Source organism: Arvicola amphibius, chromosome 5, assembly GCF_903992535.2.
Source record: "Arvicola amphibius chromosome 5, mArvAmp1.2, whole genome shotgun sequence".
Taxonomy (NCBI): Eukaryota; Metazoa; Chordata; class Mammalia; order Rodentia; family Cricetidae; genus Arvicola; species Arvicola amphibius.
The window spans coordinates 56303627-56372952 of NC_052051.1; the positions used below are offsets into that span (position 1 = coordinate 56303627).

The 69326-nt window shown below is 51.6% G+C and overlaps 3 protein-coding genes and 1 non-coding gene across 4 annotated transcripts in view; 1 reads left to right on the forward strand and 3 right to left on the reverse strand.

Moving 5' to 3' along the window:
• The window catches only part of Chac1 (ChaC glutathione specific gamma-glutamylcyclotransferase 1), a 3814-nt gene extending 2726 nt beyond the window's left edge, over positions 1–1088 (reverse strand). The window contains exon 1 of the mRNA XM_038331111.2: positions 721–1088. Within this exon, the coding sequence (XP_038187039.1) occupies positions 721–951 (231 nt within the window). The 5' untranslated portion in view covers positions 952–1088. The remainder of the gene's footprint in view (positions 1–720) is intronic.
• A 12695-nt stretch (positions 1089–13783) lies between these two features.
• On the reverse strand, positions 13784–23115 carry Dll4 (delta like canonical Notch ligand 4). Its single transcript, XM_038330313.1, has 11 exons — positions 22751–23115; positions 22370–22642; positions 21833–21890; positions 20793–21056; positions 20366–20426; positions 20148–20278; positions 18506–18675; positions 18118–18337; positions 16413–17115; positions 15338–15446; positions 13784–14802 (listed from the first exon to the last, which is right to left on the reverse strand). The coding sequence occupies exons 1-11, from the start codon at positions 22814–22816 to the stop codon at positions 14797–14799; spliced, it is 2061 nt and encodes a 686-aa protein (XP_038186241.1). The 5' UTR covers positions 22817–23115; the 3' UTR covers positions 13784–14796.
• A 28635-nt stretch (positions 23116–51750) lies between these two features.
• On the reverse strand, positions 51751–63200 carry Vps18 (VPS18 core subunit of CORVET and HOPS complexes). Its single transcript, XM_038330158.1, has 5 exons — positions 62811–63200; positions 61431–61572; positions 57210–57301; positions 55223–57093; positions 51751–52987 (listed from the first exon to the last, which is right to left on the reverse strand). Exons 1-5 carry the CDS (start codon positions 62899–62901, stop codon positions 52262–52264), a joined length of 2922 nt encoding a protein of 973 aa, XP_038186086.1. The 5' UTR covers positions 62902–63200; the 3' UTR covers positions 51751–52261.
• Positions 63201–65232: 2032 nt separating this feature from the next.
• LOC119816020 lies at positions 65233–65334 on the forward strand. Its single transcript, XR_005285674.1, has one exon. It is a non-coding gene; the product is annotated as a U6 spliceosomal RNA (small nuclear RNA).
• Positions 65335–69326: the final 3992 nt, after the last annotated feature.

Genomic DNA, 69326 nt, shown 5'->3' on the forward strand with positions numbered 1-69326 from the left:
CCTGTGATCTGCTCCAGAGCCTCAAGAGGGAGGGGGTTTGCCATAAGTTTGAAGCTACATAGCAAGAAGTAGGCAAGAAAGAGAAGGAGGAAGAGGAAGACGAGGAGGAAAATGAGAAGAACAGTAGGAAGCAGAGGAAATAATTACATTTGTCAACAGCCAAAAGTGCTGGCCCAAGAAAACCAGCCTACAATTCACAATCCCAGAGAACCTAGGCGACAATGAGGACCCTAAGAGAGACATACATAGATCTAATCTACATGGGAAGTAGAAAAAGACAAGATCTCCTGAGTAAATTAGGAGCATGGGAACTTTGGGAGAGGGTTGAAGGAGAGGGGAGAGGCAGAGAGAGGAGCAGAGAAAAATGTAGAGCTCAATAAAAATCAATAATAATAATAATAATAATAATAATAATAATAAACTGCCGGCTCAAACCCCGAACCTCAGAGGGCGCCATTCATCCAGTGACAAGGACAGGAAGTGATGGGCAGATGCAGAAGAAACAAACAGCGGGTGGCCGGACTGGTAATCAACCCAAGAATCCACAGGTGCAAACGCCAAGCTCACACACAAACACCCCAGGCACACAAATTTAAACCACAAACCAGGCTTACACATCTCCTTCAGTTAGCCCAAAGTCCCTGACATTACAGGACATGGGCGCCCACTCTCCTGCCGACCCCACCTCACTCCTCTAGTCACAGCAGAATGGATGCTCACCATCTTGTCACTGCCCCTATGGAAGGTGTCTCCCTGCCAGAACCGGCGGCTGTAGCCACGTACAAAGCCCACGCGGCTGTCGCTGTAGGCAAAATCCGGCTTCCACACTAGGGAGCCGTACCCGAAAATCCACAGGGCTTGGGAGTCGCCATCCTCCCAGGAAGGCTGCGCGGATGGTGCAGGCGACAGTGAAGGAGGCGGGGTGCTCTGGGCTGCGGACTCCTGCTTCATGGTGCCGGGCGCAGGGACGGGCCCAGGCGGCCTCCGGGGCTGGTCTCCGGCACGGGCACGGAAAGACCGACGGACGCGTACACCTGGCCTGGCACCGATCGGACGCTCCAGCTGAGTGGTACCCCCAGAGGCGCTCTTTAAACCCTTCGGCCGGGAGGGCCCTCCAGCTGCCTCCAGCTGTCTCGGTGATTGGGGCGGGGCAAATCCCCCCCTGGCCAATCACGTTTGGCTTTTGCTTCTCGGTTAACCGCGCCGCCCTCCAAGTGGGTACCAGAGCAGCCCGCCCCCGGCCCTGAGAGCGTGCTGATTGGTTCGGCTCCTCCGTCCGTGGCAGACCTGGCTGGAGTGATGCAACGGCGGGGAAGGTTTCCCCAGCACCAGCATGCAGCAAGGGCGCGTCGGATTGCGTCAGGCTGCGGGCACTGGGAACGGGCCTGGAACAGTCGCGGGCACCCGCCGTCTCCCCGGGAGGCCCTCAATGACCCGAACAGTGCCTCCCCCGCAGTCCAGCTTGTGCACTTTGCAGAATCATTGGCATCCAAAGCGGTGGCCAGTGCAGGGCACGCTCAGAAAGAATGCTCTGGGAGGCACAAACTCTAACCTCTGGGGCCTCGCCTGAAAACACGCACTGCAGAGGAGCCGTCTCTGGCCCCCTCCGCATTCCACTCTAGTGCCTCATGTTATTGCCCATGTGAGCAGTTGGAGAAACTGAGTCACGGGGGTGGTAAGGGTTTTTGCCAAGGCTGCAGTTGAGTCAGACTGGGTGGTGCAAGCTCCAAGACCTCACGTGAGGGCTTCGCCCTGGACCCAAAATGGGACCCCTGAATTCAGGTGGGTTTGAAGAAAAGCCAAAACTAAACAGCCCTGGACAGAGCGGTCACTTTGAGGATGACTGCCAGCACCTGTGGTGCAAAACTATAAGGAGAAGAATGCCAGGCCACTTTTATCCCAAGGCTATGGGCTTCATTTTCCTGGGCTTGGGGTCTTGCAGCAGCGGCTAATCTGTGTAGACACCGAGGTTCGGGGGAATGTTGATTAAAGGGAACACAGAGGATTGAGGGCAGCTGCAGCCTTCTCGCCTTTTGTCTTGCCGGGTAGTGTGTATGGACCCTGGCACCAGAGTGGGCACCGGGAACCAGCTGTCTCCCTGGTAGTTCCTCTCTGTCCTGAACCCTGCAAGAGCCACCGCAAGCAGGTCTTCCCAGCAGCCTGCCCTTGCTGCACCTGTCGGCGTGGCCTCTGCCACCCCAAACTGTAGGCTAGAGGGGAGATAGTGCTTGACCTAAGCAGCAGCAAGATGCTGCCCCTCTGGGCATCTCTCACTGGGAAGGGAAACAGCAGAACGCCTTCCACTTGAAGGAACTGGTGTGAGCTCACGGGCAGTGGAAACTGTCAGCAAGTCTAATCCCAAATAGGATGGATAGATTTATCCCAGAAGTGTATAAGTATTAATTCCAGCATTCAGGAGGCTGAGGACAGAGACCTAGAGATTTAGGCCAGCATGAACTACAAAGCAAGACTCCATCTTTCTTTCTTTCTTTTTTTTCTCTGGTTTTTCGAGACAGGGTTTCTCTGTGGCTTTGGAGCCTGTCCTGGAACTAGCTCTTGTAGACCAGGCTGGTCTCGAACTCACAGAGATCTGCCTGCCTCTGCCTCCCGAGTGCTGGGATTAAAGGCGTGCGCTACCACCGCCCGGCTGACTCCATCTCTAAATGTATGGAGAACAGAGTGTAAATATTCGTTCGTTCGTTCGTTCGTTTGTTTGTTTGTTTGTTTGTTGAGACAGGGTTTCTCTGTAGCTTTTGGATCCTGTTCTGAAACAAGCTCTTGTAGACCAGGCTGGCCTCGAACTCAGAGATCCGCCTGCCTCTGCCTCCCGAATGCTGGGATTAAAGGCGTGTGCCACCACCGCCCGGCGCAAATATTCTTAAAACTGGAGGAAATACTGTTTGCTCTGGTAGCAGTGGAAATAGGATATGGATCCATGCCATTGCTATATGCTTGCCCCAGGTCTGGGTCACCTATGAGGATCACACACGACTTTTCTGAGTGGAAAATCATCTAGAAAAATGGTGGTATCTGGTAATTTTCCTCTTTGCTGGCACTCTGTGTTTTTTCTCCCCTCTCTTCCCTATCCGCTCTCTATGTTCATCTTAGTACCTGTCTTGCTGCTGCTTCTTACAGAAAATAGCTTTTGGTGGGGGATGGGAAGCCAATGCACTCCTGAAAATATCTGATACAAATGACCCTGCAATCCACTCTTTCCACTTCAGGGAATTCTTCACAATACGAAAAAAATCATGTGCCTGAAATTTTAATGGTATTTGTGGTAGCAAAAGCAAAGGAAGAAATCCTTAAATACCTAAAAATAGCTACATATTCAAGTAAATTGTGGTCAGTCCACATGATAGAGAAGTGAACACATAGAGAACAAGACACACACAGAAAACAAGTATCATCCATATACAGTAACAGAGTTGATACACCCAGCTACATCTGAGAAGCCATTAGACAGGATTCTTTTTTATTTGTTTGTTTGTTTGTTTTGTTTTGTTTTTGTTTTGATTTTTGAGACTGGGTTTCTCTGTAGCTTTGGAGCCTGTCCAGGCTGACCTTGAACTCACAGAGATCCACCTGCCTCCACCTCCCGAGTGCTGAGATTAAAGGTGTGAGCCACCACCACCCGACTAAACAAGACTCTATATGGCTGGTATTGAAACATTAACTATGATATATAATTATATGAAAAAAAACAGGTTGCACAATAACCAAATATAACCTTTTCAACTTAAAAAAAGACTGAGATGTAGCCGGACAGTGGTGGCGCACACCTTCAATCCCAGCACTCGGGAGGCAGAGGCAGGTGGATCTCTGTGAGTCTGAGGCCAGCCTGGTCTACAAGAGCTAGTTCCAGAAAAGCTATGGGTGTTACACAGAGAAACCTGAGTTCGAAAAACAAGACTTTTCTCAAAGAAGTCTATTTTTGACAAGGGGGACGGTTCACACCTGCAATCCCAGCATGTGGGAAGCTGAGACCGGAGGATCCTGAGTTCAAGGTCAGCCTGAGCTACATAGTGAGCTTCTTTCCCAAAACAAGGCTATTTTGACTTCATTTAAAGTCAGTATCTATTATGAAGACATTCTAGTAAAAATGCCATTGGCTGCATAGTAAAGCAAAAATGCAGGATATGGACAGTCACATGAGCAATAGTAAAACTATTAAAAAAAACAATAAACAGGATGTGGTGGCTCATGACTGGAACCCCCATGGCTCTAGCACTATGGAGGCTGAGGCAGGAGGCTTGCTACAAATTTGAGACTAGTCTTGCCTACATAGTGAGTTCCAAGCAAGCCTGGGTTACAATGTGAGATCCTTTTGCAACAAATAAATAAGAGAAAGAATACCTCATTAACAGTGAAAACATCAAATACAAGTGTCGAAGTGTGGACGTTGCAGTTGAGAAATGATACGGTTTAATGAAATGATTATCTTCACTCTATTTATTTATTTCATATTATTTGAGTAGGTGTACGTATGCAAGCATGTGTGAAGGTCACAGGGCAGCTTTTAGGAGTTCCAGAGATCCAATTCAGGTCATCAAGTTCTGTGGCAAGGCCTTTTACGCACTGCTCCATCTTACCGGTCCTGAAATGTCATTTTTGTTTGTTTTTGCCTGTTGTAACAAAGTCTCGTGTATCCCAGGCTGGCCTGAGTTTGCAATGGAGCTGAAGACGACCTTGAACTTCTCACTTTCCTGATTCTACATTTTGAATGCCGGATTGCAGATATACGTCAGCAGCTCTGATTTGTGCAATTCTGGGGGTAAGACCCAGGGTTTTGTGAATGCTGAGCCAGTGTGCTAACCACTGGGACACACCTCCAACCTGAAGTGCAGTTTCCTTCTTTTTTTGAGATGGAGTCTCGCTATATAGCTATCCAAAAATAGCTAAAAGCTTAAGTAAATTATGGTCAGTTCACAGAAACGAACATGCACACACAGGCACAAATGCTCTGAAAAGCTTAAACATTCAGCCATAGATGTAACACAAAATTGATACGGCCCATTAAATCTGTGAATCCACTGGAAACAATTCTGTGTGCCTGTACTTACTGGCATGGAAACTCAAGTATGATGTATGTAATTACATACAAAGCACATGTATCTGAACCACCAAGGGAACATTTCCGTGAGAGTCTCTTTCAGACCTCTTCCTACCCAACCAAACTGAAACCTGATCTTATCCACAGTTAGACACACTCACTTGACGCTTGCTTCTACAACCCCTTAGGTAACGTCTGGTTACCCATCGCCTGCACCTCATGTTTACACACCGGAAACAATAACTTACTGGTTATTTTCCCATGTGCCAGACAATTCGCTAAATACTTTTGCATCCATTCTAATTATAAACTTCCCCTGGAAGGCAGATGCAGGTGGGTCTCTGGAATTTCAAGACTAGCCTGGTCTAAATACTGAATTTTAGGCTATATATTTCTAAATAAATATACCTTTCCTGTGGGAAGGTAAATATAATTTCACAGATAAGTATACAGGCAAGTCAGCCATACCACTCACAGTGGCCAGTGGCATAGTTACAGTTACAGATCCTGAGTCTGTAACACAGACGGCCTAGGTGCAAACCTCCTTCCATCGAAATAAGAGCTTCCCCAAAATGAATTTCTCCTTGAAGCTCCAGGGAAGTCAATATAGTAATAGAATACGGAAGGTCACCCACAAATGTAAGAACAATGGAGGGGAGGGTTGGGGGGAGAAGGAAGAAGAAAGAGAATTTGTACTCTTTTTGTTGTTGCTGTTGTTTTAAGACAGAGTTTCTTTGTGTAGGCTTGACTGTCCTGGAACTAGCTCTGCAAACCAGGCTGGCCATGAATTCATAGAGATCTACTTGCCTCTGCAACTTCGGATCTGCAAGTTGGGATCAAAGGCATGCGCCACCACCACCACTGGCAAGAATATGCATTCTTAAAACATGCAGCAGTGGGGCACACACCTTTAGTCCCAGCACTTGGAAGGCAGGCCAATCTTATTGAGTCCAAGACCAACCTGGTCTACAAATTGAATTCCAGGATGGCCAGGACTGCTATACAGAGAGGCCCTGTCTCAAAAAACCAAATAAAATAACATGCAGTGTTACCTTGAGAAAGTCAGGGTAATATCTTGCATACTAGCAACACAAATTCAATACTCTCAAAATAGAAATGTCGACAAAAGTTGGCTAGGGGATCCAACGCCTTCCTATTGCTGCCCTTGCCAGTCCCCAGTCCTTGCGCTCCTTTAAGCCACTCACTTAGCTCCCTGCTTCTTTTGACACCAGCAGCCAGCACACCTTAGTTTTCCTTCCACAGGGCCTTCAGGAAGGGGCTGCTGATGTCATCCACAGAGGGGGCTGCTGCTGTCCACAGAGGTGCCAGCCCAGGAGCAGTGATGGCCCAGACATCACCTCCACCTTGCAGAGTCACGTGTGTCTCGTGTCTCGCACATGACGCGCACCTGAGGGCTTCCTCTTCTGCATCTTTCCCGAATTAACCTTTCCTTATTGTTCTCCTAAAAACAGCAGCCACTTCCCATTTCCTTGTGATCTCTGTCTTCTCACTTCTCATTCCAGAAGCTTTGCTCAGCAACTGTTGCTAGGAGGCATGTTTATCCGAAAGAGGGGAAGCATTTGTTTTGGGAGATGAAGAATTCCATAAGTTAATATGCTTAAGGATGAAGTTACCTTATAAAACTGCTAATCCCAGTAGGCCGCCCAGCCTGCGTGGCCACGGTCTCTACATTCAGGCTTGAGCCCCACTTCACCACCCATCAGGTGGGCCACCCTACCCACGCTGTCTCTGCTCATCAATCTCCTTAACTGTGAAATAATAGGAATGGCATTCACCTTGTGTGGCTAACAAGGGCCGCAGCTCTTTAGCCAATGTCTGATGCGTGGGTGACTAATTATTTTCATTTAAGATTTATCACTTTCCATTGTACCCACAGCAGAGTCACAGTCTGTCTGTTTGACTCAGCTCTGAAGAATTGAGTGGCTTACCAATGTGATCAGGCTAAATACTGAGATTCAATGGATGCAAATTCTAGCCTGCTTAGTTTCTCCTCTTGGCAGACAAGAGATTTACAGGTTGGTCCAGAAGGGCTTATATATACTAGGAAAACACTCTTCCAGTGAGCTCTATTCCCAGCACTCGTTTTTGTTTTGTAGCGTTTGCTTTACAGAGGCAGGTGGATCTCTGTGAGTTCAAAGTCAACCTGGTTTACACAGTGAGCTCCAGGACAGTCAAAGATACATAGTGAGACCCTGTCTCAAAACAAAACAAGCCAGGCAGTAGTGGCCCATGCCATTAATCCCAGCACTTGGGAGGCAGAGGCAGGCGGATCTCTGTGAGTTCGAGGCCGGCCTGGTCTACAAGAGCGAGTTCCAGGACAGGCTCCAAAGCTAGGTTAGGAAGCAGGCAGGCAGCATGGGTTCATTGGTTTTCCTCTGCTCCTGACTGTAGATGTAATATGATTAGCTGCTTGAGCTCCTGCCTTGACTTCCCCAAAACCATGGACGGTAACCTGAGGCTTAAGCCAAATCTACTCTTCCTTGCCTGAGCTGCTTTGTGCCGGGTTGTTTCATTACAGCAACAGAAATGAAACTGGGACAGACTTCCTCTTCTCGTGCGCCTTCCTAATAACCCTCCCTAATAACCTGAAAGTCTATGCCCTTTTGAGACAAAACAGGCCTCACTTGGGGACCACTGTCTCTATGGCCCCAGGATGAAGACTCATCCTTTCTTTAATAGAGACTGAAATTAGTCGGAGTGTCTGGGCCATCAGGGGAAACTGGAAGAGCAAACAATCCCCCTGCTAAAGTCCATCTAAGATTCCTCTTTTTCTCCCAACCTTTAAGGTTCAAACTTTCGTCCATCAGATGGCTTTTCTTTTTCTTTTTTGGTTTTTTTCAAGACAGGATTTCTCTGTGGAATAGCCCTACTATCCTGGAACTAGCTCTTGTAGACCAGTTGGCCTTGAACTCACAGAGATCCGCCTGCCTCTGCCTCCCGAGTGCTGGGACTAAAGGCGTGCGCCACCACTGCCCGGCTCAGGCTTTTCTAACTCAGGATTCTTCCTAGAACAAGTACTCTCTACTATGAGATGCCACTCTGCACATGCTCAAACCACTGCTTCCCCAAGTTCCCGAGGAACTTCCCCACAGGACCCGCCCATGGCCACTGGGGTTATCTTCACGATTCCTAGTCTGGCTACACTTAGCTCCAGTTCCCAAGTCCCACAGTTTTCTTGTGCCTCCAGGCCACCGAAACTAAAGAGCAGAGCTTTTATTCATTGGCTGACGTAGATGCTGGAGGCTGGAGAGATGGCTCTGTGGTTGAGAGCACTGGCTTGGTTTCCAGAGAACAGGAGTTTGACTTCCAGCACCCACGTGACTACTGTGACTATTCACAACCATCGGTAACTCCTGTCCCCAGGGATCTGACACCCTCTTCTGACCTCTGCAAGCACCAGGCCCACAGGTATACATGCAGGTAAAACACCCACACACAGAAAATTAAAACAAACAAGCAAAAACCTTCAATGTTCTCCCGTAGCAGGAAGGTGACCTTTGCAATCTTATTAATGAGACCTGTCACTTCTGAAACAATGTGGACTAGGGGAGGGGGAGACAAACAACTACCAAAACCCAAAGATAACAGTTTTGCTTTATTTACTTATTTTGGTTTTTTGAGATGTGGTTTCTCTGTGTACCTTTGGAACCTGTCCTGGAACTTCTGGAACACACACACACACACACACACACACACACACGCCGCCGCCACCTCCGCCTCCCACTGCCTGGTATTATAAAGGTTTTTTGGGCTGCACTTAGGAGGTAGACAGGATCTCTGTGAGTTCAAGGCCAGCCTGGTCTATATAGTGAGTTTTGGGACAGCAGGGGATACACAGAGAAACCCTGTTTCAAAAAAACAAAACAAAAAAGAAAGGGTTTTTAAAGGATAATAACATGGCTCAAGGTTTTGGGCAAGTCAGACCTAGAAGAAAGAATGCACTGAATTAAGTCTTTTCGATCAGCTATCATATTGTATTATTGATTTTGATTTGTTGTTTTATGTCTGATTTGTGTATTCTTGATTGGAACCCATATGTCATCCATACATCCTGAGATGGAACTTTCAGCTAACTGCCACCTTGGGCCACTGACAGGACTTTCAATGGGGGCCCTAAGTGCTGTCTGTATTCCGTACCCCTCCCAAAGTCATTTAAGGTCAACTGTCCTAAGGAGGGATCGAGACAGGAATAGTGTGAGTCAGGCAGTCACTCTGGCATCAACTAGCTGAAAACGCCGATGCCATCACAGCGGCTCCGTGGATCAAAGCCCCTCTGCCCGCAGGTGCTTCATGAATCAAAGACAGTTCCACAACTATACTATTTCATGGCGGAGCTCTGTGCCACGAAAGAAATATGGCATCTGGTGCAGGAGCAGAGGAAACACCATTCCCTATTGTTTCCTTGGTTCTGTAACTTTAAAAGCCCGTGACCCTTGACTCTCGAGCAGTGTCCTCTCTAGAAACCTCTCAGGATTCTCTTTGTCTCTGTCTCTGCATCTCTCTCTCTCATTGCTGACTGAGTGTCTGAGACCAGGTCTCTGTAACACAGGCTGTCCTGGAACTTGCTATGTAGACCATAGTGGCCTAGAACTCAGTCAGCCTTTGTTCCTAGGGCTATGGTTAAAGATGTACACAACTGTACCCAGCTTTTTCTTCTTTCTGATTTGTGGTGTTGGTCCAAGCGTTCAGCTCTGGAGTCCCCGGGCTTCATTTCTTGTCCTTTGTAGGACACAATACCTGTAACCACTGTACCTCACTATTACAAGTGGCTTCAGGTGACCTGATCCCAAGACAAGGCCATCTTTGCTGAGTTAAGAAATTCAAGGCCGGAATTCTGGGAAGGAGGAAGCCCATTCTTCCCCAGTCCTGTCCCAACCACAGAAGAAGAAAGATGTGATTGTCCCACTGAAAAAGGTACTAAGCCATGTGGCTAACATAGATAAGAATAATGGGTTAATATAAGTTATAAGAGTTAATAAGAAGCCTGAGCTAATGGGCCAATCAGTTTATCATTTAAAAAAAAGAAATTCGCCGGGCGGTGGTGGCGCACGCCTTTAATCCCAGCACTCGGGAGGCAGAGGCAGGCGGATCTCTGTGAGTTCGAGACCAGCCTGGTCTACAAGAGCTAGTTCCAGGACAGGCTCCAAAGCCACAGAGAAACCCTGTCTCGAAAAACCAAAAAAAAAAAAAAAAAAAAAAGAAATTCAAGGCCAACTCCCAGCGATCTGCCTGCCTCTGCCAGATATGGAGCCAGTCCCCTTGAATGTTTTCATCTTGGTGAATTCAAAAGCCACACTATAGACACATACACACACACACGCACACACACACACACACACACACACACACATACACACACACACAAACACAGGCACACCCAGAGAAACATAAATAAAATTTGAAATTAAGGGCCTGGAGAGATGGCTCGTTGGCTCTTCCAGAGGAAGTGGGTTCAATTCTCAGCACCCTCATGGCAGTTCATAAGTGATTATAAATCCAGTTTCTGGGTGATCTGACGATTCACACCGCTGCATGTAAAATAAAGTTAAATAAATCATAAAAAAAGAAACTCAAGGCCAACCTAAGCTAAATCCCTGTCTCAAAAACAAAACGAAAATGAAAACAAAACCATACAAACAAACATACCTGAATGGCTAGCCTCTCCAGATTGATTAGTCTCTTCAGATAAGTTACTGTGCTTTGCAATCAATGTCTGGTCTATAATAATATAGGGGCTCAAAGAGTGTTGAAGAAATGGATGTCCCAGATCACTTGACAGTGAGGGATGGCGTTGGAAGGGAGTTTAGTTTTAATCACTACCTCTAACTGCTCCTTTCCATTTAGGTCAGAATGAGCACCTGCAGGAGGTGGCTGGAAGATGGTGGGGACGTGTCAGAGTTGGCTTTAGCTGGTGAAGGGGCCTTGTTCCTCTGAACACCGGGACAATACCTGGGAGAAAGCATCGCACTCTCAGTTTAAGACCCAAACAGAGGCGCAAAATGATTCAAGATTCCTGGACCGGTTCCCTGCTTTGTCCCTGGACGGCCCCACGAGCCTCCAGCGGTACAGCAGCCTGGGCGGCCGCGCAGCGCCCTCTAGTGTCCCGTGGCTACCCGGCGGTCCAGCCGTGACGCCCGCTAGAGTCTCCCGCTTTCCGCGGCTCCCGTCCCGCGCGGGTTCCCGAGCGAGGTGGGGGTGGGGAGGGGGAGCTGATACGGAGGAGGCAGGAGGCGGGACTCAGTGGGAGTGTCTCCGAGAAACTCGCGGCCTTCGGCGGCTTCCCGGCCCGGGAAGTGAGCCCGGGTCTGCGACCACAAACAGGAAGTCGGGCTGTAACAAAGAGCAGAGGGCGGGGAGCCGCAGAGCTCCGGGGCGCCCGGCGGTGGTGACAGGTGGAGGGCTGACCCTGACGGGCGGCCGGGCGCACCTGACTCTTCCGTTGCCCGATCAGACCCGACCCGGGACACCCTGGGAGCGAGAGGCAGTGGGCGCGGCTCCCCTGGGGAAAGGCCGCTGGGACCTCCCAGGAGCATCCCCTCCCTGGGAAGAGTCAGTCACAGTTCCCTGAGTGAATCACTTCCATCTCCTTCCCGGAATGCAGCAGGTCACACGGGGCGGAGGGCTGGGCCCACAGATGATGTAGACCCACGGGTGACAACACAGACAGGGAGAGGAAAGAGCTCACGGAGGGCTCTCTCGGTAGGGCCCCTGGGAGAAGTGTCACACTGTACTTGTTGAGTCCTGTGGCCTCGACTAGCCTGAGTGGAAGCGGGTAGGAGCCGCTGTACCCTCATCTACCCCCTCCCCCCGGACTGGGTTCACTGTGGCCCTGCCTGAGCAAGCCGAGGAAGGCATCACTGCCTTCTTCATGGCCCCTCCCAACCCAGAGCTCAAGGATCTCCAGGTGGTCACCAGCCAACAAGCTCTGGAAAAGCAGCTGTCCTCAGGGCTGAAGGTCACCAGGAGGTCAGACTAATTCTTTAGACAGGACAGTCTGCTGAGGAACTTCTAAACTCTGAATTCTCCTTAGAAATATACGAAGACGAGCATTTGCGAGGCTACTGCGTGTTCTTTACAGCGAGTCTGAGCTATAGGCTAATCTTGTTTGAATGCCAAGTCTCCTGGACACTTGAGTGATCAAGAGAGCCTTAAATACCTTGCCTCTGGGGAGGAGGCTGGCCCCTTATGGAGAGACTGTCAGAAAATCCTGGGAGAGAAGGATTGTAATTTGTTTACACTCCAAGTGAGAGCTGGAACCCACTTTTGAGTTGTTAGGGAGAGGGCCCGGCATGGGGTACAGGTTGGAGCACCCACGAGCATACCACATCAAGTCCTTGCATGGGTTCCCACTCGCGCCAGGAAGTCAGGGTGATGTGTTGGGTGCTCTCAGCTCCCTGACTAGGATTTCAGAGGTGATAAAGGGGTTGATCCAGCAACCAGAACCCCTCCAGGGTTCTTCTCTGACCATCTGGTAATGTAGCCCAGCCTGGTGGTGTGGACGTGCAGGCTTGCGGGTGTCCTACCTGTCCCCCACATGGGAGCCTCGTCATCTCGCCTTCTGTCCCAGCCCAGCTTCCCCCGCCCCCCAGAGCCTAGGAGCCGCTTTCCTGTTTCATTTTGGGCAGGAAGAGTGAGGTCGTGTTGTTCTTCCCCCTGCTGTCGGCTCAGGCTGTGGGAACCGTTCCCTGAATGTCTTCCTGTTTGATACCCTGTGTGTGCAGCAGAGCAACAGAGAATGATGACCAAGCCGTGGGACATGTGCATGCTCCTGGCACTCAAATAAGCGCCCAGATCTTGGGTCACCTTGCTGGAGTTGGGGGTGGGGCATGTTCGGATTCCACCAGGGAGGCGTCTGTTGGGTCTGTTTTGCTTTACTGTGAAGAGGCTGAGAGCTGGGAGCATCCGAGCAGCTTTTCCCTCATTTGGGGGTTGTTTTGGTTTTTTTTTTTTTTTTTTATCATTTGCTCATCATGGGGTATGTTTGTGGCTGCAGAGAAAGGATTGGCACCCTAGGGACTATCCTGTGCCTTAGAGGAAGCTGGGCATGGAGTAGATTGGAAATTCCCTGATTAGTGTCTCAGCCTGAGCAACCCAGACTGAGGAGAGCTCTGACCCCCACTCCTTGCAGCCTTACCCATCCCTTCAGCTCTGTCCAGCTGCCAGAAAGACAAACCCAGGGCAAATTCCCTCCCCATCCCCATGCCAGATCAATCCCTCAATCATACTGAGAAAACAGCAGATGCCAGCAGGAGGAAGTGCCCAGCGGGGACCTAACTCATTCTCTAATAAGAGAGTCCTTTTGAATAAGTAATGAGAGAATCCTCCTCCATAGGAGAAAATCAAGCTCCCATGCTCCTCCTCGGGCTTGGGGAAAGGGAAGAGAGTTTCCAGGCAGGGGAAATATAGCCTCATGGACGACTGGACTGGTGGCAGCATAAGGTGGGGTAGTGGCATCTGGTCTCAAAGCCACCAGGCGTAGAAGGTTGGCCTGGGGATGAGGTGGATGAGGGTAGGCTCCCCAAAGGCCCGACTAAGACACAGGCCTTCCACATAACACGCCAAACCCCAGCATGCAGAGGCCCTCCGGGTTCCAGCAAGAAGAGAAGGGGCTCCCAAATATTTGGGGTAGGAAGGCAGGGAGAAGAAAGGATTCCCACTCTCCCATTACAAAGACAGGACCCAAGAAGTAATAAATTCCTGTACACATCTGTTCCATATTATAAATACACATTATATACAAAATAATGTTATAAAATGTAGAAAGGTCAGTGCTTCTGATTCTTAAATTATCAAAATACTAGATTCCAAAATAAACTACAAAAAAAAAACACCTCATATTATTGATTTCTGAAGATCGGCTTCAAGGGTGGTCTGGGGCAGCAGTGGGCACTGACAGAGCCCGGCTCAAGGGCACAGAAATGGGCACGAGGGAGGAAGGGGCCTAGGCCACAGCAGCACCCGCAACCTCCCTCATTGGAATTTTAGCATAAAGGCCCTGAGCTCCCCACTTGGGGCTGAAACCCTAGCTGGCAAAGGGGCAGGCCCTAAGCCCATCTGTTCACACAAGCCCCAAGGCACCAGGACCAGTGAGAGGTGATCTACCACCTTTTGCCCAGAGGGTCTAGGCTAAGTGGCATCCCACATGATGTGATTGAAGGCAAGAACCACTTCTCTACCTCGCCTGCAGGGTAGCTCCGCCAAAAGCCAAACACCATAGCTTTCTTGCCTACAGGAGGCCAGTCTCTTGCAAACCTCCTCTCTCCTCTCTCATTTGGGCCCAGCTGTCATGAGGGAGCCTGGGCAAAGGCACTTTGGAAACACAGATGCCCATGGGAGCCACAGCAGCTCCAAGACCTCCTGGGGCTACTGCTACTCTCTGAAGAACAGTCAAGAGCCCCGTGATGGCCGCTGCTAGCAGAGCAAGTCCAAGTGGCACCTTAGATGTCAGTGCAACAGGTGTTCCTCCAGCTCCTCCTCAGCTCTTCCCTTGTTGGTGGGGCTGCCCATCTGAGGCCAGGCAGACTCCTGAAGGCGTGCAGAGGTGGTGCGACTCTTGGCAGGTTCACAGTCTGTCCAGTTCATGCCATCCCCTCCTCCTCCTCCTCCTTCTCAGAGCAGCACTGTGCATACTAAAGACGTCCCATCCGGGGTGCAATGTAAACAAATGCAGAAGGAAGGCCCGGCTGCGGGGCCAAAGCTGGGTGTCTGGGTGGGCTCGTGCCTTATACCTGGGGAGCATTCACAAAATGGAAAGATGGTTATCTTGGGGATAGGCACTGTCTCTGGGGATGCTCTGGGCCTTTCTGGGAGAAGTCACTGAGGAAGGGACAGTCTCCTCAGTCTTCCCTAAGACATACAAGTGTCTGGGAGTTTGTACTAATGTGGTGGGTGGTACAATAGAGGAAGCCAATGGCAAGGAGCGGGCAAACATAGCAACTGTGTTCACTCAAAGGCAACTGGGAACTGGTACCTGAAAGGTAGCCAGTACCATAGCTGTCCTTCCTGGCTCTACCCGAGGTTCCCCTGTCTCCTCAACTTTGTCCCTTTCATTGGTGCAGCTGCCAAGTCAGGCATACCACCTGGTTCCTGTTTCACACCCTCTGTGGCAATGAGGCCAGCAGGGGACCCAGGAGCCACTAAACACCAAGGAAGAGACCTCTGCCCCACCCCTTCAGGAATGAGGCTGCTGGTGAGGAGGACCTTTTCCCATCCACACAAGGCAGGAGGGGACGTGCTGACCTGGAGGGCCAGCCCAGAACTCACCTCTGTGGCAATGACACATTCGTTCCTCTCTTCTGATATCAAACACACTGACTGGTAGACGGAGTCCCTGGGGGAGCACAGCGCTGATATTCGACACTCCGGCTTTTCACTGAAGGAACATAAGACAGGCGGGTAAGGATGGGGCAGGGGTGGGGGACTGGAGAGGGGACGAGGTGCTGCTGATCTCCATCCCAGAGAGTTAAAGGGTATGTGGGCGGGGAGTGCTCAGTGCTGGCCTTTGGGGGGCAGGTACTTAAAACAAGTCCCCCCGAGAAGGACTCAACCAAACCAGCATTCACAGACCTAGAAAGGGGCAGTATTGCCGCTAGAGACAAGCTGTACTGTGGAAAGATGGCGGACCTAAGAAATGCACTGTGGACAGTTGGTATTTGGGAGTGAAGAATGGATGAATGAGCAAGAGGGGCTTCCCTAGTAAGAGATCCTTAGAAGAAGCCGGGCAGTGGTGCTGTAAGCCTCTAATCCCAGCCTTCAGGAGGCAGAGGCAGGTGGATCTCTGAGTTCGAGACCAGCCTGGTCTACAGAGTGAACTGTTCCAGGACAGTTAAGGTTACACAGAGAAACTGTCTAAAAGAAAAAGTGTTACACTTCTGTGTGTGTGTGTGTGTGTGTGTGTGTGTGTGTGTATACACATGTATGTGAATGTGCGCATGCCACTGCACGCTGTGGAAGTCAGAGGACAGCTTGCAGCAGTCTGTGACCTCTCTCTAACATGTGGGGACTGAAGATCAAGCTTGGACCATCAGTCCCGGCAGCAGGTGCCTTTACCCCTCTGAGCAATTTCTTTTTTATTTGAAACACGATCTGCTACATCGCCCAGGTTGGCATCAAATTTGCCATCCTCCTGTCTCAGCCTAAGTAGCTAGGGCTACAGGTGTGTGCCACTGTGCCCGGCTCCCTACGGAAATGCAATTAGAGTATCTTGCAGTCAGAACCATAGCCCCTACTGGTTGAAAAGCAGCCAGGATCTGATGCCAGGCTGCCACTCAGCCTGGGAGATCCCGTCAAACTATGTAACCGTCCACAGCAAAGCCCTGGGCTTTCAAGTATGGCTTACCTGTGTAACCGAAGTGGCACCTTCTCCCCTAAACTCTTGTCACTGTGGAGATACTTCCCAGGCATGATCCCCCGCCCCAGGGGTCCTGGAGCCAGATTGTAGTCCAATGTGTGGTTCTGCAGTTTGCCACAGTTGGACTTGTCCAGGCCACAGTCCACTTCCAACTCCTTCTTCTGGTTTGTGTTCTTGAGCTGGGCAGCCGGGATTAGGTTGTCCTTCTGGAAGTCTGACAAGTTGTTCATGGCCTCCCTGCTGCCATCGTCGGGTCGCCGAAGCCGCAGCTGCCGCACGGCCACCGCCACCATGCCCAGCAACACCAGCAGAACCACCAGCCCCACACCCAGGGAGACAGCCACCCAGGGGAAGCTGGGTGGCAAGCCCACGGGAAACTCGCAGCGGCTGCCCACAAAGCCGTAAGGACAGTTGCAGACGACGTTGTCTGAGGAGAGGCCCGCGTAGCAGGTGGCCCCGTTGAAACAGGGTCCTGAGGCACAGGCATCGTTAGCGATCCGCACCTCACAGCGCCTGCCAGAATAGCCAGCCGGGCAGGTGCACACAGGCCCATTCTCCAGATCGTGGCACGTGCCCCCGTGGGCACAGGGGCTTCGGGCACAGTCACTGATGTGGAGTTCACAGTGGGTGCCCGTGAACCCAGGACGGCAGCGGCAGGTACGGCTTGGACCTCTGTTTAGGCACTGGCCCCCTGTAAGGACATAGGACCCAAGTCAGCAATAGCCTACAAATTCCCAGGTGAAGGGCATGGGGCCTACCCCATGAACTTGGCCCTTCTACCTGCTGTGTTCAGCCTGCATGGACAGAGCTCTCTACAAAGAGAACGGTATCGAGACTCTGACATCCTGGAGCTGGGCTGACCCTGGTTCTCCATGCCTCTGTGGGCTATTGTATACGTCACTGGCATCTTACAGAATTTGAGGGTACAACAGATACGCTTGCTTTGCTCTCTCTAGCGGAGGATCTGACCCCTGATCCCTTAGCCTCAGTTTCTCCACCTGTTAAAGTTCCCAGGTAGCTCTGAGGCTCAGGTAGCGAAGACACCGCGGCAAGCACAGACTATACATAGAGGAAGCACTCATGTAAGTGCAGTTACCATTTCATTCATCCTCACAGCCACACCTTCCCATCCAGGATGACAGAACTGTGACTCGAGGGAGCTAAGTGAGTGCATTGCCACCCCCAGGCCCTCAGCAGCTCCCTAACGACTGCCTGCCTCCTGCCTTATAGACAGTCACCTGTTGACCAAGTACATGAAGATTATCAACGGGTTTTGTGTATCCAAAGTACTGGATAGTCTAGATATTGTGTGCCCCACTCATTCTAGGGGAGCGTGGGGAAAGACGAGGCCTCAAGACACAGAGCTCTAAGCATCTACTGGCCTCCCCTGAGAAGGGGTGCGAAGCCTCCAGCATCCTTCTTTCTAATTCACAGCTTCCTGAGGAGGGTCACTTGGCAACCCTCATCAGATCCGGGCTCATCCATATAGGATGGGGCACTACCTGGTTCTCCTCCAAAGCGCCACCCCCAATTATGCAAGCTCTTCACCCTCCGCAGCAAAGGGGAGTCAGTGAGTTTGCCCAGAGGAGAAGACAGGCCTCTCTCTTCTCTTGACTCTCTCTCAGGCGATCTGGCCCCAGGGCCACTTCAGCGGGCTAGGAAGGTGACTAGGAAGGTGACGGTAAGGACTCACCGTTGGCGCATGGGCTGCTAGTGCACCTGTCCACTTTCTTCTCACAGTTGGAGCCAGTGAAATTAGGGGGGCATTCACAGGCATAACTGGCCCCCTGGTTGCGCTCCCGGCAGGAGCCCCCATTGAAGCAGGGTGAGTCAGCGCAGGTCAAGGTACTATGTTCACAGTGCTGACCATAATAGCCTGGGGGACACAGGCAGTGGTAGCCATTCTCCTGGTCCTGGAGAGAGATCATAAACAGACTAAAGTTAGACCCTGGGGACGAGGCAAGGACACGGGAGGTCGGCAGCTAGCCTCTGCTTGCCCACAGTGCCTCTCCATGGATACGCATGCCTGGATGCTACCTGGTTAGACCTCTGCCTCCCTGTGTGGCTGGCTTGCTTCTCACCTTACAGCTGCCGCCATTCCGACAGGGGTTGCTGTCACACTTGCTGAGTTCCAACTCGCAGTCCACACCAGTGTAGCCCGGGCGGCAGGTGCAGGTGTAACTCCGCTGCCCACTGTTGGAACATGTGGCTCCATTCTTGCATGGGGAGTGGTGGGTGCAGTAATTGAGATCTGTGGAGGCAGGAAGCAACCAGCTGAGTGGGACCATGTAGCCCCCCACCTACAAGCAAAGTCACCTTGTGTTTGGCCCAAAGAAGCTTCAACTCAAAGTTTCCCAGGCCCGGGCATCCTTGTTCCTCTGTCGGTGAAATCATGAGTGTTGAAGTGCCTTAAACCACACATAAACTGTACAAATATAGAAAAGTTGAAAACAAAGCACAACTGGTCAGTGTCCTGTTGTGTAAGCTCACAAACACTGCCCGTCAGGGCAGGATGCAGAGGAGAAGGAGGTGAAGCTAAGGCCCCAGCCAATGAGGAAGTCACAAAAAGCTTCATGAAGGAGGAGGTGCAAGCAAAAAGGACCTAGATGAAGGAGTGAAATTTCAGCACGTGGAAGGAATAGCAGGGAGATGAGAGCCACCACAGACCGGACCAGGCACTTTCTAAAGGATGTGTTAAATGTGTATTTTGAATGATAGCTATTTATTTTCTTATTGGAGAAGAGCAAGGAGGGAGAGCCAGACAAAACAAACAGAGGGGCTGTAGGGTTGTGTTTGCATACACTGAGTATATGACTGTATTGCCTGGGAGCAAATGTGGATGGCAGAAAGGAAGAAAGCAAGGAACCAGCTGTGTGGGTGTGGGTGTGCTAGGAACAGAAAAATGAGGGAAGTTTTGTGTGCCAGAGAGAGATGGCAACCCCCTCCCCATCCTCTCGGGGCCTGTGCAGTGTTTCCATGACAGCAGGCACAGTGCTTGACCCTGAAAACGGGAGGATGCAGCTGGGTACAGGGATGCAGAAGAAAAGGTTCCCTCTCTCAAGGCTGGGGCTTATAGACTCCTGTGTAGGCAGAGGAGTTACAACCCTCAAACACCAGGTAGAGACTTCATGAGCCCAGGCAGCTGCCTGGCAAATTTCGCTGGAGAAAGGCAGGTGGCTGTGCCCACACTAAAAAAGGCAGTTAGATGTTCCCTCCACCCAGAGGCCCAGGTTGGCCACAGCCCAGGGCAGCCAGTAGGCACACCCCACCAGACAGCTGTTTAGGGGAGAGCTGCTCAAACAGCCTTGGAAGGTGAGCAAACACTCAGAGGGTTAATAGGTAACTAAAGGCAGAAAGAGGAACAGAGCTCAGCCTCCCTTTCTCTTTGGTCTTGCTAGACTTTATGAGCATACGCTCCAGGCTCCCAAGCTGTTACCCCTTGGGCCTCTTTAGTCTTATGTACCTGGAGAAGAATGTCCCATCATCCCATTCTAGGGGAGTCGAAAGAGTCTTTAAAAGTACCAAGATGGAGCTCGGGTGTAGCTCACAGGTAGTATTGTGGTACCCCGAGTTCCATCCCCAGCACCACACACGTGCACATATACAAGTCCTAAGATCCTTGACCAGTAATAGGAAAGCCAGTCAGCCATCACCAAGAAAGAGGGCCCAGTCACTATGTCTAGTTTCAGCCCCTGCCACCCCATCTCTCCTTCCCTCACTCACCTTGGTCACAGAACAGACCTCCCCAGCCCTCATCGCAGGTACACTGCCAGGGGGTGCTGCAGGTGCCATGACGACAGCCATTGTGGGGGATACATTCGTTGCACAGGCGGCCCTGCCAACCTGGACGACAGCTATAGGGCAGAAGAGAAGCTGAGTGTAAGGTGGGAGGCCTGGTTACAAGGAAGAGTCCCCCATCCTGCTTCCTGTCCCCAACTTACAGGCACTCTGCTGGCTTGCTGCAATAGCCATTCTGTTCATGACAGCCAGAAAGACAGATGGCTAAAAAAAAAAAAGGAAATAGGACTGGATGAGGTTCTGGTACCAAAGCCTCTATCTCCGGTCCTGCTCTCCTGAGCTCACTTCCTACTATTGGCCTCCAAGAGGAGCCATGGTTATCTTAAAGGGAACCAGGGACAAGGGGGTGGGAGAGAACCATGCTGGACAAAACGAATAACAGGGATCCATGTGGGCTTATACCAGCTGGGGAGGAGGCTCTGAGTCCCAGGTTACAGCATCCCCAGGTGGTCTTAAGGCCCAGCTAGGAGGCAACACAGACCCACCCTGAGGGAAGCTGAGACAACTATACAATACTTTCTTGGGGGGAAATCTCCTCCCTTCCATTCGGGTGGGAGCCTGGCTGCTTACGCTGATCGCAGTATTTCCCAGTCCAACCGGGCAGGCAGGACAGGCTGCCATCTGGTTGGCACACGTAGTGTCCGAAGAGGTCATTGCGCTTCTTGCACAGGCGGGAACAGTTATCCCCATAGTAGTTGTCACTGCAGATGACCCGGTAAGAGTAGCGCAGTCTAGTGAGGGTGTCGTTTTGCTCATCTGGTAGCCAATTCTGACCCACAGCAAGGGAGCCTTGGATGGTGATTTGACTGATAAGTGCATCAACTGGTAAAACCTCTGCAGGGAGAGCACCAAGTCAGAGAAAGACAGGCAAGCCTGAGACCGCTTTCGCCTTGACTATGGCGGTCACTTAACAGCCAAACCAGTTATCCCGATAACCCCATCTGCCAGCAAACACAGGACAGAGGGTCCCACAGTCTTGCTACTTAGCTTCCCTGGGTGTGTGCATGTGCAGGGGGCTTGATAGCATTCAAAGAGGGTACAATAGACGGATGTTAAGATATCCCAGGGTTGTGGAGGCAGATACGGAGGGGAAAGAGGAAAAGAGGTCAAAATGGAAAAAAAATTATAAGGGGGAAGCTTTCTGATTCGAGATTTGGGAATAAGGGGTTCTTTGGTGCAGTTTCAGGGGTTCTGCTCCAGAGGTAGGTCATTTTTTTTCCTTTTCAAAGTGAGAATTGTTGTGCTGGTGAAATATCCTTTTCCTCTGTGTCAGAACAACATCCCAAAGCCATTATTCCCTTTCCAAAGGAGCGGAATTCGCAAAAGGTGTAAAATACAGGAAGGGGCCCGTCAGCGGCGCTGGCAGCCTCGGCCTTTCTCACCGCCGTGCTCCCCGCGTTCCCACGCCAAAAATAACCCGCAGGAAACGCAATTGTGCTCTGAGTCCAGGCAGCAAGCGGAATCCGAGCGTCCAGCGTGGGGCGCAGCTCCGGCCAAGCTAAGCGTCCTGGCCCCCACCCCCAAGCCCGCGTTTCCCCCGCCTATAACAGGTTAACTCTTTCGGCGCCGCGTGATGTCGCCCCCCTGTGGCTGAGGAGTGAGATACTCACCTGGCCGCAGGTCGTCTCCCGGTGCGTGCCAAGCTTGAATGTTGAGTGAGAAGGTACCCTGGGAAGCAAAAGGGGGGTGGGGAGACAGAGAGATAGCGATATGAGCAGGGCGGAAAAGGAGGGGGTGCTTCGCGGCAGCCTATTTAATTAATCTAATTGCGGGATACAGTTACCGAGCTCGGGTCAACATAACTGGTGTTCGCTCAGTGCAGCGCGCGAGTTGAGAAGGCAGGGGAGGGATGTGGGATGCTGGAGTGTAAGTGAGAGCTCGGGGTGGGCGGGCGGTGCTGCGATGGGGTATTGGTAATGAAACTCGTATCCCAAGAACTGGGTGGAAGGAAGGGTAAGAAACTGGGAAGAAAGACTAGTGAAAGCCCTCTCCGGGATGGACCTAAGCTGGAGAAAGAGGCTAGGGACTCTCCAGGGAGGCGCTTAGGAGAGAGGCTCTGGTTTATGAGCGCTCCCTTCTTTTGCCTTCGGTGATCTCCCAGTGCATTCAGGTTGGATGGGGAAACCAATGACACAGGTTGAGCTTACCGGCCAGGTGAAATTGAAGGGCAGCTGAAGAGGGTTGCGACCACCGCCGCTATTCTCGTCCCTGACGACGAAGGAGTTGGTGCCCAATACCGGTGTGGAGACGCTGCCGAAGGTGCAGGGTCCCGGTGAGAAGGTTGCCTGGAAGTGCTTAAGGCAGATGCGGAAGAAAGTCCGGCAACCGGGCTCGCAGGGCCGCCCATTGGCCAGCACACCGCGCTCGTTGGCGAACTCCTGCAGCCGCAGCTGGAAGATGCCGGAGCCCGAGACGCGCTGCTGCACGGGGACGGAGAGAAGGAGGGAGGAGAGCGGTCAGGTTCAGCTGGCGCCGGGACGCAAGCCCGTAGCGCTGCGGGAGGGGGCGGAGAGGGCGCGGGACGTTACCTGCGGCCACAGAACCGCCAGCAGCAGTAGCGCCCAGTGAAAGGCGCTCCGGGACGCAGGCGTCATTCCTTGGGGTGTCCTCTCCACCCGGGGACTCTGAATCTGCTTGTTAGGGATGTCGCTCTCCCGGCACGTCCGTCTGCCGGCCGAGTTCCTGAAAAGCTGATTCCTTTCGGGACTCTGCTCTCTTGTCGCCTTCTCGAAAACTCCGCGGCTCGATGCCTCCGTAGGTAATCCAGGTGAAGGCGACTGGGCGGTGGTCGCTCTAAGTATGTGTCCTGGAGCTAATCCTAGGGCCTCAAGCGGGCTAGTGCCGGGGTACACTGCACCCAAGCGGCTTCGGTTGAGGCTCTTGGCCTCGGGATCCTGGCCGGCGAGCAGCGCCGCTACTGAAACCTGCTCGCTCCGGAGCCTTTCTTATATATATTGGCTCCTCTTCGCAGCCTGTCAGTCAGACAGACTCATGGTCACTCTCCCCTCCCCTCCAGGCCTCTAGTGGCTACAGTCCCAGCACCCACCGGAGGGGGCCTCCGCCCCCGCCGCTCCCCCTGTCAACTAGCCAGTAGGGCGCAGGTCCCCGCCTCTCTTCCAACCTCTGGGCTCCCAGCTCTGCGCGTGCCCAGGGAACAGTCCTCTGAGATCGGCTGGTTAAAGGCTGAGACCCTTGCCACCAGAGGATAGGAGAGTAGCCCAGTGATGCGGCGGGAGGTGAGGTGGTTCCCGGATGGTCCTGGAGGTGGAAATTCTAAGGGGTCTCCGTAGGCGGAGCATCTGCTCCAGGCATTAGCTACCTATAGTCCTCAAGCAGGTGGGAAGAACTTAAACCAGGAAAGCGAAAACCAGCGCCAGGGGACTTGGATCTCCCTTTCCTTCCCAGACATTAGGCAGCTCGTGCCTCGCTGGCTTCTAGCCTAGGAGCACCCACCCACCACGCGTCCCCAGCACCGCAGGGAAGCCATCGGACGCGTTAACCTTTCCGTGGCCATTCCAAGCAAGGCAAAGGGCCAAGCGTCTAAGACTCTGGTCTCCCCCTTTGCACCTGACAGGCATGTCACTCTCAGCAGCGGGGCGTGCCCAGCGCGTGCCTTCTCTCTTCTGTACTCCACCCCCACTACCTCCCGGCTCGTGCTAGCGCCAGGGCTAGTGGTCCGAAAGGGAGGTGGGGGGCGTGGCTCTCGAAATGGTGGGGGTGCGTCCTCAGCTGTATGGTAATGAAGTTCTGGCCTCTCCTTCAGAGCCTACCTCACCTGGGTCCCGCCTGGGGCTCCTTCCCCTATTCTGGCCCCCACCGGTGTCCCCCCGCCCTAGCTCCGCTGGAATAGGGAGGAACTTTCCTAACTCCGGAGTTTCCTCGGGCCACTAGAGAGGCTAGGTGAGAGAGGCTGAGGTCAAGCAGGCCCAGTTCTCTCTGCTTAGGGCAGGATGTAGGGTGGAACTGGAGGCGCACAAAGTTGTTTGAGTTTCGGGCGGCTTCACCCACGTCGCACGCGCGCCTCTCCCGGGTGGCCTCTGAGCGCAAACCCTGCAGCTGCTTTCCCAGAACCCGTCCTGCTCCCCGGAGACCGCAGCTCGAGAAGGGCTGGCTTCTCCTAGTCTCGGGGGTGCTAGAGAACTCTCTCTCGGCTACACGGAGGGCAGTGGGGACACTGTGGCTTCATCTGTCAGCCCGCCCGCGTGGTGATGGCTGGCTGTCGTCGGACGATAAGATCGAGGTGGGGGGGGGCGCGGGGACGCGGCTCCAGCCCCAGGGAGGCCATGGTGGGGGAAGAGGAGCCCAACAGCTGTCAATGACGAACATGGTCTGATTTTTTGACTTGGGTGGTGTTAATGGAGGTTGGGGGGTGAGGAAAACATGAGGTTCTGAGCGTGGGGTGGGGGTGGAGTGAGGTGAGGAGACAGGCTCCGGGGTCCCCCACGCACGGCCACCCCTCCCAGCCACCATCTGGCGCGAGCGGGTTGGCGTGGGGAACTGAGGTGGGGCGGGGGCCGGCAGATGGGCCCAGGCTGCACTAGCGAGTTAATGTAGGTTATGGGCAAGCCTAGTCCCAGGCCCGAGGGAGGGGGAGCTCGGAGCGTACCTCCCGGCGGTCCTGGCAAGTGAACTTTCAAATCCTCTCTCTCTCTCTCTCTCTCTCTCTCTCTCTCTCTCTCTCTCTCTCTCTCTCTCTCTCTCTCTCTCTCTCTCTCTCTCTCTCTCTATGCATCATCCCTAAATCTGCCTAGGGTGTCAGAAGATGCTCCGGCTCTCTCCTTGGAGCTGGCATGCAGCCCCACCAGCTCTACTAGGTCTCAAACCCAAATCCTAGGCTGTGAGTTCATTGACACGTGCTCTCTCTCTGGCGCTGGCACTTGCCTAACTCCCAAGGGACATCAGCTTCCACCCAGGCTATCTATTACTCTTGGAAGTGTTCTACCCCCTCATACATATTAATGTGCCAAAATATTTTGCAAATAGTCAAGGACCAAACAAAAGTTGGGATCATCGTTTTCCTCAGAAATGGACAATGTAAGCCATCCACCTAAAATACTTGACTCAGAAAGTAAAGTGTTGTATACATTTTCCTCTTCATCAGAACACATACTGACAATATTCCTGAGGTTTCTTTTTCTTTTTTCTTTTGTTTTTTTTTTCTTTCTTTCTTTTTTTTTTTTTTTTTTTTTTTTTTTTTTTTGAGACAGAGTTTCTCAGTGTAGCCTTGGATGTCCGGGCTGGCCTCAAACTCACAGAGATCCGCCTGCCTCTGCCTCCCGATTGCTGGAATTAAAGGCCAGCGCCACCACCCACTTCCTGAGGTTTCTTAGCTGGCTAGGATACCACTCTTATCCCTGGGTCCCTGCTAGAGTCCCCATCTGCTGGGATCAATCTTTACCCACATTGCTAGGTACGAATGTGTAGGGAATGTTTCTCTAGATCACACACCTGGAGCCCTTCTCTCCCACTCCCTAATTATGAGCAAAAGAACCGTCCTGGTTATTCAAAGGTATGCAAGGTTGTGAGGGTATCCACAGGAGACCCGGAGGATAGCAGGTCACTGTGAACCTGCTCTAGTCAGGGCCAGCTGACTCTGACCCTGATGTCCCTTAGCCAGACCGACCAGAGTCCCCATAAACTGTAGCCCTTTCTTGGGTCCACAGCTCTTTAACTCCATGGCATCCTCAACGTTTCCCACCTCTGAAGTCCGAGTACCGGGGAAGCCAGGCAAAGCCTTTCTCCCTAGAAGTTTTCTGTTTTTCCTGTTCCCTCCTCTTGGCCACTGTGGATGCCACTTCTCAGTTTCTCCAGTTATGCAGAACCAACCCCTGGAACTGAAAAAAAAAAAAAAAAAAAAAAGCTAGTTTTTTTTTCAGCTGTGTCTCCAAACTGGCCGCAGGTTATTGGGGTGAGGTTTCAGGCCTCCTTCCCCTGCCTGTGAGCGCTCCCTAGGGTCACCAGCTCAGCTCAGAGACCTCCAGCGCGGTGTTAGCCCTCCTCTTAGCCGCTGCCCTTCCCAAGGGACAGCGGTCTGGACCGGGCACACTGCACCAGAGTAGATGCGAGGTGGGGTCTGGGCTACTGCGCCCGCAGGACAGGTTGGGGGCGGGGAAGCAGGCCTGTCTGGGGCGGGGCACTTAAGCCTTGAGAGACCCTGCTGCGGTCGCTGCGGAGAAGGGGCCACGTGCTGGGAACCGCGGCCGGGGAGCTGCACAGAAGGCGGGGAGATTTGCAAACTGTTGCTGCCACATGGCTGCTTCATTCGAACCATTCACATTGAAATGAGGCCGGCGCGTGCCTCATCTGCCGCAGGGCGCTGCCACGCGTCAGGCTGGCCTGCCGCGTGCCAACTGGGGCAGTGGGGCTGGCAGAGCCTGCCAGCCGTGGGGGCACAGCTCGGGCCCTGAGGCCAGGAGGGGATAGAGAAGGGAATTGAGCTATTCTAGCCACTCAGGCGCCGCAGTTTCTCGGACCTTGGCCCTGCATTTAGGAGTGAACCGACAGAAAGGCCCAGGACGAACGGTTTCAGAGGGGGGCCAGGATCGATGCCGCCGCTCCCCGCAGATGCGCCCGGGCAGCGCTGCTCTCCATCTGCCGCTGCTCGCACCTGCCGGTCAATAAATCGATTTTACAATTTAATGCAGCAGCTTCCCGCCCGCCTCGGACAGATGCCGCCGCAGAAGCACCTCCGCCCTCTCCCCTCCCCTCGAGGGGTGCCAGCGGTTAGGATCTGGATTCCCGCTCAGCAGGCAGCACCCCGCAGCGCGGCGCACTTTTCCCTACTCCTTCGTAGAGAAACTGCGAAACTACGTACTTCGAGTTTTCGCCCAGGGTCAGAGTGGATTCCCAGGAGAATAGGCCTGAGGCTAAGGGAGGAGAGAGGAAGATGATGATTTAGCATTGGCCTCGAGGACTGGCTGGGGGGACTTCAAGGAAAGAAACAGGATGTAAGAACTGATGATAAAACCGGAGGGCTAGGGAGAAAAGGGGGGGGGGGCATGGTATTCTGAAGTCACGACGGGTTCTGATTTGAAGAGGACCGGGCAAGGCCAAGTACTGAAGTGGCCTGGGGTCTGGTGCATGAAGATGACCGAGCCCTAGCCGTGTGTCCTAGGCTTGAAACTTAAGCGCGACTCTACACCTGCTTTTTTCCTGTGTGCAATGCGATGATGATAGAGACCTGGGAAGTAAAGGACTGCATTCGCAAGACTGGAACGACCATTTCGTTCCTTTCCTTCCCTCTAGGCAAGGCGAAGACAACCAGAGGCCCCCCTTGGGGCAGGGCACAAAAGAGTTTCGGAGGTAGAAGAAGAGAAAAGACAGGGACACAGTCCTCAGGAAAGACGCATGGGGGGGACACAAGTGTGAGAACTCTAGAGTGGAGGCCTTTTGTAGGGTTACTGTGGTAAAGGCCCTGACTGAACGACCTTGAGAATCGCTGCCTACGCTTTGGCCTCCCAGAGAAAGCCTTCCCACAGAGGCAGCCCTCCTGCTGAGGTGATATTTCAGAGCGGTGACCTGCAGGAAGGAAGAGGTATCCCGGAATGGATCTGATCACTGAGAGTGCAGGCCACTCAGAGAGGCTCAGAGAACACACCTCCTGGGTCCACGGTCCACGGGCTGATTGCTCTTGCTTGAGGACCCAACATATGCCAAATAAAGGATACCCAAGTGGGCAGGATCACTGGGTATGGTGGAATACTGCTTGGGCTTCTCGGAAGGCCAGGAAGGCCTCCTATCTCCTCTTCCGTGGTCCCAGGCACCTAGGGCCTGGAGCAATTTCATACTGTCTCCTTGGCCTTGCTTCCCAGAGCACTCAAACAGATGGGGCCTGGGACAGGATGAGTGTTCTTTTTCAGTAAGAGCACCTAGGGCTTGCAGAGACAGTAGGCTTCTTTTTCATTGCTCATGTTGAGTGAGAAGCTTTCCTCAGGTCTGTTGGGTACTTAAAAAGACAGGAGGGTTGCGGTGGACCTTTAGTCCCAGCACTCAGCAGGCAGATGCAATCGGATCTCTGAGTTGAGGCCAGCCTGGTCTATAGAGCAAGTTCCAGGACAACTAGGAACAGACAACAGAGAAACCCTGCTTCAAAACACCTAAAGAAAAAAAAAAAGGCAGAGGGAGAGAGAAGGCAGAGCAGGGCATAGACTTGGCAGCTGCAGAACTGAGATAAGACTCGTGGCCAGGGCCAACTTGATGTGAGCGCACAGCTGCCTCAGCTACATCTGCCAAACCCAGGAGATGCCTGGAAAGCTAGGGCCAGGAACCACACATCGGGTATTTCCAGCTAAAGAGGAGGCTGGGGCTAAGGCAGCCTCTGTGGCAACTTGCCCAGAGCCCTGGTTTCCCCTTCCCTAGTTCCTTCCTCTCCACGCTCTGCCAGGGGGCAGGAAGGCACAGGGAAGGGGAGGGAAAGCTCCCAACCTGGCAGAGAGACCCCAGGCTTCACTGGAAGAGTGGGACACAACTGTGATCCAGGACGTGGAGGCAGAAGGAGGATCAGGAGTTCAAGGCCATCCTTAATAATATAGTTAGCTACATAATCGTCTCGAGGACCCTGGTTTGGTGGCCAGCGCCCATTTCAGGCAGCTCACAACCATCTGCAACTCCAGATCTGGGATATCTGACTCCCTCTTCTAACTTCCTGAGGTATCACACCCTCTCACAGATACACCTGGAAATTAAAAATACAGTCTGGAGTCAGGCAGATCTCTTGAGTTTGAGGCCAGCTTGTTCTATGCATGTAGCAAGTTCCAGACCACCCAGGGATATAAAATAAGACCCTGCCTTAAAAAAAAAAAAAAAAAAAAAAACAATCTTTAAAAACCTCAAACCAAAAGCACAGGTCAGGCTGGGGGCCTCCTGATAGTGTTCCTCAATGTTCAGGATGTCATTGCATAGAAAGACAACTTGACCTGAAGAATGTGGCAGTGGCAGGGTGGGGGCGTTCGTGCTCTTAGCCTGGTTTACTCATCCTGAGGTCAGTCTTTCCCTAAGAAGCTCATTCTCCACACCCTCACCAGGCAGACCTCCACCCTTGCCAGCCAGGCTAACCTCTAACCTCGCCAGGCTGACTTCCACCTTTGCCAGACTGACCTCTAACCTCGCCAGGCTGACCTCCATCTTTGCCAGGCTGACCTCTAACCTCGCCAGGATGACCTCTACCCTCTCCAGGATGACCTCCACCTTTGCCAGACTGACCTATAACCTCACTAGGCTGACCTCTAACCCCAAGTTGACCTCTAACTTTGCCAGACTGACCTCTAACCTCGCCAGGATGACCTCCACCCTTGCCAGGATGACCTCCACCTTTGCCAGACTGACCTCTAACCTCGCCAGGCTGACCTCTAACCTTGCCAGGCTGACCTCTAACCTCTCCAGGCTGACCTCTAACCTCCCCAGGCTGACCTCTAACTTTGCCAGGCTGACCTCTAACCTTGCCAGGCTGACCTCTAACTTTGCCAGGCTGACCTCTAACCTTGCCAGGCTGACCTCTATGATCCTCTCCGCAGGCCTACTTTTCCCTGTGATCTTTCCCAGGGCAAAGCTGTTCAGGTCTCCTCTTAGCCCTCGATGCTTCAAGCTTCCCTCAGCTTGCAGGCCCATCCTTGCCCGACCCCTGGGAGTCCCTGGGTACTTCTGTGTCCGACAGCTTCTCCCACGAACCCACAACTCATCTCTCAAAAGCAACTCTGCCCTCATTTCCCGACATGATCTCTGATCTCTGATCTCAGCTGCCACCTAGGACAAGCAAGAGGTGGGGGATGGGGCCACACCCCTGGCTTTGTCTACCAGCAGGAACCTAGGAGTGGGGGCTTACTTACTCAGCCCTAGTGCCCAGTCTCCTGGAAGGAAGGGTTAGGCCTGGACCAGGAAGTAGGTTGCACATTTCTTACATAGAGAGAAAGAGACTGGGGACAGGTGCCAACTCTGAACAGCTGTTTGAGCCGGCAGGTCACTGTTCCCTGGAGAAAGGAGAGAGCTGACTGCCATGGTCAAGTAGGTGATGGGTCTAAAGCAGAGGACAGTGGTCAGCTCTCTCTTTCTCCCAGCACAGGCAGAATAAAAGGAAATGGACTTCAATGGTGGCAGGAAGGATTTAGGTTAGACATATGGGAGGACTTCCTGTGACAGTGTCTACACTATGTATCCACTAATCCAGGTTGAACTCTACCCTGGAGTTAATGAGAATTGCATACTGATGTTTGCTAATGAATAACTTGCCCTGCGTGTGGTTAACAGCGAACCTCCAGTCCTGTGTCTATGAAAGTGTCCAGACAGGCCTAGAGGCAATAGGAACTGGGCTTCCTCTTAGCCCCAAGGAGTGAGGGCCGCTGAGTGCCTTCCTGCAGCCTGTAGGTATAGAAAGTCAAGGTCTCACTCGGGAGGCAGAGGCAGGCGGATCTCTGTGAGTTCGAGACCAGCCTGGTCTACAAGAGCTAGGTCCAGGACAGGCTCTAGAAACTACAGGGAAACCCTGTCTCGAAAAATCAAAAAAAAAAAAAAAAAAAAAAAAAAAAAAAAAAAAAAAGAAAGTCAAGGTCTGGGAACCCCTGAGTCATGGTGAAAAGTCAGGGTCACCAACGCCAGGGTCTCGGTTCAGTGCAGCTCAGCAAGGAAAAAGCCTCAACACTTCTGTGCCCATTCATCCTTCTCCAGGCTCTTTCTGAGGTCACAGGAACACCCCCACGGTGGGAGTCATCTCGGCATCCTTGCCCAACTTCCTCTCTTCCCTTCCGGTCCTCAATACCCCCACTCAGCACTGTGGCTCTCTGGTTAGAAGAAGCTATGGGAAGCTGAGACAAATCTGTCCACAGTGCTACTGGGTATGTAGTTCAGTGGAAAGGCATGTACTAAGTATGTACAAAGACCTGTGTTCAATCCACAGTAACACACACACATACACACTCACACATACACACACAGCATGGTACTACAGGTTCATAGTTCATTGTCCTGAGGCCTCACTGAATTCCTATGCGTGTGTGTACATGCAGGTATGAATGAAACATATATGTACAATGATTGGGTACCAAGTGCTGGAGAGGTAGCTCAGCACTCAGGAGCACTGGCTGCTCTTCCAGAGGACCCTGCTCCAATTCCCAGCACCCACACAGCAGCTCACAACTGTAACTCCAGTTCCAGGAGATCCGGCATCTTTACACAGACATACCTGCAGGCAAAACACTAATGCACATAAAATAAAAATAAATAAATATTTTTTAAAAAAATATTTATTATGCATAGAATATTCTGTCTGTGTGTCTGCCTGCAGGCCAGAAGAGGGCACCAGACCTTATTTACAGATGGTTGTGAGCCACCATGTGGTTGCTGGGAACTGAACTCAGGACCTTTGGAAGAGCAGGCGGTACTCTTTACCACTGAGCCATCTCTCCAGCCCTAAATTATTTTTTTTTTGAAGGAAAGCTTGGGTACCAGTGCCATCCCATAGTGGAGAAGATCTCCCGTGTGAGGCCACAAAGGAATAAGTGGTTTGACTCTTTGCCCATGGGGTGTCGAGACAACATGGAGGCACAGGAAAAGGAATGTGGGGGTTGGAGAGATGGTTCGTCAGGTAAAGTTGTACAGAGAGACATGAGTTTGGATTTCCAGAAGCCACATAAAAGCCAAGTGCAGTAGTGTACGTGTCATCCCTGTTCTCCTACAGGAGGATGGAGGCAGAAGGAAGGATCTAGAACAATGAGAGATGAGTCTTAAAAAATAATGCTAAGGTTGTCCTATAACCTCTACACGAACACTGTGTGTACTTATGTGTGCATGTGCATGTACATACACACACACACACGACTAATTGATTAATATATTTTAAAAAGGAAAAAGAAGCCGAGTGGTGGTGGCATATGCCTTTAATCCCCAAACTCTCTGAGTTTGAGGACAGCCTAGTCTATATGCAAGTTCTGGAACATCCAGGGCCACACAGAGAAATCTTGTCTCAAAAATAAAAGAGGAAAAAGAAAAGAAAAAAACATGATAGCTAGCCTGTGGAACAATGACTCGGAGGAAGGTTCATGGAGGCGGGATTATCAAAAAGTCAATCAAACAAAAATCCAGATCTTTGTTGTATTTGTTTATTTGACTTATGTGCTTGTATATGTGTGTTAGTGTATTGTACATGTGCCTGTAGTGGCCAGAAAAGGATGTCAGATGCCCCGGAACTGGAGTTACAAGTGGTTGTGAGCCCCTGGTCTGGATGCTAGGGACCTAGCTCTGCTCCTCTGGAAGACAGCAGCAAGCGCTCTTAACCTCAGAGCCATCTCAGCAGCCCAAGAGCGGTACTTGGAAAGAGGGAAGGAGAACATTCCTGAGGGGCAAGGAGAGGCCCAGGATAAGGGAGGAAATGAGTAGGTATTGCTGGTAGAGCCGGATAGGGGACAGAATCTTGACTTGTAAGGTTGAATGTGAACTTATTGGCCAGAGCATGGAAACTCACCAGGCAGATGAATCCAGCCTCAACTGTGGGCTCTTGAGCAGAGGCAGTTGTACAGCCACCGCAGGGCAGTGATGGACAGAGAAATGTAGGAAGTGTCATGTGGGGAGGTACAGAGAGGACAGAGGCACAAAGCCTTCCTGCATTTGAGGCTGGGGACCAAATGGACCAAAATGCCCAGGTCTACTCCTGAGACTACAGTTTCTATGGATGGACAGTTGGGTGATCTAGAATGCCCAGGCATTGTTGCAGCCTCTCAACCCTAAAGACACGCTCCGCATTTCCATCTCTGTAAACCTCACCTGGCTGGCCCAGCGTCTGTAGAATGGAGGCAGGTTGACCGCATACTCTCGGGGCTAGTAGCCGCTTCCTTCTATTTCCCTCAAAGGCTGCCAGTGAGGCTTGGACAGCAGAGGAGACAGGGTTTAATCAAACCTGGAATCCACAAAGGTGTTTCGGGAGAATGACCTGAGGCCATATGTCCGAAAAGTTCTCCACAGAAGCTCAAGGTAAGGTGAGCTCTGGGGGCACTTAGACCAATTGTGTGCCTTGAATACCTGCTGTGCAGAAGTCCCAGGGCTGGTCAAGACCGTCCTGGTCTCTTTCGAAGATTTGGTCATAGAAAGCACATTCGCCTGTTGGTCTGCAAGTTCTACCGTGAACAGTGTGGGCTGCTGGTTTGGGAGATCTGTTTGGGCTGGACCTCCACGAGGGCCAGAGGAAGTGTCCACCAGCCTCTTGGGTCCAGGATCTCTCTCCTGGGTTCCAAGGACCCGCCTGCTGTACCAGTTAGCACCAGGTAGGACAGGGTAGTTTAAGTATGTGGGAAGTGCTGGTCAGTTCCCAGCATGGGGGGTGGGGCAGTCAGAGTGAGGCCAGCCCTTCTTAGCCTCACTGGGGAGGCCAGGCTCAGGTCAGCTTGTCACATTGGCCAGCCCTCCCAAGGCTGAGATCATCGCCCTCCAGCCTCCACGGCAGCCTCCACCCCCAGCTGAGCTCACTACCATGGCCTACTGGGGGACATTGTTGTCTCTCCGGCCCCTCCCCAGGCTCAATGAGCTGTTTGTTGGCATGTCCGGTGAGGGTAAGGGAGGGCGGGCATGGGGCGCCCATACACAATGGGGATTCCGTCCATTCTGAGGTGGCTGCGGGAACCAGGCCGGCTTTGTCCCGGGGACCCTCATTCCCACCATTTAGGAGCCGGAACTTCAGGCGGAAGACCCTGTAGTATAGGAACAACAATGTCGTCACCCTGTCTGTAGGGGAGGGTGCTGCAGGCCAGGCCTCCTAGAGACCTGCAGCCTGGACATTTACAGCCCAAGTGGCACTTAGGATAGGTCCTGGGGCCGAGGCTGTGCTTCAGATCTGAGGGAGATTCAAGCAGACAGATGGTGCTCCCTCACCTGCCTACCAGCCCAGCTGCAGCCTGTGGCATGTGGCATGTAGCATGTGGCATGTGAATGGGCTCCCAGACATCCCCAGAGCTCAGATCCTTAGGGGCTAGCCAAGGAGAACCCCAAAGTGCAAAGCGATTGCATGCATTCTGCAGGCCTTGCTGGTGTGGTATAAACAGGTTGACGGAGGGGTAGTCTGATCTACAGTCCGCCCTTCAGAAGCGGCTCAGGTTTCTCACACAACAAGTGTTTATTTTCCAGTGGGAGGAGGGGGAGCACGACAGGACGTCACAGCATTTCCCTCCTGCCTGCTGCAGCAATGGTTCTCACAGTCTGGGCACCGGTGACATCACCAGCCTTTCCTCCACAGCTCTGGCCTTCTTGCTTCGCTCACCCCACCCTGAGCCCTGGCTGAACCCCAAGGTTCTTAGGCTCCTGTTTCCGGTGAGGGCACTTCTGGGTGAGCACTGCTGGGGGTTAGAGGAGCCTTGAACTGAACAGGTTACCCCCCAGCTCATTGCCCAGGCTGAGCCCAGAGACAACCCCTCTATGTTCGCTCCTGTCAGACTGCGCAGTCCCACCCAGGGCAAACTCCCAGTGTGATGCTGGCCCTTTAAGGGTCTTGGGAAGCCAGAACAACAGGAAATCCAAACGGCCTCATTAGGCAGCTCCAAGCTCAGCACAGTAATTAGTGCCCTGAAAACAAAACAAGGAAAAGCAGGTGGTGGAGTGCCCCCATCTCTGCTGCCCCTGGCGCAGCCTGTTTAGTACCCAGAGCTAGGCAGCTGGGACTGGGCCCCCTCCCTTCTTGGCCCCCTCTCTCCAAGCTTCTGAGGCCTGTTCCCCACTGCCCAGGCCAAGGGTCAGCGCTGAAGCTTAAGGAGAAGAAGCAGGGCCTTGGCCAGTGATGTACCCTTGGGGATATGCACTGGGGCTTCCCCTTGCCCACAACCAGGTGGCCAGTTGTCCATAGCATCTTTCACCTGTTTGGAAAATACTGTGGCGGGAACTGGGGGCTGTGTCTGCCCCTGTTTCCAGAGGGAAACAGGAGACCCAAAGGTCTCCTCAGGGGGAACACAAAAACTTCTCTGAGGTCCAACCCCTCAAGTTGCCTTCCAGGTGAGCAAGACCACTTGAGGAGAGGGTGTGGCAACCTACGGGCCCTCACTTAGAAGCCCCTTAGGTGCCAAATGCTTGAGCAGGAGCCAAAGAGGACCTTAGTTGCTTCTTTTTGGCTGGCTTCAGGTGACACCTCATTCTGTCTTTCCTCTCCTGCCTTTGCTGTAAGAGGGTGCTCATGCTCGCCTGAAACCTGAGATATAAAGTCATTGACCAAATATGGGTGGAGCGATTGCAGCATTCCACCTACCACGCTTGTGGGAGCCGTTGGGACAGTCAGGGCTATAAGTGGCACTACCCTGTGATGGGGCTTCCTTCTGTCCAGCAAGGCCTCAGAGAGCAGGGTGGGTGGCTTTCTGAATATATAGTCCTCACAGGCTTTAACAGTCACTGACTGGAATGTAATTATGAACAATAAAAGTGAGTTGGGGCCTGGGAGGTACGGTTCAGAAGACCACTCGTTACTCTTGCGGAGGACCTGGGTTCAGTTCCCAGCACCCACATAGAGGCTCATAATCCTTCCATAACTTCAGGTCCAGGAACCCACAGCCCTCTTCTGTCCTTACAAGCACCAGACACGCATGTGGTACAAATACATGTGACTCAGATAAGATAAATAATATCTTTTCTAAATGAGCCAGAAATCACATCTGACACCGAGTAGTTCATGAGAGCCCAGAATTGGGCACAGCCGCATGTCACATACTGTACCAGCATTGTATCAGGGTCCCTGATGCTCAGGGTGGTCCCAGCCTTTATGCTTTGTGCAGAACCAGGACTGGAGGTACTGGGGCAAAGGAGACCTAGGTCCTCCTGAGAACAAAGCTGGCATGACCCTGAGCATGGGGGGGAAGCAGCTCTGGGCTGGGCTGGGTTGGAGGCCCCACGGGGCCAAAGCAGAGCAGGTTGAGTGAGGATGGTGGCCCAGCCTGTGACCACTGAATGGGACTGTAATTAAACTGTGGGTGGGTTTCTGGTCACACTCCTGTTGGTTGAGAACAAAGGCCCCAGGCTTCATTGCCCAGGGGGAAGGAGAGGCAGAGGGAGGGGCTGCAGTAACCCAGAACCTGCTATAGGGCCGGGCAGCTGGTCTCCAGCTGGGGGCAGAGCATTCTGCGGACACCTCCAGAGATCACCAGCCTAGGTGGCCACTTCTGAGGGGCTCCCACCTGGGTCCGAGGGTCCAGTTCTGATGCTGGTGGTGGGAAGAAGACAGAAAGTGACCAGAGGGTGACAGGAGCATAGGGCAAGAATCCTCTGTTTTGGCCACACACAGGGGTCATTGGATCCTGCAGATCCTGAGAGACCTGGTCTGAGATGAGGCTTAGGGGACAGTTGTTTCTAAAGGCTCCCCCACTGGTGTAACAGGGGTGGGGAAATGCTTCCCCCAAAGCCTATGGTGTTCAGAAGACACACCCATCCACTGAGCCCAGGGGCCAGTGCCCCAGAGGACAACATGGGCAATGAGTCTTCCAACCCAGGAACAAAGAACAAGGCATTCACAAGGGTCCAACTCTTTTTGTCCCCGTGGAAAATTACCTAGGGAAGTGGCTGTGGGCAAGGAGGGAGTGCTTATGGGGTTCCAGTGGCTTCAGTCAGGTGGCCACTTAGAAGGGACTCTTCTCCCTTCCTCACAATCCCTTAGGGCTTGTAGACAGCCCCCGAGAAAGCAGGCTGGGTCCAGAGGGAAGAGGGGTGGCCGAGAGCACCTGAGCAAAGGGGTTGGCGTCCTAAGTGGGGACGTGACCCTGTCCTGAATCATTTCCCGGATGTAGCTCAACAGCCCAGACTTCAAGGTTTTGGGGGGTGGAAATCTTTTTTCCAAGTTCCTCGATCTGTCATCCCCCTCCCCCGCCGGCCGGATAGGACTGGACCAGTGTCCTTAGGGCTCCCACTCAGCCTTCCAACTTAGCCCTGCTCTACGGAGTTCTCCCTGGACATTGTTTTCCGCCTCAGGAAGTCTCTCATGCCCTGTGCTGGATTTTGTTTTCCTTGTTATCGGGACAACTAATATTTTTTCCTGTGCAGGGGGGGGGGGGGGGGGATTTTCCCAAGCAGATTACAGCTGTCAGGGAGGGGGATGGGGCTAGAAGTTGAGGCTGCCCTTCACTCTCCCTCAGCCTCCCTCCCACATCTGAGCTTTTGAATGAAGGAGGCAGTGCTAGCTGGACACAGTGGCAACTCTGACTTAGCTGGGCACTGGAAAAACTCCACGCCCTCGCCTTAGCTCTTTTCTAGAAGTGTTGCCCATAGCTAAGCTACATGTTCGAATACAGAGAGGGTCCTGGGGTGGTCTTCTCCCTAGAGTGACAGGAGGGTAGTCCTCCCCTTCCCTGGACATGCGGGGTGCGCTCCCATGAGTCCCACGCGCCTTGGGAACTGTGTCTTCCTCGTCAGAATTCTGAACCACCAAGGCACCTTGTGGTTGAACGTGAGGAGAGCCAGCACACACAGGAATCTCAGCTCTGCTAACCAGTGTGGCTTTGGGCAATTCAACGCACCCTGCTATGTTTTAGGCTGTGCATCTCCAGTGTGGCCATATTGATTTCCTGCCTCACTTGCCCAGTTGGTCACGTTGTGAGGACACAGAGGAAAACGATCTGATTCTGTGTCAGGAGATTGTCCTGACTAGACATGGGCTGGTGTATGGCTCAAGTTTGTAATTCCAGAGCTCAGGACTCTAAGGCAGGAACCTGGTCTACATAATGAGTTCAAGGTCAACCTAGGTCACATAGGGAGACACCTCCACCCCACCCCCACCACCCCCAACACACACACACACACACACACACACACAGGGAGGAGGTGCATGGGGGTAAGCACAAAGTTGCTAATGGCAAGCATCTCAATTTTCTGTGGCCTTCAGGAAGGCCCCACAGATAGGAGACCAGAAGCAGAAGCCACCAACAAACAGGTTCTGTGTGGTTGTTCTTCCTTGATAAACTCCCACTTTTTTTGAGACAGGGCTTCATGTATTCCAGGCTGGAGTCAAACTTGTTTTGTAGCCAAGCCTAACTATGAATTTCTGATCCAGTTTACCGAGTGCTGGGGACCTAACCCAGGGCTTTGTGTATACCAGGCAAGCCATCTGCCGACTGAGCTACACCCCTAGATCAATAAACTCTCGCTTGCTATGCTGTGGCGCTGTGGCGGCAGGGTAAGGATGCTGGGTGTCTGGGGTGGTAAACCTACAGTATCCCAGTGACAGAGCTTTGCTTACGATGATGGAGTCTTGTTGTTGTTAATAACAACAGGGCCAGTGAAATGGTACCAGGGTTGAGGGGGCTTGCCTCGATCTCAGGCATCTGCACAGCCTTCGATGATAACAGGTGCATCGGACATCAGCGCAGACCCTGGCTGTAGTAGGGCCATGGACCCTGACATGGCTGGCAGCTGCAGCTCTGGCCCTGATGATCCTGGACCCCAACCTGGCCTCAGGTGGCTGATCTGACCCTGGGCATCCTCATGGCACTCGGTGGTAATAAGAGCCACATATGTCAATCTCCAGACCTTAGCTACTGCTATAGGGCCACGGACCCAGCCATGACGCCCAGCAGCAGCCTAAGCCCAGAAGACATATCTGTTATGGCCCCTGCAGTGGCATGGCTCCCCAGACTCCAACTAAACCACAGGCTCCAGCCCAGATCTCAGGCCTCTGTGTGGGCCTTTGTGGCAACCTAGACCACAAACATCAGCACAGACCCCAGCAGCAGCTGGGCCACAGACCCAGACCCAGGTTCAGGCAGCAGCTATGCCTGGTCGACATCCTAACTCCAGGCTCCATGTGGCTTTTGGTGGCACCATGGGACATGGGCACCAACATAGACCTTGGCTGAAGTAGGACCATGGATCCAGACATGGCCCTCCGTAGCAGCCTAGGTCTAATTGTCACCACGGTCCCAGCTGGCAGCAAAGGCCACCCAGATTGGTTCAGCCCCAACAGCAGCGTGGATCACGGCCCCAGGAGGCGACCCAGCCCACTGGAATCAGCATAGTACTCTACAGCAACAGGAACCATGAACATCAACACAGACCCTGGCTAGCGTGGCCCAGGGACCCTGGCCTGGCCCTCACCATGGCCCTGGGTGCCAAGCAGGCCTCTAACATCAGCCCACTCCTCACCATCTTCCTTTCTTCCTTTCTGCGTCTTTCCACAGCACACGAACCATTCTGTCTCTCTTCCTCTCCTATTTCTCCACCATATATTTTCTTATCATAGGAAGGCCCACAGCAAGGTGCCTGGTGGGTCCATGGCCATCTTCCCACCAGCCGAGGCCTTGTGGACCCCAGCCAGTTAGACCCTGTCTGAGCAGAGCTGTGACTTTCTGAGTTATATAGTTTGCAATGCAGGAAGAAAATAATTGGCCCACTCATACCTTGTAATCTTCAAGAAGATGGTCTCTCCTCCTCCACAAGAATGGTGGTTACACAGTAACTTGCATATAGGCCTGGCAAAGCAGCTATCCAGGTTGAGGGTCAAGAGAAATAGAATTTTTATTTAGGCTTACTAAATTTTTTATCTAAAATGAAAACTGAATTATAATAACATTTTAAAAATTTATATTTATTTTATGTGTATGGGTTAGATGTATGTATGTACATATATATGTGTGTGTCTGATGCCCAGAGAGGTCAGAAAAGGACATCTGATCCCTTGGAACTAGAATTACAGGTGTGAGCCACCATGTGTGTACTGGAAATGGAACCTAGGTACTCTTTTGGGGGGTTTGAGACAGGGTTTCTGTGTAGCCCTGGCAATCCTGGAGCTGGCTTTGTAGACCAGGATGGCTTCAAACCCACAAAGATCCACCTGCTTCTGCCTCCCAAGTGCTGGGATTAAAGGTGTGCACTACCACACCCAGGTAACAGAAGTAACCATCAGGCCATCCCTCCAGCTTCTTGAACTCTGATAACATGACACACATCTTTCCTTCCTTCTTTCTCTTTTTGTTTGTGGTACTGGGCCTCATATATGCTAAGGTAGATCTATAGCCCTCTTTTTTATTTTAATTTTGTTTGTGGAGCTGGGGTCTCACACAACCCAAGTTCATATTCTTGAACTTGCTAAGGAGCCAAGGATGACCTTGAACTCTTGATGGTCCTGCCTCTACTTCTCAGATTACAGGAATGTGTCATCATGCCCAAATTTAGCCCTTTTTAAAATTTTCATTTTTATTTCACATAAGTTCTTACATAAGCCCAGGCTGCCTTTGAAATCTCCATACAGCTGAGGATGAACCTCAACTTCTGAGCCTCAGGGTTTCAACTCTTGATGCTGCGGGCCTAAGGCACCAATGTTCACCTTTGTGTTTATGAAGATTCCTAAGGCTTGAGCTTGTAGCTGAGGAGAACTCCGGCCTAATGTACTTGAGGCCCCAGCTTCCACTCTCTGCGCCACAAAAGCAAACAAGTAAATAAATAAAGCTAAAAGTTGCTATTTTCACAGGTATGGTAGCTTGCATTTATAGACCCTAACACTCAAGAGGCTGACGTGATAAGTATGCCCAGGAGTTCAAGGCCAACCTGGGCAACTTAATGAGATCCTGTCTCTAAACAACTCAAAATAACTTCAGGAAGTCCCTGAAACTGACCAGATTCAGTAGGCCCCACTCTGCCAGAGTTAGCTATAAAAAGCTGAGATTCCTCTTAGAGGAGCAGAGTCAAGTTGCAAAGAAGACCAGACCAGATTCCTGGAAGATGCAGAAACCAGCCAAGTTACCCAGAAGAGGGTTAGACCAAATTAGTCACTTGGAAAGGACACTGTCTGACCTGTGTGCAGGTTCCCAGCTTTGTGAACTGTCACCCAGGCTGGGGTGGGCTTTGGTGATGCATTTCTGCTCCTGTAAGTAACACCTCACCCATATTCCCATAAGGAACCCCAACAGAACACACTGGGTTACAAGCTAGTCTTTGGTCTGTCAGGGTTCCCTGTCTGGGCTGTGCAGATGTGTGTGTGTGTGTGTGTGTGTGTGTGTGTGTGTGTGTGTGTGTTGTGTCCCCCAGAAGAAGTTTTGTCATATGACAGCAGACCCAAATTCAGATTCTCAGCATTCCTGCAAAAGAAGGAAGGAGGAAAGAACAAAGACCGAGCCAGGCAGTTGTGGCACACGCTTTTTAATCCCAGCACTTGGGAGGCAGAGGCAGGCAGATCTCTGAGGCCAGCCTGGTCTACAGAGCAAGTTCCAGGACAGCCAGTGCTCCACAGAGAAACCCTATCTTAGAAAAAAACTTTAAAAAAAAAGACAGGTGTCCTGGGTTTGCTGACCAGACAGATGAATGGAAAACCAGCAAACCCCAGGCGCCCTGAGGGACCCTGTCTTAGCTTTTACTCAAGGAGTAAAATGGAGAATGACTGACAAGCACAGACACATACACTATATATGACACATGTATATACCATATGCACAGGTGTGTGCATGCACACAAATACAGTAATCAAAACATGGAAAAATGAAAACCCTTTGCTGGCCCCCAGTACTGAAGTCGGCCCTGTTAGGACAGGCCTGTAATCCTAGCTGCTGGGGAGGCTGAGGCACAAAGATAGAGAGCTAAATGCCTGTCTGAGAAATTCAGTGAGATTATCTTGGGGGTGGGGGGCAGGGGAGGAGAGACAGAGAGAAGAGAGCTGGGGATGGGTTAGTCTCCAGCACTGAAGGGAGGAGAGAAAGAAAAGAAAGAAGAAAACTTGGGGCAATCGGTGCTGCAGAGAAGGCCCTGCTGTTAAGGGACTTTGTGTCTGCATAGAGGGCCTGGTTGGGTTCCCAGCACCCACAGGGAAGCTCACAATTGCCTGTATCTCCAGTTCCAGGGGATCCAGTAGCCTCCACCTCCACCGTCACCAGGCACACATGCGGTGCACATACATGCATGGAGGCAACCACTCATCCAAAGTAAAAACAAATCTTTAAAAATAACCTAATGATTTAAAACAATAACCTGGACGGTTAATGACATTTCTCTCCTGTCAGACTGGGTGCTAGACAGAGGGGAGACCAGGGTGCTGTGGGTGCAGCACCTCCCTGGTTCCATGGGCCTATCTTCTCCCTTGCCTCTCTAGAGCCGACTTAAGTCCCAGATGATACCCTGCTTCCTGCAAGGGAGGGAATAGTGTCTGTGTGGCACAGTCACCTTGCCTAAAAGTGCTGCTTGTCAAGGCTGGGGTCCCTGAAGCTGCCCTGCCTTCTGTGTCATCCCCAGGAGGAAAAAAAGTCCCTAGCGGGGTGTGGCCCTCTGCTAGGAGGCCATTTCCCTAAGTGGCCAAGGTAAGAAGTGGGGGATTTCCAGTCTAGTCCATGGGGCTGACATCAGTACTGGGGGCTCCTCTTCTTTCTCAAATAGTCCAGACTTAAGGTATAAGGGCGAAAACCCCAGTTAGGCAGAACTGTGGGTGAGGGAATTGTGGGAGCAACAGTGGCAGCTAGACTCACAGGCCTCCAGTCCCTAAGTCCTGCTCTGGAGGAAACACCAGTGGCGGGAACCACAGGGACCCAACCCTGGAAGACCCCGACAAGTAGGTCCTGGAGGGGGGGGTGGGTCTGAAAATCCAGAATGGCACTTACTCATGGGCCTGTGGGGAGTGAGTCAAATCAACGAATGCCCCTGCCTAACCCCAGCTTCTGCCCCAGGACTGCTGGGTGGGTCTGGTGGTTAGAGGAAGGGCAAGCCTAAATTTCAGGCCAGGAGTCTCTCCTAACTGACCAGCCCTTCCAAGGCTACAGGGGAATCAAGGGGACAGCAGGAGACTATTCAAAGTCGGTAGCCACTGGCCTCACATCCAGACCCCTGAACACGTGCCCTGAACACGTGACTTGCAGAAAGGGGACTCCTGCCCTAACAGTGTTACTGTGTATTAGTGCATTGCACTGGGCGGGGGTTGGGGGTACCTCAGAGGCTCAGTGCAGAGAGAGGGAGCAGACCTGAGGCTAAGGCACACTTGCCCCAGCTCCAGTGCCATCAAATTCGGGTTTAGGTAGGGTTTAAGAGACAGCTAGACCCTTTTAGGTCACCCATGGTGGGCTCTCGTGAACTTCCTTTTATACCCAGCATGTAATATGTTATGTATTCTTGCTGTGGACACATGTTTGTTTCTGTCTCTCTCTGCCTGTATCTCTCCGTCTGTCTCTCCAGTGTGTGTGTGTGTGTGTGTGTGTGTGTGTGTGTAGGCTTGTGTAATTGAGGCATGCCAGGTCAAGGAATAGCCAGAACTTGTGTAAGGGCCCTGTGTAGAAGAGACTCTGGATAGTGACATAACCATGCAGCCAGTCTCACAGTGTGAACCAAGTCCTGGGCCAGCGCCGCAGGCACAATCACCAATCTGCCCATGTGCCAACCATTTCCCTCAAGGAAGGTATTATTATCTTCCATTTACAAGTCAATAAATAGAACTTGCACCCAGGTCAACCTAAGGCCAAGTCAGCTCTAGTGGGGTGGTCCTCTTCAGTTACACCCCATCTGGTTCTTGTCTCCGAGACCTGGTCTGAGGTAACAGGTCCCGACTCCATCCCTCTTCCCTCCCTTCTAGCTGAGGTGGCCTGTTCAAAGGCCTGTGGAGCTTGCCCGGCTCACACTGGGCATAAGACCTTCATCCATCAAACCAGGCCCTGGTTCAGAGAGGGTCTGCCTGGCCCTGGGCGGATCAGCTGGGGTTGAGCTGGGCCAGCTGTTTACAGTAAACAGAAAGCTCTGGAGGAAGGAAGGGGGGGGGGGGGGGACTCCGGTTGTCATGGAGACTGGACAGAGCAGCCGGGCCTGAGCCTTGATTCACAAGGACAAGGTCTGCATCTTTGTGGTGCTAAGCTGGGGGAGGCCCAGGGCAGATCTAGCAGGGCAGTCTGGCAGGGAAGTCCAAGTGGCTGGAGAACACACACCTGCCTGTCGGCCTTCTGACTAGTCACTAACACGGGCAATAATAATCACTTATTGGGCTTTTCCAGTAGGCTTAGCTCGAGGCCCTTCTGAATGTTTTCTTTTCTTATTCAATCAAGTGGCAGATATAATAACAGTCTCTAGTTTATAGATAAGGAAACCAAGGTTCAGAAAGATTAAGTGGGCCTGGGGGCGTGGCTCAGAGGTATAGCGCCTCCCTCACCTCACAGGGATAGGGCCCTGAACTCAGTCCCTGCAGTGTGGGACAGGGCAAGTAAATTAACTCCATTCAAAAGATGAAGCAATATTGTCATGTCCCAGGCCATGCAGCTTGTCACACCACAAGCTAATAAATTCTATTTATTTATTCCTTTATTTATTTTTGAGGCACTGGGGATTGAATCTAGGGCTTCGCACATGCTGGTAGCTGTGCCCGTATCCCCATTCCTGCCTCTAGCTTGTAAAATTCTGAGACAGGATCTCCCTAAGAAGTCAAGGTTGATCTTGAATTTACTCCATGCCCAGACAGACTTTGAATTTGTGATCTTTCTGCTTTAGCGTCCCCAGTAGGTAGGACCTAGAATGTAAAGAGATATTCTGGATAAAGATTTTCTTTTTCTATCCAGGTAGGTGAAGAGATGATCGAGGGAGGGAAGCCGTGAGTTCCCACGTGAGCAGGGAAACTGAGTCCCCTAGTGGACTTTCCCAGACTTCTGGCGTTAGTCAAAGAGATTTGCCGGGGGCAGAACCCATGTGTTCTAGCCCTAACCACTAGACCACACGAATTATCCACAGTTTACGCGGGGAAGGTCCAAAGAGAAACTCCCTTTCTAGTCCCAGCTTGGAGGGTAAGCTCTTACCCCGCAAACATGCTGGCTCTGTGCGGGGCCCGGCTGGGCCAGGGCGCTGGGGGATGCTGGGGGGTTTCTGCCCACACATATGGTTTCCAGATTCCAGGGGATGAAAGGAGGCCCCGAGGCACGGAAATGGGGGATGTGTGATGACAAATTTAGACTGATTGCTTTTAGGAAAAAGCCAAGAAACCCTAAAAAATAAAAGCAAAAATTCCACTCGGAAACCAAAAGGGAATTATTTGATTGTGAAACCGAGGGCTTAGAGGCGCAGCCCTGTTTAACATGTAACGTATCAAGGGACCTTACAGTTCAGAGGATACAGGGAGGGAGGGGGCTCTGTCTGCTGTTCCTGTCTTGTGTGTTGCAGTCTGGGATAGGGATCGAAGTGGGCAGAACACTTAGGGAGATGCCTGCTGTCGGGAGAACCCATGGCAAGCAAGCAACAGCCAAGTGTCTACGCCAAAAGGCCTCATTGGCTGGGGTGGGGAGCTTCGCCATTGGAGGTTCTAGCTGGACTATGCCGGAAGCACAGAAAAAGATGTGCCCTAAACTGGGATTTGGGGACAACTCAAGTTCCAGCCTTTAGGGTCATGGCCAAAAACAGAATGTAGAAGGGAGGACATCTGTCTGGAATTCAGCCTATAGCAGAACCAAGAGTCAAAGATCAAAGAGGGACAAGGGGGACTTCCTGAAACTCTCAGGGGAGTGCCTGCCAGACAGCCTGTTGTGCAAGCTCTGGGCCGGACAGCACGGACAGGCTGGCAGAGGGGCTGGGCCTGGTCAGTGGCCAGAGTGATACTTGCCCAGCCCCCTGTGCTCCTCTAGGAACCCATGACCCCGCTGCCCTTGGGAGCATTCCTATGCCACTTCAGGGCTGCATCCGCATGCCTGAGAGAGTCCTCACTCCGCTCTGGGATTTCTTTTTCCTAGAGTCACCGTTTTACGAGAAGCCTGGAGAGCCTTCCCAAGCGAGCCTCTTTAGAGATAACAGAGTCTGTGAAGCAAAAGCTGCTGGGGGACTCGAGAAAGGGGGCACCCTGGACGGCTACGGTCCCAGGCTCCGGACTAACCGTCCAGAGATGCCTGTGCCCAGGGGAGCTTCCCATCAGCTCTTGGAGGTCTATTATATTTTCTTTTTTAAAAATATTTATTTATTTATTTATTGATTGATTATGTATACAATATTCTGTCTGTGTGTGTATGCCTCCAGGCCAGAAGAGGGCACCAGACCTCATTACAGATGGTTGTGAGCCACCATGTGGTTGCTGGGAATTGAACTCAGGACCTTTAGTAGAGCAGGCAATGCTCTTAACCTCTGAGCCATCTCTCCAGCCCTGGCCTATTATATTTTCATCTTGCAGGTGAAGAGACTGTTCCAGGGGTGTGGCTAGGCCGATGGCTGACAAACCCAGGGAGAAGTTTCCCCTCACTCTTTCCAGATCACCTCTCAGCCCCTCACTCCCTATCTCTCGGCTCAAGCCTTTTCAGCTGGAGACATAAATGAGTATGCGGGCCTGTGAGATGGTCCGTGGGGAATGATCTGCGTTTGATTCCCAGGGCTCACACGGTGGAAGAAGAAAACTGACTCCTTCCTACAAACCGTCCTCTGACCTTCACATATGCTTCAAGGTGTGTGCACGCTCGCGAGCGCAGGTGCGCATACAATACATAATCAATCAATCAATCAATCAATAAATGTAATTTAAAAAAGATTTAAGAAAAGGCAGTGGTAGTGCATGTCTTTAATCTCAGCACCTGGGAGGCAGAGGCAGGCGGATCTCTGAGACCAGCCTGGTCTATGGAGCAAGTTCCAGAACAGCTAAGGGCTACACAGAGAAACCCTGTCTTGAAAACAAACAAAAAGAAAGGAAGGAAAGAAAGGATGGAAGAAAGGAGGAAGAAAGGAAAAAGGAAGGAAAGAAGGAAGGAGGGAGGAGGAAGAAAGGAGGAAGAAAGGAGGAAGGAAGGAGGAAGGAGGGAGGAAGGGAGGAAGGAAGAAGGAAAAAAGGAGGAAGGAAGGAGGAAAAGGAGGAAGAAGGGAAAAAGGAAGAAAGGAAGAAGGAAGGGAGGAAGGAAGGGAGGAAAGAAGAAAGGAGGAAAAGAGGAAGAAGGAAGGAGGAGGAGCATTATAAAAGGCTGAGGACACAGCTAATCCATAACAAACATGTTATCTCATGGAGAAAGGAGAGGATCTTAGATACAGTCTCCTGCCAACCACCAATTTCTCCTCTTAGATTCAGCTTTTGTCAGTAGGGAGCTAGGAATGGCAGCTCAGCGGTTTCCAAACCCATACAGACTAGAGTTGGGAAGGAGAGGCCAGGCCAGAGGAATAGGAGGCATGGGCACCCCATTCTGGCTTCCACCAGATACTCACGGATCAATTTCAGGTGTTATATGGTTGCAGAAAACCCATTTGAAGTAGAGTTCCCATAACACTACGGTCTCTAGCTAAGGTTTCATAGTTCTAAGCCTCTGAGAACCAGGAGCAGGAGGAGTTCTGGGTTGGGGATATGGTAAAAGAAGTGGGCTAGACCATTTCTGGGTTTGAAGCCATGGAGAGGTGAGGGGAACGAAAGCCTGGAACTGTGAGATTGGTCCATGGTAGGGAGTTAGGGGCAAGAGTGAGCTGCTGAGATAATATGGCACCTGCCATGTGTCTGGGAAACACAAACAGACCTTTGACCACAGCAGCCTGGGAACCAGGAACAGCAACCACGGTCCTGGGAGTCACACTCGTACCCTTCTTCCTTTTTCTGCCCTGGCTTGTTCTCTGTGGGCATCAGTTGCTGGCCACTGACCTGGGGCCACTCACCATCCTGTGACATCACAGTTCAGGTACTGGCTGCTCAGTTCAAGGATCACTTCGAGGCAAACACTGAGCCAAGGCAAGCTTATTTGGTGAAGAAAGCCACCCAGACATGGGCATCTGCAGAGTGGAACCTACTCCATCAAAAGTTGTCTCTCCGCCAGTCTCCCCTTTTGGAATCTGAGCAGGAGAATGGTGCCCCTCTCCTGGTGGCTTACGTAGCATCTCCACGCTCAGGTGTCAGAGGAAGCAGGGGGCTGGAGATGCCCGAGCATCAGAGCCACTCAGTGGCATCCTCCTGTCTCACAGCCCTCCAGGCTGCTTCTGACGCTTGTTTATCCTCAACCTGCTGCAGGGACAGCCTCGCTCCCAAGGAGCAAAGCTGCCAGCAGGGTCTTTTGTGGTTCTGCTCCCGTGTGGTACTGCCTAGGGGCCCCACCATGGGGGCAACAGATGGACCTATGGTCTCTACAAAACAATGGTGGGGGAGGGGCCCTGGCATCGTCTGCCCCAAACAGGAAGCTGGGACTGAGCTTCAAAGGACTGGCAGGGCCAAGGGGCTGAGGGGTAGAGCCAGTGCCAGGACTGGAGGCTGCATGAATTGCTTGCTGCCCTCCGGCCTTGGGATGCCCAGGCCAGCAGCACGGGTGAAGCCACGGTGGCCAGGGCAGCTGGGATTTGGGCAAAGGATGGCTTGCACTCCCAGGACAGTAGCCTCTGGCCTGGCAGCAGGTTGGGAAGGGGGTCTTAGATGCTGGGTTTTGCCCCAGCTCAGCTGCCACTTTCCAGTGAGGTTGCAAGTTGTTCTGTTCCTCTAGCAAGCAACCATGAAGGAAGGGTAGGGCTGGCACCAGGCCGGCTGCCCACTCCCTGGCTCCTGCTCCCAGCTGCTCTGCTCAGAGCCTTTTCCTCTCCACTTCCTGTTCACACAGGGGGGGGGCGGGAAGTGGAGGGAGGAAGTTAGAGGGTGGTGTGGAGGGGGGGGGGCCATTGAATAAAAGGAATTAACCGTTTCCCTCCTCTGACCTCTGGGAATTTCCGCCTGTGAAAGTGTCTCGAAGAATCAGTAGTGCTGGGAGAGTGGAGAGGAGGTGTGCCCCCTCTTGCCCCCTCCCCCCACCCAGTGGCGGTGGGGCCAGATAAGTCCCTCTGGGCCCCTAACCTTTTGTTTCCCCGGCGCCAGGGGATGGGGGAAGCAGCGTCAAGGGCAGCCAGGAGCTTGGTGGCCTCGGAGCCCCCTCCCAACCAACAGAGTTGGTGCCAGGCCCTGGCCTGAGACCTGAGTCTTATAGGGGAGGGGCAGGAACCAGAGAATTGGTAGTCTCAGAGGAATGAGCTCACACCCAGTCTGGCCAGGTTGAGCTCTGCACCTTCAGTGCCTGGGCTAATGCCCTTGGCCAGTGTGTTTTGGAGATAGGAGGGAGGGCAGCTGCACAGGGGGTCTAGGCCTCTGGGTGGGCACACCCTTCAATAGCCACAATCCTTAGGAGCTCTGGTAGACAGCCGTGCGGTCCAGACGCCAGCCCACAGCGCCCCCTAGCGCCTGGGGGCAACTGGACGAGGCGGCCCCTAGGGCCCTGTGAAGGGCGGGCCTCAGGAAGCACCTGCTGCCCAGGACTAGCGGCCGCCCAGCATCTCCCCCAGGTGGCTTCCTTGTTTACAAGCCTCCTGCCCTGGCCCTAGCGTCACTGCCTGTGGCCACTCCTCCTATTTCCAGTGATGGCTCCAGAAGCTGCTCATTCATCTTGGCCCCTGCCCACACAACTGCTCCCTCCTCTCCCCTTTGGCCCCTCCCCAGGCTTAGGGCCAGAGCCCTGAGGGCCTTCTCTCTACTCTTCATTCCAAGCCTAGCTAGCTCCGTTTCCAGGGATCTAAGAGCTGTGGCTTCCCGTTGCCCTGACTCACCCGAACCCTGTTCTGTCAGTGCCAGGGAAGACTGGGGCCTTTTCCCAGGAAAGAGGAGGCAGCCTAGGACCAGATGGGCCTCTTTAGGATAAGACAGAAGGGGCAGGGATGTCCCAGGCTGCTTCAGCCAAACCCTTTGGGAGAAGGGAGCAATAGGGCAGTGTTTGTTTAACTAACATGTATTAGGGACCCATTATGTACAAAGACAGCAGTTCCAAGCTGTTTCATCTGAGCCACCAGTAAGCAATCTGTTTGGAGGTAGAGAAACCAAGATTTTACTCTCAGTGCACACTGACCCTGTCAACAGGGAACCTCTCTGCTGTCTCCTGTTTTATCTAAGTGTGAAGGAGCCTAAGCCACATGGGAAATAGATACAATTCTCCCAGGTCCTCCTTGAAGTGGAAGCCAATAGGATTAGGATGCCCTCTCTGCCAAGCTCCTACTCCTGCCTCTGGAAGACAGGATCCTTGGAAGTCACTGGGCTGGCAGAGGCCAGAGGAGGTCCTGTTGCTCTAGGGGTCAGGGAGCTTGGCAGGGCTAGATCCAGTGAGGACTAGGTAAAATTTCTGAGACAGGATTAGGTTGGAGGCGAGAAGGAACATTTGTAAGCCAGATCAGCTGGGCTCCTGCACGGGACAGGAACACTAGTGTTCATCCACCAAGCCAGACAGTGCTCCGTGAACACCTGTCCAGAGGGCAAAGGCTGTCTCCGGAAGGCCTAACTCCTGAACATCCTAGGACACAGCTTCAGGCCCCAGCTTAGAAGGTGCTGTCTGGAGCTGAGTAAAGACAAAGTCACTGGAGCAAGATAAAGAGAGAACAGATCAAATGCCATGGAGCCTGATAGTGGCTATAGATAGCAAAGCCACGCCCAGGCTGGCAGAGATCCAATCTGTCAGAGTAGTAAACAAAATATAGAATGTGTAAGAGTCACTGGAGAGAATGGGGACTTAAGGCCGTATAGGAGCCATCTACAGGCTACACCCCGTCCAAGGATCAGGGAACACTGCAGTAGAGGCAGAAGGAAGAGCAGGAGGAAGGGGTGGTGCAGAAACTACTTCTGGGCACCACACGGCTGTTGCACTCTTGTACCCACAGCGGCTGTGACCGCTGACCTCATACCCGCACAAGATCTGCACAGGAGCCAGGAGGTGATGGTGCACACCTTTAATCCCAGGGGGCAGAGGCAGGTGCATCTCGGCGAGTTTGAGGTCAGCCTGGTCTACAGAGTGAGTTCCAGGGCAGCCAGGGCTATATGGTGAAATCCTGTCCAGAAGAACAAACAGGCGACCAGGGCTGACGGGGGAGGAGGAGGCACTTTCTCATTCTCTGTAGTGTCGCAAACACTGGTATGGTGCCTGTGTTCCTGTAGCCATCCCTATGAAACACAGTGGGACACAGGCATATCACTACACCCACACGTATGCATGCCTGCACACAAACATAGACACGAGGGTAGAAGAGGGGAGGACTAGTGGGTAAGAGGAAGAGGAAGGGATCAGTGGGAGTGGGGGGATTAGAGAAAGCAACGGGAGAGGAGGTGACTGTGACCCAAGGAACCCATATTATATAACATATGCTATTTTAAAACACAGAAAAATAATTCAGGGCAGTGGGGACTTCTAGAAGATTCTTACAACTAGGAAGGGAATAGCCAAGGAAGCATTAATATGACTGATGAGAGAAGTCAATGTCCCAAGGTGCCGGCTTTGGGTGAATTCTGCGAGCAGCAGCGCTACCTGCTGGCCAAATGGAGAATAGCTCTATGATTTAGGATGTAAACTCTCCCTGAGCCTTACAGTCAGAGGATAGAGGGAAACAAGGAAGCAAGTACAATCTGGAAAGACTATGCCGTCTCACCCCAGTGAAGGACCACGTGTGGAGACTGGGGGGGGGGTGTGTGTGTGTCCTTTTTTTAAATTTTATTTGGGACGGGGTCATACTACTGTAGCCTTGGCTGGCCTAGAACTCATTGTATAGACCAGACTGGTCTTGACCGCATAGAGAACCTCCTGTTTCTGCCTCCGGAGGGCTGGGATTAAAGGTGTGCACCACCACACTCATTTCAGGAGGCCTTCTTGTGGCATCCCAGCCCCTCCTGGCATCAACGCGAAGCCATGGAGTCCAGAGCCACCACTTACAGCAGACAATTTAATGCTCTCTGCTTGTTACCACGTCCGCTGGACCCTGGGTTTGCCTTCAGCCTCGGGACAACCCCACAGCGGAGCCCCAGTCACACCAGTATCTGCACGTGCCCACACGAGTATGCCTGGCCTCAGTTCCACCTCCACAGTGCCCGAGGACGCCTGGTTCAGACAGAAGAGGGAGGGCTGGAGGCCCAGAGGCCAGAGCAGCACAGAAAGGCGGGCTGCTTAATCCAGGTGAACACGTCAGGGTAGAGCAGGAACCAAGGAGCTGTCAGATACAGGGGGCTAGACAGATTATGTGACCTCTCCAGGGCTCATGGGCTGCGGGGGAAGGAACCGCTCTAAGGCAGGTCTGAAACCTCAGGGCAGCAGCCTGGATCCCACACCCCCACAATCACAGGCCCCCGCAGTCTCAAGGACTGAACACCAACCAGAGTAAGGCCTTCCCGGGAGGGTCTGGTAGCTGCATCCCTGCCTGTCCCCCCACAAGGGGACCCCTTCCTACAGCCAGCTGCGGTGTTCCTCCTCATAGTGCTGGGGGTCAATGAAGGGCCGGTCAATGGAGCGGATCATCAGTTCCCCACAGTACACACACTCTGCAGCCACCAGTTCGTCCAGGTCAGCCTTGAGCTGCTCCCGGCTGGGCCCCCCGGCTGAAGCCCCAGCTTCGGCCTCTTTGGCCTTGGCCGAGCCTTTGGTGGGAGGAGGGGCAGCCCCAAGCTTGCGCTGCAGCTCCTCAAGCTTGGCCTGCTTGTAGGCAGGAAGGCCAGGCCTCACGGCCTGCAGGAGACAGTCGGCGTGGAACATGTGGCCACAGAGGAACACGTAAAAGGGTCGGTTGAGCAGAGGGAAGTCACAGGTGGAGCACTTGTCCTGAGGCTCCACAGTGCCGTAGCGTCCCCGCAGCTCCTGCAAGTCTCGGCGGATCCGCTGGGCACTGGCTGTGGCCTCCTCCATCTCCCGCTGCAGCTCCTGGATGTGGTGGTTGTAGGCCTTCAGGGAGCTGCAGATCGCCTCCTTGAAGTGGTCGATGGTGACGAAGTCTGGGAAGAAGGGCAGCACGTCCTCGATCTTGAGCAGGGGGCAGCTGGCCAAGCAGGCCATAGCTGTCTGCACATCCTCCTCCTCCTGCACCACGTGCCGAGCGATCTTCAGCCACAGCTTCTTGCGCAGCTCCTCATCCTCCTCGGGCAAGTCTGCGCACTGCTTGGCCAGGTCCACATCCACCTGTGGAGAAACCATGGGCGTCAGGGTCAAGCCCCTTCCACCTAGGACCAGACTTCTGCAGAAGACAGACGGCCTGAGGAGGGGGCGCAGGAAAGACGCTCTGCTGCTCTCCAGGTAGCAAGAGGTACAACAGAAACCTCTACTGGTCTGTCCTGTCACAGCTACAGAAAGGCTATTTTTGGTGGCAGGCCTCCAATTTTAGTGAATTTAATGATGATAATGTTGCATACCCACTCAAGAAGTGGAAACAGGAATGCAGCCAAGTTTGAAGCAAGCCCGGGCTTTGGGAGACCCTGTCTTAAAAATCAAAACAAGTCACACGGGGAACTATTTGAGCTCTTGCTGCAATATTCTAAATCCTGGGTTAAGGCTCGGCTTGAGGCCAGCCTGGGCTACGCAGCGATTTCCAGATCAGTTTGGGGTACCTAAGGACACCTATAGAGTGAGACTCTGGGAAGATGGCCCTGTTCAGATCCCAGCAACCACATAACAAGCTGAGCGTGGTCTTGCACAGACCTGTAACCCCAGAGTTAGAGGGAGCGGAGGCTGGGGGGATGTCTGGGGGTGCAGGATGTGCACGAGGGTGGATAGGGTTGGAGGGCTATCAGTGTCCTCAGAGACCCTGCCTCAAAGGAATAAGGCAGAGAACAACGGATGAGGCCAGCAGATGCCCTCCCCGGGCGTCCACACGTGTACCCGCACAAACACACCAACAATAATCTTTCAGGATTTGAAAGATGTAAGTTAGCATCTTTTCTCTGCTAATGTGTGTATCGGACACAACATGCTTAGAAGTGCTTAGTTTATTTACTTGTTGGCACCTGTGGAGGCCAGAAGAGGCCATCAGATCCTCTGGAACCGGAGTTACAGGAGGTTGGGAACCACATGGGTGCTGGGAACCGAACCCAGGTCCTCTGCAAGAGCAACTGCTGCTCTTCACCTCTGAACCGTCTCTCCGGCCCCACTGATGATGATGATGATTATTATTTTGAGATAGCAGTGGCTTACTATGTAGCCCAGGCTGGCCTAGAACTCACTGTGTAGCCACTCTAATCAGCTCCTGAATGCTTTATTTATACAATACTAACTCATATCATAAGGTAAAAAATACTTTTAGCCGGGTGGTGGTGGAACATGCCTTTAATCCCAGCATTCAAAAGGCAGAGGCAAGAGGATCTGAGTTCAAGGCAAGCCTGGTCTACAGAGCAAGTTACAGAACAGCCAGGGCTACACAGGTTTGTAGCTACAGGCGTATCTACACAGGTTTGTCTCAAAAAAACAAAACAAAATAAAAAATATTCTTAGCATTACCTTCACAAACTTTCATAATTTTTTCTTTTACTATAACTATGGCGGGAGGGTAGATGTGTGCAGGTCGGAGAACATCTCTGGCAGTCAGTTCTCTCCTTCCACCCTGGGCTCTGTGGGTAGAACCTGGGTGGTCAGGTTTGTATAGCAAGAGCTTTCACCTGCCCATCCATCGTGCTGGCTCGTTACCACCATTTAACGGGCTCAGAAACCAGCCCCAAATCACAGAGCAAGATGACAAAGTCAGAATTCAAACCCTGAGGTCCTAGTAAGTGTTCTTTCTTCCTTTTCCTTCACCTGCTTTTTTTTTCTTTTTCTTTCTTTTTTCTTTTTTTTTTTTAAAGACAGGAACTCACATGGGTTCTGGGGAGATAGGACATCAGCAGTTAAGAGCACTGGCTGCCCTTCCAGAGAACCAAGATTCAATTCCTAGCACCCACACGACACTCCAGTTCCTGGGGATGTAGTTCCCCCACTCAGACATACATGCAGGCAAAGTGCCAATGTGCGCTGAGTGGTGGTGGCGGCGCACACCTTTAATCCCAGCATTCAGGAGGCAGAGGCAGGAGAATATTTGTGAGTCTGAGGCCAGCCTGGTCTACAAAAGTGAGTTCTATGACAGCCAGAGCTACACAAAAAAACACTATCTCGAAAACCAAAAACCAAACCCCAAAAAACCAGGTACTCACTGTGTATAAACTGGCCTCAAACTCATGATTCTTCTGCCCTAACCTCCCAAGTGTAGGGATTACAGGCAACAAACACACACCTCAAACTCAGCTTTCAGTCTGAGTTTTAACTTCTACGCTACAGCAGTTCTCTGGCTGAGAAGCCAGCAAGCACCAGCCAGCCTTACCTCCCCCAGCCTTTCTGCCTCTTTAACTTACTCCTCTCTAGGTCCCTCTCCTGGACCAGGACAAGATTTACCTGCAGGGCCAGGTCCACGGCTTCTTCATACAGCTCCAGCACCTTATAGACGTGAACACAAGCGCGGTGGTGACCATGCTCAGCACAGAGTCGAAGTGCGTATTTGAGGTCGTAATGCACACGGTGCGGGCTGGCCCCAGCCTGCTCCAGGTAGGCCAGCAGCGAGGCGGGCTGGCCACGGGCATACAGCGACAGCAGGTAGTTGTGAATGGCTTGCTCAGTCTCGCCGAGGACATTCACGCAGAATTCCATATAGCGGATGGCCTGGCTCACCTGCTGAGCCTTACCACCCTGGCTATAGTTCACCAGGGCAGGGATGAGCTGCCGAGCGTCCAGGCGGCTGCCCATCTCAATCCAGGCATCTACTAGCTGGCGCGGGATATGTCGGATGAGGATGGGTGAGAATTTGTAGAAGAGCTGGGGGTCACGGTGGCCGGCAAGGACAGCCAGGGCCTCCTCATAGGCCTCGTGCTGGCAGTGGTAAGCCACCACCCGTTCATAGTCCTGCATGATCACCGCGAAGTACACCATATGCTCTGTGTCCCCATGACTGGCGAGCAGCTCGTGGATAGAGGCCCGGCTGGCAAAGAGCCACTCCTTGTGCCGAGGGCTACTGAGAAAGGTGCGGAAGCACTCCCGGGTATCCCGGTAGAGATTCAGAGCATCCGGGTCACCCTGCAGGGCACCAAGCCGGCTCAGGTAGAGCTCCGTCAGCCAAGTGGTTAGCAGTGTGGCCTGGGTACGCTCCGTTGGCTTCAAGCCGGCCAGCTTCCGCTGTAGAAACTCGGCCAGTGCCTCTTCTTGCCGGGCCTCCAAAAACTTGAGGGCAATCTCCTCGAAGTAGCTCTGGGTCAGAGCGTAACAGCGGGCGCTCTCCAGGTAGCGGTGCTGGCGGAAGCAGAAATCGGCCTCTCGCGCCAGGACTGTGTCCAGGCAGTCTGGCCGCTCTCGACAATACTCTTTGGCCAGGTCAAAACGGTTCATGTCCAGGTACGTGCGCCAGACATCCCGAGCTTCGCGCTGTACGTGGTACCGAAAGACGGCACGCTCGGTGTAGGCCCAGAGGTGACCTGTGGATGAGTCCTTCACCATGTGCCTCAGTGGTCCAAACTTCTCCAGGAAGTGGTCCCGAAGTACCACCTGCCCTGTCAGTGTACACACAGCCTCCACCCGGTCTGCCAGCAGCAGCAGAAAATGAAACTGAGTCAAGACGATGGCTAGGGGTGGACTGGCCCCAGGCCCGACCCCCGCGGGATACTCCCACACGCGCTCCTCGCTCAGCAGCGAATCAGGACGCCCGCAGTCCAGGGAGCCATACAGCACACCATCTCCCATCATCCAGGCGAAGGCACGAGGCGCAGAGCGTAACTTGGGGGTATAGAAAGCCAACTCACTATACCCCAAATTGCTAGGAAATTCACGGAATGGGGGCGGGTGGTCCGTATAAGCAGCAAAGAGACCTGAGAAGCCCTGGGCTTCAGCATCATCTACAGCGCGGCCTATGAACTGGAAGAGGCGCTGCCGAGTCGTGGCGATGACAAAGCCTCGCCCATCAGGGCCGCGCTCAGCCTCAAGGGAGCACACGGGTGCCGGACCCCCTTCTTCATTTAACACATACAGTGGCCGGAAGTAGAGATCCGGGGCGGGGCCAAAAAGGCCACCTTCGCTGGCGGAGAGCTCTGCTTCAAAGATCTGCCCTTGGGCTGTGCCAACCAGGATGGGCCCAGTGCTGCTCTCATTGCCCAGGGCTTTGTTCCAGCCAACACTCTCCACCAACTGTCCCTTCCAGCGTGCCAATGGCCGGACCTTCTGCCCATTCCGGTTCATATAGAGGACCTCGGTGCTGCTCAGAGCAATCAGCAGGTGAGAGCCTGGAGTGGACGGAAAACGTACCTGAGTGGATACTGTGTCTTCCTCCTTGGTCAGATCCCACCCCTCCAGGCATGCAGCTCTCAGGAGCCCCCCTCAGATCTCCGACACCACCTACCAGTGTGGTCCAGGAACATCTTGTGAACTTTGGCATCATCCTTGCGCCCCAGTTCCACACGGTTGGGTTCACTTGCCTTGCCCAGGTCAATGCTGTAAGGCCAAGGGTCACAGCGTCACTCTCGAACAGGGAAGTCCCCTTCTTTACATCTACATTACGTATTTGGTGTATATGTTGTGCATGAATGTATGGAGTGTGTACAGGAACCCATGGAAGTCAAAGAGGGTACCGGATCCCCTGCAACTGGAGTTACAGACAGTTGTGAGCTGCTATGTGGGTTCTCTTAACCTCTGAGCCATCTCTCCAGCCTGTAAACATCTTTTTTTCATGTTCACAACATAAGTTGGGTTGTTACATTGCTTTATTACAAAACACCTTCACATTGCTATTTGTAACTTGACTTTCTCAATTTATACTTTATGAAGTTTATAGTAACCAATAAATAAAGCTTTCTTTCTTTTTTTTCCCCCAAGATAGAGTTTCTCTAACAATCCTGGCTGTCCTGGAACTCACTTTATAGGCCAGGCTGGTCTCGGACTCACAAAGATCCACCTGCCTCTGCCCCTGAAGTTCTGGGATTAAAGACGTGCACCACTGCCTGACTTAAAGCTTCTGTTCTTTTAAATTCCTTTTAATTTTCTTATTGCACTAGTTTATTTACTGTGTGGGGAGGTGCACACGAATACATGGAAGCCAGAGGACAACCTGTGGGAATCAGTTCTTGCCTTCCACCACAGATACAGGTCCTAGGGTTGATTTCAGGTTGGAAGGGTTGGCAGAAGCACCTTTACTGGCTTGGCTATATTTCTGGCCCTCAATATTTTAAATAATTGCATGGCATCCCACTTTATAGACGAATTATAATTTAGTCACTATTTCCTTATCAAAGGGAATTTAGTTCTTAGGTCATTTTTCTTACTACAAATAATGCCGTGATCAATACTCTTGAGTGAGTACCCCTTCAAATGACTATTTTTCTTTTTTTATATTCACTCAAATTATGACTGAATATAATTTATAGATTTATTTATTTTTATTTTTGTATTTTTTTGTTTTTTTTCGAGACAGGATTTCTCTGTGTAACAGCCCTAGCTGTCCTGGAACTCGTTCTGTAGGCCAGAACTCACAAAGATCCAACTGCCTCTGCTTCCCGAGTGCTGGGATCGAAGGTGTGTACCACCATCGCCCAGTTTGTTTTGAGACAAGGTTCTTCTGTGTACCTGGGTTGCCCTGGAACTCGCTCTGTAGACCAGGCTGGCCTCAAAGATCTGCCTGCCTCTGCCTCCTGAGTACTGGGATTAAAGGTGTGTGCCACCACTGCCTGGCTAGTTTTTTTTTTAAATAAAAATAATTAAATTGTGTCTGCACACATTCATGTCTGTGTGTGCGTGTGCATGTGGCACACATGTGCCATAGTGCAGAAGATGAAGGTAGAGGGCAACTTGCAAGAGTCAGTTCTCTCTTTCTCCCATGTGGATCTGAGGGTCTAGGTTATCTAACTAAGGTGGTGAGGCTTGGCAGCAGGCCTAGTTAAACCACTTTACCAGTCCAGATGCTTTACATTTTTTTTCTTCTTTTTGGTTTTTAAAGACAGGGTTTCTCTGTGTAGCTTTGGAGCCTGTTCTGGAACTCGCTCTGCAAACCAGGTTGGCCTCAAACTCACAGAGATCCACCTGCCTCTGCCTCCTGAGTGCTGGGATTAAAGGTGTGTGCCGCCACCACCCGGCATGATGTTTTAACTTTCAGGACACTGCTTACATTCTTCAAAAGATGATGGCAATTTGCAGCTGTGCCCAACATGGCAGCTTTTTGTTTGCCTGTTTTTCCGTATAGCACTTATGATGGTGGGAGTGAAGCCTAGGACCTCATGTGTGCCAGGCATGGCAGTCCACTTCCCTGTAGCTTTCTCAGCGTTGTTTATGATTAGATTTGAATGTTATCAATCTGATGGGTTCTAATAACATCTCTTGGTGCGGGGCATGGTGGTACACACCTGCAATTCTCTACCTGAGAGGTGAAGACAGGATGATTAGGAAGCCACAACCTTGAACTACCTGAGACCCTGTCTCCAAAACAACACACACACACACACACACACACACACACACACACACCTGTGATGAAATGTGGCTGCATGGGTGTGTTTTCCTAGTGTAAACGAAGATCTTGGTTCAAATACTTAACTAAAGCATCTCATTATTATTTTAACTTTTTTATTTTACTTTTTTGTATTTTTGAGAGAGTTTCTCTGTTGTAGCTTTGGCTGTCCTAGAACTCACTTTGTAGATCAGGCTGGCCTTGAACTCTGGGATCTAACTGCTTCTGCCTCCCAAGTGTGGGAATTAAAAGCATGCGCCACCATCCCTGGCCTATTTTAACTCCTTCCGTTCAGAGGTTGAAATTATTTCCAAAGACCAGTGAGCTGGTCCAGTGGGTAGGGGTACCTGATGCCAGATCTGATTATATGAGCTGGAACCCCAGGCCCACATGGTAGAAGGCTGCCCTTTGCCCTCCACATGTTCACTATGGCGTATGCATGCCCCACTCCACCAGACAACAGATAAATAAATTAATGTCATTTAAATATAGTTTTTACATTTCTGAGGCTGGGGGATGATTCAACAGGTAAAGGTGCTCGCCAACCTGCCTGATGCCCAAGTTTGATCTGTGGGTCCCACAAGTTAGGAGGAGGAAACAAATCCATTACTGCATATAACTTAACATCTTAAAAATGTGTAAATTAAACCGGGCAGTGGTGGCGCATGCCTTTAATCCCAGCACTCGGGAGGCAGAGGCATGTGGCAAATTCTCTATGAGTTCGAGGTCCCTGGTATCCAGAGTGAGTTCCAGGACAGCCAGGGCAACATGGAGAAACCCTGCCTCAACAAACTGAAGGAGCCGGGTGGTGGTGGCGCACGCCTTTAATCCCAGCACTTGGGAGGCAGAGGCAGGTGAATCCCAGTGAGTTTGAGGCCAGCCTGGTCTACAAGAGCTAGTTCCAGGACAGCTAGAGCTGTTACACAGGAAGACCCCCGTCTCGGAAAAAAAAAAAAACTGAAGGAAAAAAATACACACACACACACACACACACACACACACACACACACTTTAAAGGGGCTAGAGAGATGGCTCATTGGTTAAGACCACTTATTCTTGCAGAAGACCCAGGTTCCATTCCCAGGACCACCATGGCAGCTCATAACCATCCTTAATACCAGTACTGGGATAAAAGGCATGTACCATCATACCTAGAATAGTGTATAATAAATAAATATAATGTATAATAAAATTCATTTTATTTAATCATGTGTGTGTGCAGCAGTACTCACAGAAGCCAGAAGAGGGTACTGGACCTCCTAGACCTAGAGTTATAAGACTTTTTTTTCAGTGTGGGTGCTAGGAACCAAAGTCCAGTCCACTTTATTTTTTGAGACAGGGTACCCCATTGAAGCTGGAGCTCACCAATGTGGTCATATGGGCTGGCTTGCAGGCTCCCAGCATTCACCTCTCTGGTCCACTCCAGAGTGTGGGCAAATGCACACACTGCCAAGTGCAGATTTTTTACACGGGTTCTCAGGTTTACAAAGCAAGCACTTTACCTCCTGACCCCAGCCCAGAAGTTCTTTCTGGGTGCACTGCCTGAGGGTATTGTTTAACCTCCCCTTTATTCTAAATTGTCATATTAGCGTAAAGGGGGTTTGTCTGTTTGTTTATTCTTTGGTTTTCTGAGACAGGTTCTCACTAAGCAGCCCAGAACAAGCTCCCAATCCTCCTTGTCAGCCTCCCTAGCGCTGAGATTACAGGCACATGCCCCACACTGAAATCTGTCTGAAACAGGGTTTCACATAGCCCAGGTTGGCTTCAAATTCACTATGTAGCCAAGGATGCCCTTGAATTTCAGCTCCTCCTGCCTCAACCTTTCAAGTATTATGATTACAGGTGTGCACACCACCCCTGGTCTCAGCTACACTGAGCATCTAATCAAGGACTCAGCCAGTACTCTGTCACCGAGCTCCAGCCTCGGCCTTCGCATGTACAAGATTTTATTTTCCAGTGCTGGGAATCAAACCCAGGTCCTCAGAAATGCCAGGTACCCTATAACTAGTTGTTATAACAACTGTTCACTCTGGGAAAGAATCAGGTATCTCCTGACTATGTACTGTTTCACTTGCCAAGTGCGGAGGAGAACCCTAGTCAGGTAAAAGTCCCCACATCTATTACCGGAGCAGCGTATCCTTGCCCAGGCTCATGCAGAGCTGATTACAGGAGACCACAAGGCTGGTGATGCGCTCTGCTGGAGTGAAGTCGATGCGCTGCTTCGTAAAGATGGGCGCTTCCTTCTCCAGCTGCGCGTTTACATACCCTGCAGGTTGGGAGCGAAGAAAAAGATTGACGTCCGGAGAAGGGGGCAGGGCAGCCCAGAAACCCTAAGAAACAACAGTGTTAGACACTCTTCTATTTCCCAAGCATGGGTTGGGTTTTTTGTTTGTTTGTTTTGTTTTTCAAGACAGGGTTTCTCTTTTCTCTGTGTAACAGTCCTAGCTGTGCTGGAACTCCCTCTGTAAACCAGACTGGCCTGGAACTCACGGAGATCCACCTGCTCTGCCTCCTGAGTGCTGGGATTAAAGGCGTGCGTCACCACCACCCAGCTTACTTCCCAAGTACATTTCTGCTCACGAGATCTTAGTTAATGAAGGGCTTGACATTCATTCTCTGGTGGTCTCCAGGAAGGGCCTGGGCTCTTCCCCACTTGTGACTGTAGTAGGGATTGGTTCTCTGAAGCTGAGATGAGGCTGTATCATGATGTGCTTATTCCAGGGGCAATGGGGGGGGGGGTATGAGGGAGACGGTTTGGGCATGCTCCCCTACTGGTCTTTAGCTCACCAATTCCAAGAGAACTAAAGTTGCCCCTTCCTCCCAGTCCATACAGTAACATGGCTCACGGAGTCCCCATGATAAGTAGAGCATTCTGGGGACTCAACCCCATTAGCACTGTGCACAGACTGCAGCTGCTTTCTCGCTACTCAGTTGCAATAAAATCACAGCACTGGGCCAACTCTGCTCTCCTGTCCTTAAAAATGACACCTATGCTCTACACTGCAGCCAGCTTGACCCAAGGCCACTCATCTCCACCGTTCCTATCCAGTGACAAAATTCCTGTTAGGTTTGAACCTCCGTCTTCTAGAACATCCACAATCCACAAGTTCTGTGCTCATTCCCACCCTCTCTGCTTCCCCGAGAAAAAGTCTGGTGGGAAAACACACACACACACACACACACACACACACACACACAGAACCAGGCACCAGGGGAGGCCTCGAACCTATTTTCAGTTCTCCCAAAAGCCAAACTGTAGCTTGGTAGGCAAGTACTTCCTCATCTGGGCCCCAGTTCCCTCTTCTGAAGGACCTTAGCGGTAGGGCCTAGATCACGCGGCCGCTCCTGTGGCTCTTTCAAACTTCGATAACGGACAAGTGGGGGGGGTGAAGAGCGCCTGGGGGGATGAGTGCGTAGATCCTGAACGCACGCCCCATGCTCTTGAGCCGGTCTCCCCGCAAATGCTAGCGAAACTGAAAGGGGCAGTGGCAGCCTCTTACTTACCAGAATGGGGGATGCCCACGGTAGGGCAACCAGTCTGCAAGACGGCCGAGCGAGACAGTGAGTCCTCATACTCATCCAGGATGGATGCCATAGTATTCGAGCCAGAGTTTCCCTTCCTCCACTCCCAGGTCCTTAGGTCTGGGGGTCACAACTGGGACCCCTGTCGTCCTGGTTTTGCAAGCTGTGACTCCCCAGCGTCTGACAGATCAGGGGAATCTTTTAAAAATTCTGAGGCCCTTTTCTATTTCACTGTTTAGGACGAGAAGACTGAGGAGCCCCCACTAGAATCTGGCGCAGTTTTGCACCCCAGCTCAAGTCCCAAGAGATTATACACTCCCCTTAGCAGATCCTAGGTGATCACAACCTCGCCCAGGCAGCTCAGCTGACTCTCGCGCCCGTGACGCGTGCTTATGACGTGCTTCCGGAGTCTCAGAAGCGAGTGTTAACTGGAACCGGGTGCAAGGGAGCCTGCACAACGAGGCGTGTCGGAGACTCGGGGCGGCGGGGGCGGAGCCAGCGCTGGGCCCAAAGCAACTCGAGCCCTCGCGGCCGACCCTGCTGCAGTTCCGCATCCAGGAGCTTGGGGGCAGCTCAAGATTTCCCTGCGGCGTCCAGCAGCAGGCTTCCGCGGATCTAAGGTCTCTGAAGCTTCCCTCCCTCAGAGGCTGTCTGTGCTGTCATAGCATCCCTTCCTCTACTCCCAGGGGCCCAACAGCTTCCAGAAAGTAGCTGGATAGGCCAGAAGTGTGGCTTAGTGGCAAAGCCGTTGTCCAACGTACATAAGACCTAGATTTTTCGTATCACCACAAAAAAGAAAACCACACAAAATTTAATCTCCAGCTCCAGGAAGACTGAGGCAGGAGGATTACTAAAGAGGATAATCTGGCCTACAAGGTGAGACCCTCAGAAAACAAAACAGGAGGAAAGAAATTGGCAAAGCAGTAGAGCTATTGGGAAAGCCATATGCCAGGTGATGTTGTAACCTCTGTCTCACAGTGGCTCCTTGGTTTTCAGGGAGGAGCAAGAGTCACAAGGAAAAGTGAAACACAACTGTGGGGTGCCAGGCTGCGTCCAGGCACCCGGCCAACTGCATGATGTTGACTGCACTTGTCTAGCATGTTGGAAAGCCTTCGGTTCAAGCCCTAGTACCAGAAAAGGGAGAGAAGAGGGCATTCAGTATAGTCATCAGGAAAATCCTGAGCGAAATCTATAAACTATGTGATGCTTGGGGTTGAGGGGAAGGGCAGTGGAGAAAACGGAGCTGACCGTGGGCAGATTGCGGAAGCTGTAGTATGGACCATTGAAGATTGTAGTTGGGGATAATCCGGCGTTGATTCTAGAAAGATGGGGTGTTTGAACAGGACGGGAGACCTGAGGCTGAATAGAGACTGTCAGAAAGAGAGTGGGCTGAGAAGGGCCGATGGTAAGATGGGGGAGCATCTCAGAGGAACGCGTTGTAGATGTAGTGACAGATGTAGCAGATGAGGGAAGGGTCTAGGGACAGCCAGAGACGTGGCAGGTAGTGGTAAGGGGCAGAAGAGGAGCTGAATGAGGGGGGGTGGAGGTCACGTGACCGACCTTAAGGGCTGTCCAAAACACTTGTAGAGAAGCCTCAACACCACCAGTAACCTGCTCCAGGGCAGTCACCAATAGCTCACTAGTGAATGTTTATTAGAAGTTTCATAATTGAACTCTCTCGTGTCTGTTCCTACATTTTATTTATTTATTTTTATTTATTTATTTATTTTGATTTTTCAAGACAGGGTTTCTCTGTAGCTTTGGAGGCTGTCCTGGAACTTACTCTGTAGACCAGGCTGGACTTGAACTCACAGAGATCTGCCTGCCTCTGCCTCCCAAGTGCTGGGATTAAAGGCCTGCACCACCACTACCCAGCTTCCTACATTTATAAAATGAGAAAAAAAATTTCTTAATAGTGTGGTGAGTACAATCGGATATTTTATAATTGCTTTGTGCTGAGTTTGTGTTTAGACAACATTACTAATATCTGATATTAGACTGTTAACTAAATTCAGACCCAGGCCCAAAAGATCAACCCCAACACTTGACAAGTTCATGTAAGTGCTGCACCCTGAGCCACATCCTCGACCTTAAATTTTCTGTTTGGAACAGTTTTAGACTGAAATGAAATTGGGGATCTTACTTGGTAGAGAGCTTGTTTAGCTTCAGGGGATTAGACCCTTGACACAGCATAAAACTAGGTGTGGTGGTAGTCCCAGCAGTCAGAGGTGGAGACAGAGACAGGAGGGTTAGAAGCTCAAGGTCAAGATTTAGGAGAGAGAAGAGAGAGACAGAGAGAGAGAGACACACACACACACACACACACACACACAGAGAGAGAGAGAGAGAGAGAGAGAGAAAGAGAGAGAACATGTTTTGGCAATACTAAAAGATTGAAATAAATACTAAATAAATAAAATATTAATAGATTGAAATAATACAGAGAGGATTAACATGGCCCCTGTGCAAGAATGATTTGAAAGTTCCTGAAACATTTCACATTTTAAAAAGAAAGGCTTTCTCTGTGTAACAATCCTGGCTGTCCTGGTCACTCTGTAGACCAGGGTGGCCTCGAACTCACAGAGATCCACCTGCCTCTGCCTCCCGAGTGCTGATTAAAGGTGTGAACCATCACCGCCCAGCAAGAAAGGAGAATTTTTTTAAAAAAAGAACAGAAGCTCATGTTCATCCTTGACTACATAACAAAATAGAGGTCAGCCTGGGCTACGAGAAACCTTATTTTAAAAACAGGGAGGGCCGGCAAGGTACTTCAAGGGTGAAGTGCTTGCTGAGGAGGGTAAGAAGCAGAGATCGGGTTCCCGCAGCAGCCACGTTAAAGCAAGCATCTGGCCAGGTATGGTGATGCCCCTGAACCCCAGCACTCAGGAGGCCGAGGCAGAGTGATTGACATGCAAGCTCTGCGCAATCTGAAATCTCAGCACCCTGAGACCAGACGGGTTGCTCCCCAGCGCTTGCTGTCAGTCAGGCAATGAGTGAGCTCCAGGTTGAGGGAGAGATCTCAGTTTAAAAATAAAGCAGAGGGGAGCTGGAGAGATGGCTCAGCAGTTAAGAGCATTGCCTGTTCTTCCAAAGGTCCTGAATTCAATTCCCAGCAACCACATGGTGGCTCACAGCCATCTGTAATGAGGTCTGGTGCCCTCTTCTGGCCTGCAGGCATACATGCAGACAGAATATTGTGTACATAATAAATAAATAAATAAATAAAAACATCATCTTTAAAAAAAATAAAGCAGAGGCAGGCAGATCTCTGTGAGTTCAAGGGTAGCCTGGTCTACATAGTAAATTCCAGGCCAGCCAGGGCTACATGGGAGACCCTGTCTCAAAGAAAAAACAAAAAACAAACAAACATGGCCGGGCGGTGGTGGCGCACGCCTTTAATCCCAGCACTCGGGAGGCAGAGGCAGGTGGATCTCTGTGAGTTCGAGGCCAGCCTGGTCTACAAGAGCTAGTTCCAGGACAGGCTCTAAAAAAGCTGCAGAGAAACCCTGTCTCGAAAAAACAAAAAAAAAAACAAAAACAAAAAAAAAAACAAAACAAAAAAAAAACAAACAAACAAACAAAAAGTTCCCTGGAAGGGTAGAGCCCTCACCTGTGTGAAGCCCTCACCTGTGTGAAGCCCTCACCTGTGTGAAGCCCTCACCTGTGTGAAGCCCTCACCTGTGTGAAGCCCTCACCTGTGTGAAGCCCTCACCTGTGTGAAGCCCTGAGTCAGTCACCAGCACTGAAAACATGAAACTGACAATAGCAAAACAAGGACTGAATGTCAGACTGTTAATTAGCAAGCAGGGGAGAAAAGATAACAAAACGATGAACTTTGTGTAGCCTGAAATTCCTTTTTACCTTAAAAATATACATGTTGTATATTTTGCTTTTTGGGACAGAGTCTCATGTGTCTCGGGCTGACTTAGAACTCGCCACGTAGCCCAGGATGGCCTGGAACTTATCAGGTAGAGCTCACTGTGTAGCCCAGGATGGCCTGGCACTAACCAGGTAGAGCTCACTGTGTAGCCCAGGATGGCCTGGAACTAACCAGGTATCCATGCAGGATGACCTTGAATTCCTGATGCTTCTACCTAAGGGCTGTGGTACAAGCACATGCCATCATGTCCAGTTTGTTTTGCTGCTGTATTTATTTATTTATTTATTTATTTATTTCTTATGTATAAAATATTCTGCGTGTATGCCTGCAGGCCAGAAGAGGGGACCAGACCTCATTACAGATGGTTGTGAGCCACCATGTGGTTGCTGGGAATTGAACTCAGAACCTTTGGAAGAGCAGGCAATGCTCTTAACCACTGAGCCATCTCTCCAGCCCCCTTTGCTGCTGTTTTTTGAGACAGGGTCTTATTCTGTAGCTGAAGCAAGCCTCAAACTCATGGCAATTCTCCTCTCTCGACCTCCTGAATGCTAGCGCTACAGGCCTGAGCCACAAGGTCAAACCTCAGGTTTGATTATTATTATTTTCTTAAATTTACTTTTCTTTCTCCCTCTTTCTCATCACTTTTTTATTGCCATTTTAAATTTTTTTTAAAGATTTATTAATTGTGTATATAGCATTCTGCGTGCATGTGTCCCTGCAGGCCAGAAGAGGGCACCAGATCTTATTACATATGGTAGTGAGCCACCATGTGGTTTCTGGGGATTGAATTTAGAACCTCTGGAAGAACAGTCAGTGCTCTTAATCTCTGAGCCATCTCTCCAGCCCACTGCTGTTTTTAATTTAAATTAGGGGACTAGTGAGATGGCCAAGCAGTTAAGAGCACTTGTTGCTGGTTTAGAGAAACTGGGCTCTGAGCCCAGCACCCATATGGTGGTTCCTAAGCATCTGTAACTCTAGTTCCAGGGGATCTGATGCCTTGTGCACATACATTCATCTGGGCAAAATATTCCTACACATTAAACTTAAATACATTTTAAAAAATTCGTGTCATTTTTCATTTTATGTGCACGGGAGGGGGGGTGGATCAGGGCATGTGCCACAGTGTGCTCGAAGTCATGGATGACAACTCATAGGGACAGGTTCTCTCCTTCCACCACATGGATTCCAGGGATCCAACTCAGGTCACTCGGCTTGTATCAAGTGCCTTTTCCCCTTTTATGGGCTGAAACCATTCTTTAGGCCCAAGGATCAACAGAAGACAAAACTCTGAAAGTTACTTTACCTGACAAACCTGCTTGTTCATTATGAGGCGAGCCTTCATCTGAGAAAGCCAGCCCTTACCGAGAAAATGTTACCATAAGCATCCACTCTTATAGAGCATTTGGCATATGTGTGGACCCCATTCTAAACACTCCTAATAAGTGAGCTCACCCTAAAGCATTAGGAAGAAGGCACTGTTGGAGGGAGAGGTTTGAGGCAGCGTGAATGGGGTTGTCCTTGAACTGGCTATGTAGTGAGGGTTGACCTTGATCTCCTGATCTTCTAGCTTCTTCCTCAGAGTTTGGCGGTTATAGGTACGAACCATGCCTAGTTAGGGGGATACTCTCTCAATATCCTCTTACAGATACTTCAGACATACAATGACAGAGAATAGGCATCACCATTCAAAAAAGGGAGGAAGTAGGGCAAATGAAGGATACTAGACCAAAGGAAAACTGAGACCCAGCAGGGCAAGCTCCAGATTCTGTAGTTCCATGTCCCGTGTCAAAGGGCCTAGATGGCTCCACCCTTCTAGCCCTGCTACTTACAGCATAATTCTGTCTCTTGGGCTGACTCCACTCCCTAGCACAGCACTCCCTAGCAGGCCTCTTGCAGCTCCGGTGTGCCCAACATCTTGGAGCTTCCAATACAATCCAGGTCTCCTTTTCACAGCTTCCTGAAATGACCTCTCAGGGCTAATACGTGCGTAACCCTGCTACCTACTTGGCCTCCACAGCTCTCCCTGACTGTGGGGGGATATTCCATAACCCCCTTTCTCCTTTATCCCTCGTGATTCTAAAGCCAGAGCCATGTGAGCAACACTGCCGTGTTCTGCCGCTGGTTCTGGATCCCATTTCCAGCGGCCTTAGTTTGCTGTTGCTTTTTAGAAGCAGAAAATTCGATGAGCTTTTTCCTTTTCACAAGCTGGAGGCTTATCTGGGTAGAGTCTTGCTCTGAGGTCACCTGTCCTTGTTTCGATTTCTGCTGATTCTTCAGACCGTTCCCAAGCCTTCACCTTCTTCATTCACACCAGTCAAGGTTCAGTCAGACTGATGAAGTTTAGGTGGGAAGAGGGAACCTCAGCTGAGGAACTGCTGTCACTAGACTGGTCTGTAGAACCAGGCATAATGCTGTATGCCTATTATGAAATACTTTTGATTATACTTTGAAAATATATGTCACTGTTACTGGTTTAATAAAAATCTAAATGGCCAATAGATAGGATGGAGGTATAGGTGGGACTTCCAGACAGAGAGAGCTCTGGGAAGAAGAAGGGGGAGTCAATAGCCGGATACAGAGGAAGCAAGACGTGCAGGAGGAGAGGTAAAAGCCATGAG

Excerpts from the sequence above, each read along its gene's own strand:
- Dll4 (XM_038330313.1), bottom strand. The coding sequence starts at position 22,816 with ATGACGCCTGCGTCCCGGAGCGCCTTTCACTGGGCGCTACTGCTGCTG. Across the intron at positions 21,891-22,369 it reads CCTTCAATTTCACCTGGCCG|GGTACCTTCTCACTCAACAT; the intron begins GTAAGCTCAACC and ends TTTGCTTCCCAG. Across the intron at positions 17,116-18,117 it reads TAGCAGCCCATGCGCCAACG|GGGGCCAGTGCCTAAACAGA; the intron begins GTGAGTCCTTAC and ends ATGTCCTTACAG.
- Vps18 (XM_038330158.1), bottom strand. The coding sequence starts at position 62,901 with ATGGCATCCATCCTGGATGAGTATGAGGACTCACTGTCTCGCTCGGCC. Across the intron at positions 57,302-61,430 it reads GGCAAGGATACGCTGCTCCG|CATTGACCTGGGCAAGGCAA; the intron begins GTAATAGATGTG and ends TTGGCCTTACAG. Across the intron at positions 57,094-57,209 it reads GATGTTCCTGGACCACACTG|GCTCTCACCTGCTGATTGCT; the intron begins GTAGGTGGTGTC and ends CGTCCACTCCAG.